This window comes from Megalops cyprinoides, chromosome 19 (assembly GCF_013368585.1).
Source record: "Megalops cyprinoides isolate fMegCyp1 chromosome 19, fMegCyp1.pri, whole genome shotgun sequence".
NCBI lineage: Eukaryota > Metazoa > Chordata > Actinopteri > Elopiformes > Megalopidae > Megalops > Megalops cyprinoides.
The window spans coordinates 9,381,441-9,453,529 of NC_050601.1; the positions used below are offsets into that span (position 1 = coordinate 9,381,441).

The 72,089-nt window shown below is 39.2% G+C and overlaps 1 protein-coding gene and 1 long non-coding RNA gene across 2 annotated transcripts; both read right to left on the reverse strand.

Moving 5' to 3' along the window:
• Positions 1–14,901: 14,901 nt before the first annotated feature.
• Positions 14,902–17,449, reverse strand: elfn1a (extracellular leucine-rich repeat and fibronectin type III domain containing 1a). The gene has a single exon (XM_036553117.1). The coding sequence runs from the start codon at positions 17,320–17,322 to the stop codon at positions 14,929–14,931; it is 2,394 nt and encodes a 797-aa protein (XP_036409010.1). The 5' UTR covers positions 17,323–17,449; the 3' UTR covers positions 14,902–14,928.
• A 72-nt stretch (positions 17,450–17,521) lies between these two features.
• LOC118794838 lies at positions 17,522–53,005 on the reverse strand. Its single transcript, XR_005005770.1, has 3 exons — positions 52,918–53,005; positions 41,163–41,250; positions 17,522–17,700 (listed from the first exon to the last, which is right to left on the reverse strand). It is a non-coding gene; the product is annotated as an uncharacterized LOC118794838 (long non-coding RNA).
• Positions 53,006–72,089: the final 19,084 nt, after the last annotated feature.

Sequence of the window (72,089 nt, forward strand, 5' to 3'; positions counted from 1 at the left end):
GGACATCAGCTTTACTCTGAGATGTAAAACATTTTTCTAAAAGATAAACATCAACAGTCCCTTTGGTTGGTTAACAGGACTACAAGGTAGTTGTGCACATTGTATTAAAAAGTCATTATTACTCACTGATGTAGTCTACAATGCATATAGTTCTACTCAAAAGTTAGAATTGCCCGTGCATGCAAAACATTCAGCTAATGGGTTTAACATAGCGTTAATTTAAAGTGTAACTTCACGATTCAAAGTTTCACAATGTATTCTTCAAGCACATGACTAGGTTACAGAAAACAGAACCACTGTAATAAAAAATATTATATAATTACAGACCCTGAAGATCCCAGTATGACTGTTGCTGTGCTTTCAGTTTCAGCATATCTCCATATCAGTGTTCATGCAACTCTCCATAAATGCCCCACTGTGAATTTTTGTTTTTGGTGTGGTTTTTTTTTTTTCAATGCCAGGTTTCATTGATTTTATGACTTTTGAACAGGATATTTTTTTTCCACCAAAGCCTGTGATTGACACGGTAGTGGCAAGGTTAAAAGCAAAACCACTGAATATTTACTCTACCGCTTTCAATCTCCTGGATTTGTTTCATCTTCTCTAGAAGACTGTCGATCCCCTCGGCCACCTTACTGTCAAACCGTTTTCCCCTGCTGCTCAAGGCAGTGCTGTGTTATTTTTAAATGGGAAAAAAAATCCTTCCGGATTTCCACAGCAGACAAAGAGTGAGAGTGCTTGTGGCCTTGTTCTTCTGATAGGAAGTGTTATACCTGCTGTGTTGTATGTGCAGCACGTTCTGTTAAACAACAAGCCCATCTCTCATTCCCTGGCCTCCCAGGACACGAGCTAAAAGGAAAATGATTTGATGCTGTGTTACTTTGCTTTCGTTGCCCTTAAGAAGTGCCAGCAGGGAGAATGGGTGTGAAAGTAATGTTGTTGTAAGGTTTTGCAGCTGAAAAACCATACTGTTGCTGGAAAATTCCATTGTGAATAACTGTGTGTCTCCTTTCTTTCTCTGTGTTGCAGATATTCCCCCCAGAGTTCTGTTTTATTCTCAATAATATCTATAACAATGATTGTATTTACCTAGACTGAATAGTGCTATGCAAGGATCAACTATAACAATATACAGAAAATACAGGGAATTATTTTGAGTTGTCAATGTTATGTGTAAGTGAAGTAATACTGTCTATCGGATATACTGTAAATACTGAGATGGCTGTGATCATTTTAGGGTTTAGAGTTTTGCGTCACCATGACTCATTTCCTTAAATTTTCTTAAGTGTTTTGTCAGCCCCGGTGATGGGTAATGTCTGCAGGTGTGTTATGCCTTCAACAGACTCCAAAGGAATGTTATAGAAGTGGAATTAGTTATTTTGTATCATTTCCTGTGGTGGCATGCACCTTCTGGTTCTTTCTGTCCTTCCCATGAGCAAGCAGAGCTACGTCTCTTCAACCACAACGCCATCTCACCATCCTCCAGGCCTCAAGCTCCTCAGCTACTGCATCACGCCACAGTCATACTCTGTGCCTCACGCTGGGAATACATCAGGGATTATGTGATAACTGGATCTACTGTGAATGCCTCCTGGAAGTGAAAGAGGGGTGGGGGGGGGGGGGGGGGGGGGGTAGAGTTGAATACTTAGCAGAGGAGTGAGGAAGATTAAAATGGGGATTATGAAAGGAAGTCAAGCAGATCTTTATTATTTTTCATCATTCAGTCGCTGTGTGTATCATGGCATTGTGAGGTATAATAACAATGTTCATCACGGCAGAAAGTGTTCCCGAAGAGAATAAAATTTAGCATTGTGCATTGCATTTGTTCCCTACAGACGTTCTGACAGTGTGCAATAAAACACTTCATGTCGCTATGGTGGGTTGCCTACACATTAAATGTTTCTCAATCCCATGGAACCTACTGTGGTTATATGATGTTCTGTAGTCCCTAAAGAGTAGTGATTAGAAAGTTAATATCAGAGAACCTCCTACAATGAATGAGCTACCCAGTCTAATCAGATTAAAGTCATTCACAACCTTCCACCAACTTCTCTTTTCTACCACTGGTGTTGGATCTACCAGCCTGCTGGCTGGACTGAATGGATTGAGACCAATGTCTAAAGTAAAGCTGACTGAGAACAAACAATAATAAAGGAAGCTGCCAACTCTAAACTAGGATTACAAGAATTTTTGATACATAGGTATCTGTGCTTTAATTGTATGAAATGGCTTTTTAGGGTAGCTGTCCAGTGCAGTGTCTGTTGCACTTGACTGTTGAATATTTGTAATCTGCTAGTACCACTAGTTTGAGTATTCTACATGCAGAAATGTCTAAAACACTGTACATTCAAATAAGGATTCTTCAATATTTGAAGAATTTAGCTTAAACGTGTTTTTCAATAAAATAGGAAAACATTATTTGAAATATAATATGTCAATGCAGTGCATTAATTTCTTACTCTGCTTTTAAGAGCCAACCACTTCTAAACATCAAATTCTTATTTATTGATGTGATTATTATAAGATTATATGCACTGTAGCAGAACTAGTTAACAATAATGTTTTTGAATGAACACATGTTCAAAAAAGAAGAAAAAATCTAATGGAATGTTTGAGTGTGACTAATGCATATGCTGTTTCACTCTTCCTCTCTCTCCTTCACAAATATGCGCGTGTGCACGCATGCGCTCGCACACACACACACACACACGCACACACACACACACACACACACACACACACATTTATAGGTAAGCTATCATATGATGCACAGAACACATACTCACTGGAAATATCCAGTGGACGCATTTTCACCACAGGCATATCTGTGAGTTTCCAACATGCATAAGGAGTACCAACAAATGTAAGCCAAATGGTGTCTGAGGTAAGGATTTTTTCCATCCTACCTCCTATGTTATTACAAAACAAACTTTTATCTTTCCTGTAAACTACAGCACCTATTGCAGGGTCTAACTAATTAAATCTCAAACTGTCTTTGTCAATTTCACTATTAGCAGGAGGAAGTGTTTCAGAGAGCTGTGCCCTGAGTGGGAATGTGGGCCAAGGTGAGACTGCCTCCCTGTCCCACTGTATAATCTAATAATGAAATGTAATGCCTGTGAGGCTGGCTCTGTTTCTCAACGGGGGGACCGTTGAGCCATGATCCCCGGGAGGATCCCGATGATGATGTCACACTTTGGCTTCCGTGGATGATGTCACACATGGGCCCCTTACACAGGGGATGGAAGCTCACTCTCCTCATCCGCGCACTGCCACGTCACTAAAACTCGTCAATGTAAATCAAGCTTTGTGCATCTTAAAGCCTTATCAGCAGCCACGCCTTTTAGCTTATTCCTCTCAGGTGGCCAAAGCTGTGCAAAGCTGAGTTTAGTCTGTGTTTGGATGAGAGTCCTGCAAACCACTGCTTAACACACTTCACCCTTGAAAGAGATCCAAGAAAGAATGGAAATGTAAATATAAATGCAATCCATTGTCATGAAAATGGTACTGTTTACATAAACATTTACGCACTCATTCTTTTTGTAATCATGGGCATATTCAGTACTGATTTTCTAGACATGTGAATATACTGTAACAATGCTATTCCATCTGGGCATAGGTTTCCTCAATGCCTTGCCCTCCACTTGCCTTATTTTTAAGATTGTGTGTTTGGTCTGGATAAATAATATGCTGCATTTGAGAGGGTACACACCGTGCCATAGTTACTGTCCTTCAAACATTCACATCCAGGGACAAAGAATGACACACACTGTAGGAACTATAGGAACCACAGGAACTATATGAATTACTACATAGGTGACATGCAACGCACACAATTAATTTTGTTTTTGCTCCTCTATAGAATAAAACTGTTTATGTTTCTGGGGACACTTGCTTTGAAAGGACATTCATTGCAATCCCGTAGCAGTATTTTTCCTTTTCAATTGCCAAGGCCCACAGCATTACATAGCCTAACTACTGATCTTTTCAAGTGTCTGCAAACTTCTGTACAATGGCGTGGACAGATACAAGGTCTGCTGACAAAGAGGCTTCTGAAGGAGTGTGTGGTACCAGTTTGTTCTCCACCTAGTTCTCCCCCAGCCATAGAAATGGGGTGCTTCCACCTGAAAACCATCCCCTCCCCTCCTTTTTTAACCCCCCAACATTTTTCCCTTTTTTTCAGTGTCTTATCCAACCTGTTTTTGAGAATAATTTTTTTATGCACAGAGGTAGAAATCTCTGCAAAAAAAGTTTCATTTAAAAAGCCATCAGCCTAAAAACCAGTGTATTGGTACAACCACAAACAAAACCAAATGCTCAACATGTAGCTCCATGCCTGTCTTGAAGATGCTTCTAATCAGGCAGTTAAACCTCTTTAGCTAATGGCTGTCTGCACAGACACATGCACATTATTTACACAGATATATAATGAAGCAGTTTTAAATGATGCTGATGGAGTTGGTCTCTATTTGGTAAAATGATACATGGTTGACACAGGATCCTGTAACCACATATTTACACATATGTACTAACACATACATACGGCACAAAAGTATAACATATTGTCCTGAGATAAGTAGATATCTATCAGCATTTTGATTAAACAATCAACCAAAAGGCACGTCAAGTCTTTTTCAATTTTAGGGGCGCAGATTGTCTTTTAATTTGAGCAGAACAATGGCACACATATACAGTAGTTCTTGTATAATGCTCCAGCATTGGTCAGCTGCCAATAAGCAAAATGAGGTGGATAATGAAAGAACTTGAAATGAGCAACCTGATGAGTTTTGAGTCATATATTGTTCAGAAGTCAAAAAAGCAGTGAACAGTGAGAATAGGTTTAACTTGATTCACATGTACAAATCAATACACTTAATGCAGAAATAGTCAATAAACCAGCAAAGAAGACAAAGAAGTTGGAGAAAACAAACTTTGAGAAAAAGAAACTTCTGAAGAGTCAAAGTCATTTTCAAAACATATCAAAAGAAATATCTGAGCTTTTAAAAAGTAAAAACAAATTGAGGTATGGGAAAATAAAAATGAGAGAGAAAAGAATAAATTGACAGAACAATTTAAGAGTGGAAATATTTTGTCAGAGCCTTTAAAGAAATAGAATTAAAAAAAAAAAAAAAAAACTTAATACCACGAAGGCTCCAGCTCTCCAGCACAATGACAGCTTCTACAGCCTTAGAGACCTCTTCTGTTTGAACAGAATGAGGCAGACTTTGATGGCATTGGCACAGCAAACATTCCCAAGTACAGTCAACATGCACAGTAATGTGCTTAGAATTTAGTCCATTTGCTTCTTTTTGGATGATATTGGTGCTTTTCGCTTCAACTGCAACTGTGCTGTCCATTGCGCTGACATATAGGTACAGCTTGGTCAACAAAGCAGATGCATTCCAGGACTTAACTACTAACCAGTGATGTCATGTGCATTTTAAACTTGAACCACAAGTATATTTAATTAAAATATACTGAACATCCATGCTTTAAGATGCATTAGCACTTACTTTTTACTTGGAGAAAGTATTGTAATCACCACTGCCTTTGTTCTGCACGAGAGTGTCACTGGGTCATTGCTGTTGTGCCCTTGACCAAGTCACTTAACCTAGAACTACCTCAGTAAGTAGTGTGAGTTCTGCCTGAAAAAGGTCTTCATTGTGCTAACATGAATAAATGTATTACTTCTTCTCATTTCTCCCAGTTCTACCAACTTTATGATGTATATTTTATTATCTTGAGAATTGGCCAGCATGGCCACTCTTTGTAACACTAGATAACATTCCATTTTGTTGGAAGTGAGGCAGAGCCCTTTTCTTCAAAATGTTTATTTTAAAGTCAAACTTGCAACCCTCCTCACTGGTTGGCTTTACGTAGGCTATAATTTCAAGAGTACTATAATAAAATGGAGGCCAGTTACTGTATATTGGGTGAGAGAAATGTAGAATTGTAGAGCAAGGAGAATTTTAAAGAATTTATTAGATCAGGTCTGTTTTCCAAAGACATACTGTTTGTGCAGTGAGTGGACCTGAAGAGCCTGGTTAAGTCAGACATACAGTACAAATTGTATTCTAGTATTTTATTCACAGCTTTCCTTGATTTATTCACTTTTACATGTCAAATTTCCTCAGGTCTGGTGTCTCGAGGCTTTATATGTATATACATATATGTATATATATATATATATATATACATATATATATATATATATATGTATATACACACACACAGAACATAACCTAACAGAAAACTATTCCTGGCAATCTTGATTCACTATGAAAACTATGGCAGCTGACAGACAAGGTAGATTTGTTCATCTTTTATGGCAGGAGCACATTCACCAATCTCTATATTTCCGAAATCATTTGCATCCTCTCCTTGCTCTTTCTCGTTTAATCTCTGAGGCATGATTTACATCAAGCTCTCCCAGAGTAGGAGGATGTAAGGGGTCCGCTGGGCTGTTTCCACATCACGGATTCCATCCTCTACAACGACAAGCTGTCACTTCACCAGCAGCGCCTCAATCTCTCCTGGACACCATTGCCCTGAGGCACCTCTACTGAGACTCAAAGATTGCTTTGCTGTATCTAAGCACAACCTTTAACTGCCCTGGTAACACCACACAATTATATACATATAAAAAAATGTTTTACTCCCATTCCCTCTGGCAAAGGCAATCAGCTCTCCATGGAGGATTCTAGACAAGATGAAGTGATAGGTCCCTCAAGCACATGGTGGTATTGTGAAAACAGGAAAAAAGCTGGCACACTAAGGGAATGCATGGCTCTTCTCATTTCTACTTTATATGTTTCTTTTTTTTCATTTTTTGACAAAAAACAAAAACAAAAAAAAACAATACAAACAGACAGGAATATGTCTCTGTGCTGGTGTTTAATCTATTATTAAAAAGATTTGGTTTTGTGAGATGGCAAGGAATAATTTATGGTTTGGGACAGGAAGCAATAATTTTAAAAAGGTTCAGAAATTCAGATGCTCTGTTTTGCTGAAATTTATTTAATTTGGGTATTAGATTCCAGTGTTTTCAAACGGACCATTACTTTGGTAATCGTACAAGGCACAGTGTACAAAGTAACTATAAAGGTTCAGAGTCAGACATAAAGTTTTAGAAGAAACGATGGTAAAGTGCTGAAACAAATTACTCTTATAGTCATCAATTAGAGGCAATAACTAAGCACAAAGCCTCAGGTGGACAACATTGCAGCCTCCTTTTTATTGGTGATTTTAGCTCCATTCACAAAATAAAGTTTACTCATTTGTTACCATACAATGTTTTCATGACAACCCATTTTAAGCCATTTGTCATTAGGTGAATCCTATTTTTTTTTCATTTTCCAACTCTTTCAAGGAAAAGCTGGATAAATAGAGGATTAAGCCAATATGCATTTGATATCAATATTGTGTAAATATTTGTACATTTAATCATGCATACACATATAAAGTGCAGCTTAAATATTCAGTGTTATGACATGCAATGAGTGACAGACAATGACAGACATGGTGAAAGGCCAAGATGCAACTCATGGTCTTCAGACAGGTGTGCATTTATAAGACGAGTGAAACCCTGCATGCACACTGAATGAAAACAGCTAAAATAAGAAAGACAATATAACACACAAACAAAAGATCCTTTTCAGAAGCTGCTTTTCGCTGGCTCTTTTTCCCTGCTCTTATTCTTGTTCCCCAAGCTCTCTCGCATTGTAAATCAGGATTTGATTTACAATGCTTTAACCTGTCATATGAAAAAATGGCAGCATTTTTTAATGGCAGTGTCTATAGATTTATAGATTTCTAAACATGGATCTCTACAACCCAAATCATCATGAAACAAGGAATAGCCAGAAATGTACAGCTGATTCTCGTACTGAGTCACATAACTGACTCAAACACCTCTTCCTCTACCTTTTCCTAATCTGTAGAGTTCACTGCTGTTAGCTAGCTATGTCCTTGTGCATATGTTTATTTAATTTCTTTTTTATTTTATTATGCTGTTTTGTGGAAGGTGTACATTGAACTGGACTGGACACCAAAAAAGTGTTTGTTTTTGGTGCTGAACATGACCCAATGGTTCTATACAGCAGTAGATTACTCATCTGAAAATAGAAATGGCCTCATCTGAGTCAGGTATTCAAGCCTTTTCTCTGCTGTGTCTGTTGCTACACATTGAGTGGATTTGCTGTAACTATATAAATAATTATATTCAGCTCAATAAATAATGCATTTTGCAATCAACAGTTGCTTCTCTATTTTATGATGGATTTTTTTTTTCCACCAATGTCAGATATGATCACAAAAGGGGCATCACAGGTTGTTCCTCCTGAAGTTCATACTCACTGCCAAGGTAAATGTTCCTTATTGAATAGAGGCAGCGTGCTTTTTACACTCCCAGGAAAAAAATGGAAGGCATCATTAGTCCAGCCATGAAGTTCAACCACTGCCTTTATATACAGTATGTAATTCAAAAGATAACCTGCAAGTGGTGCTGAGCACATATGATAGTGAAATACACTGTGATGTGTGGAGTTGGTGGAAGACGGGTGGGTACAGTCATGTGGAAAGGAATAATAAAGAACCTTCTTTAACAAAGAATCACAAGGGTTTGGATAAAGGTGTCTGTTGGTGTATCAGAATGTTCGGTGTCAAATAAAGCCACCTTCCTTCAGTCTCAATTCTGGGAACTTGTGAATTGACCTGGCTGTTGCTACTTGGAACTGTACCTGAGACTGACTTGTTCCTATGCCTGCGGACAGCCTATAGAATATTTAGGCACTGATTACCCACATTAAAATATTCTTTCAATAAGGAAGCCTGATATCTTAGGGAAAGGCCTATATGTCCCTACTCAGGATATACAAATATGCACACATTAATATATGGATGTCAGAAGGCATTTCCAGTCTATAGCATTCAGGCTTTCAATCAGAAAATGCACCAGAGAATATGAAAAAATGCATCAAGATCATCACAAAGAAAATAGTCAATCTGACCGTGTGCATACTTCCATCCTGTATCTGAATTTTAATTCTGCTCCCAATCGAGTGTTAGAATGGCAAGCGGCCATTTTTTTTTTCGTGTTTGCTGAGAGAAGATGAAAGAAACTCTCTTGGTGTTTGACTTTGAAGAGTTTTATTCATATGATAAATAAAATATTTCAGTTGTTCTGGAACTAAATAGGAGTGTCTGTCCCCCTCAACAGATAAACACTGATTACATGACATGGATGCATTGCATGCATACATGCATTTTCAACGGTAAGCACTTTGGACCCAAAATTTAAACTGGAGGAAAATATTTTATAAATAGATTACATAACACATCAAGGAGTGACAAGTCAAAAAGCCTTGTATGCATTGGTATAAACAAATAATGAAGATATGTAAATCCATTTGCACTATATTTAGTGAACATCTATGTGGTTTTTGTATTCCTTACAGCCCCAAGCTGCACTGAGCATTATACACATGTAGGAGTCTACAGAACTTTCTTCTATGTTATGAAGAAATGATGTCTAAATTAAACATAAAAAATACATTTTAACATCACTATCCGAAGCCCTGTGTGCTGTAGTCAACAATCTTGCAGACTGGACTGTGAGATATGCTGTGCAGTGTACTTTTGTGGTTGGTTACCTGGTCAGATTTTAGATTTCATATTCATTTTAGATTTTCATTTCATATAATCTAATATGTATTCATTAATACAGTATTGAAAATTAGCTAAATTTGAGCAGGGAGTTTGCACGGAGACTGCCACAGTAAATTTTGCTCCCTCTAACTCCCTTATACTTTGTCTGGTATCCTGAATTTATGGTGGCAGGAAAAACACTACGGGAGTATCCACTTCTTCTGTCAGGGGTATTAGTGCGATTGAACAGACTCGCTAAGAGAAGAAACTAGGAAAGTTGAAGTACTTTAGAGAATGTACTTTGATTCATCAGCATGTTCTGTAGGTAATCTTACAAGGTCTACCCCACATATCACAGAGGGATTTGGGGTGTTATGGTTTACAGTACATGGTTTCTTTTCAGCCTCACCCATGCAGAGGTAAGATATGTTTTACACCCACTGCACAACAAAGCTGATATGGCTAAATCCTCTAAGCCTTGCGAGCCAGCCAGCCTCTGTCCAGAAGGCTGAGAGTTCCGTCTGAATGCATCGAATGTGTGGGATGGAAGCCATCACTTCAGATGGGTGACCCACTCCACCATTGATGGTCTGCAGATCATATTGTTATCATTCTCTGAGTCATTTCAATATCACAGCAAAAGAAAAACACATGGTAGCATATGCCATAGCACTTTGCTTCAAAATTTGCATGAAATGATGAACCATAAAGGATTACATAGCTTTTCTGCATAGTTATTTAAAGCAGAAACATACACTCATTTTCGTATTTTATAACTCGGGTTCACAAGTCTGTCCTACAGCTCACCACGAAAAATTTTTACCTAAAAAGCCCTGTTTAGGAAAAAAGATGTGAAAACAGCTGGTAACAGCCTTTAGGAGCAGTATTTTCATTCATTTCTTTGTGCTGACGAGGCTATCCCTGGCTCTTTGTGGGCATGTATGCAAATTTCCATTATTTACTTTAATTATGAGGCTGGATGAAAGAGACATCCTCATTCATGATGTAAAAGTAGCGAAAGAACATTTACAGAATACATCCACTGACATCCAGTTTGAGCAGCCAGAAGAAAGGGGCATGTTAAAAAGGCAAATACTACATTGTTCAGTTTAGACTGCACAACTGAACAACAAAGAGTTCCAAGATCCACATCTGACCAACTGAATGAGCTTTGTCAAAGGAAAGAAATACTCTGAGAGCATTAATTCATGGTCAATAAGGGTTAATGTTTAATGAATACCCTTGCCACTGTGATGTCCATAGAGGGAATCATTTTGCTTTATCTTTGTGATCTATGGAGTCAGACAGGTCATTTTTCATCGACACATATGGGCCAATTTCGTCATAAAGAGCTGCTTTCATCAAATTGGTCGAGGACCAGGCAGCATGGGGCTGGAAATCCACTGCTCATAAATCAATGAACCCGTGTTTTATTAAATCATTGACAGTCCCCCTTTACATGTCTTGTAGCAGTCAGGTCATGGAGGATCAATCTTTCTGACAGTGGCAGCTTGAACATTTGAACCCTGGAATAGATGGAACAGCACACTCTCCTTCAACTCCAGAATGCTGGTGGTGCCTTTCGTTGAAAAGAAAACATCCCAGAGGCTTTCAAAAATGGGGATGGGTGCTTTCCGTCTCTGAGGTGAAAGAAATGTAAGCCTTGACATTCAATATCAAAATCAAAGACATCTACCTTTGTTATTCTGTAATCAAAAACATTATTATACTGAACTTTGTCTACTACCTGTATTTATGTAAAATGGGGCTGCACAGCTTAATTGATTAGAGTTTAGTTTTTGTATATTTTATTGTATTGATACATGAAATTTTAAAGCAAGGTAGGGGGTTTCTTTTTTAGTAACTAATGTTTCACAAACCTGAAAAAGCAAAATTATGTCAAAAACAGTGAGGAGGGGAAAGCATTTAAACATAAATTTTAAGAAACATAAATTTCTTTCTGAAATAATCTAACAAGCAGCTAGAGGTGTGTGTCTGTGTATGTGTAGGTGTTTGTGTTTGCATTTGTACACACCAACCTCAAGAGATCCAGGCATCTGTTCTATGAAGGTGTTTGAATTCTGTTTTTTTTTTTTCTTTGCAATGCAACATTGCTTGTTCATTTTAATGACCAATGATCTCAATGTTGTGTCAGAAAAAACAGACATCCTCCACACATTGACTTGCAAGATTTTATTTGAAATACTCAATTTGACCCACCTTTGTCACGTGATCAGCGGGGACACATCGATTTCATCCTTGTTGATGTACAACGCGTTTCACTTATCGTGTCTCCTCTGCTGTTCATGCACTGTTGACCAAGGGTATGAAAAGCCACAGAAAACGTTCGTTCTGGGCAAACCAAAACACCACAGCTGCTGAAAATGAACAAACAGCAGACCATAGGCCATATCTAAAAATGAACAACCTGGGACATTCTAGACTGGTGTGTAGGAGGAGAATGTATGTTTAGTGGAATGGAACATGACATCCATGTGACACCTGTGCTCAGTCAGGTACAAGCATTTACAGATGGTAAATGGAGCAGTACACCATTACTAATTTTGCTTTTGTTTATGGATAGTCAAAATATGGAGCTGTCTGTCTACAGCCTGTACCATTTTACTTTTCCATATATTGTGTAATTATGGTCCAAAACAGCAGATATGTAACAAGTAAATAGCACATTACAATTAATAATAAATTTCAGAGCTTTAAATGTATATTGATGTATTCTAAAGTACTGTCTGTAGTTCATTTGTGTGGTGGTTTGAAAACTGGTCTTGAACCACAATGTTAGTGGTTCAAGTTCCAGTTGTGACAGTGTCATTGTCCCCTTGAGCAGAACACATGTACATTGTGTTCTTTATAACCTGTGTTGCCTGAGAACCAAATAAATAAAGAATTATTTGTATTGATCCATCCTTTCCCTTTATTTCACAGTATTTTGTCTGAAGCAGATATAACATAGCAGTAAGAAAGAAAAAAAAAAACACTTTATTGTGCTCTTGTTCACTTCTAATATCTTTCTATTGGAACAGATTTCCCTCCTTTCTGAATTTCAATCAGATCATCTTGTCACACACACAACCCTAATTGGGCACTGCCCTCGAGAGCTAACATCCTATCTGAAGGTCTCGCCATCTGTCTGTCTGCACTGTGGCACAGCAGTGCTACAGTTTGCAATAAAAACACATAGGCTACTTGTTAATTTATCTTTAAAATACACAGCTCATGAAATCTATAGAGTTGCATTTAGAAAAATAATAACCAATGAATTCGGATGTAAAAAATAATAACAATACCAACATCATAATACTGAAAGGAAAAAAAAAATAAAGGAAATTAAAAAAGTCTATAAACCCTGGAATTTTAAGGCGTTGGAAATTAGAAAAACAACCCGATTATCCCTAGTATCCAGTCTAAGACATAATCATACAATACACAATTCAGTGGCAACAGCTCAGCCCAGAAATACCACATGGGCCTTTGTAAATTAAATGAATACTCAGCACATTACCGCAGCTATTTAGTCACTCTTTCAGCTGCTTGGTTTAGTCACACTCTTCCACTCAGTGTCAATAAACGTTTCAAAAGTGTTACAACCCAACATAAGAAAAAACATCCTACAATAACAGGCTATCAGCTGCTAACACCCAGTACTTTTTCTTGTTGTTTGAATTTTTTTCTTTTTTCTTTTTTTTTAACAAATGTTTGAGTAGAACAAAACAATAATTGAAAGAAAAAAAAACAATTGCAGATGAATTGGGTTCCACAAAACAGAGGAAGAATAAGTTTGTGAATAACAGATTGCAGCTAAAGAGAAAACAAAAAAAAGCTGCCACATACTATAATATGTTGAATACATTCATCCTTGGAACTGTAGGATCAGTCTGGGGTCTGAGAAGTCAGCAGGGCATGCGGTGACTTGCTACTGCAGCACTTTGGTTGAATGTAATTATATGAGAATTGGTGAATCTCCGCTGTTAAAGGAGAAGCCTGGTCGATATCTGTAACTTCAATATGCTGTATACTATGTATGAAATACATCCATTTTTGAGAGATTGCCACCCAGGTGCAGTAGGAGCTCCAGCACTCAGCCTTCTCCTCCAGTTGATGACAAGTCTGGTGAGTCTGTATACCTCAAGGCATCTGTGGTGAACTCAGGCAACTCAGGGGGGAAAAAGAGCCAACACCATTTTTTTTCTGGTGAATATTGTTTCCATAGAGGAACGAAATGTGAGAAATGCATCTCCAGACTGGTTGGTGTCTTTAAATTATCACAGAACTCCCACAGATAATTCTGCTATGGTTGTGAGTCTTCAACGTTTTTTTTTTTACCAGAAAGGACAGAAGTATCGAGCTGCCGATAAGCCAATTGTGTCATGAACAAGAGGAGACCTCCTTCTGGAGCATGTACTGTTCATAGGAAGCAGTCTCTCCATTGTAGGTGTACATATGTAATGCACACTATACAATGTATTGCATTACAGATATTGCACAAACCTCTTCTTAGATATTGTGCCGTTTGATCTGATACCTGTAAAAAGGTATGCATTAAAATGTTGAGACATGAAGAAACAATGGGGCATGTAGAAGAATGTACCATTTCATTGAACAGTGCAATTTTGTATCCATCAGGACAGGAGACATTCATCTCAGGAGACCAACAGAATAATAGTAAAGAAGCTGTCTCTTGAATCCAAGGTTAAAACCTGATTAAAACAGGTAATCGTTTACAGCAAAAGTTGGAAATATAGAAATTTTGTCTGTTCATAGTTTTTTTAGTTATGTAGAACAAATCAATTTCTTCCTTTTACTCTCTCTACAATGCAGAGTAAGAACAATGTGTGCATACAGCGTGAATTCAGTTCTCTGACAGAAATAAAGATACACACAGTCTTGTATAGGAAGTGTTCAGCGGACATGTTTGCTTTTGTTGGTTTGTATTTCTTGTTAAGTACACAACAGTTAATCCACGGTCACAGGACACAGCCATGCGATACCCAAGTAATTATATTCCAATGCAATTTTTTTGTTTTCTTTTTGTGATAAAAGATAAGATACTTTAATTTAGTACATTCCTTCACAAATGTTAGACTGTCATTTCCAAGGTTCCTCTTTCAGTCGTTCCAGAAATCTGAGTAAAACACCTGTGGAGGAGCTTCGGTATTAATAATTTAAGCGTTTTTTTTTCCATCTATATGTTATTAAAATGCTTTCAGGTTTTAATGTTCAGTTTTATTTTGGCCCAAATCTAACTTCAAAAAGTCTGGGGAGAAATCAAGATTTTTGCTGGGCCGATACACCTTTCCAATAGTCTAAAATGTCATGCAAGTCCTCATCCTTGGCAAACTGCACTTTTTTACGCAGCGCGTGTCCCGCCGCCACATACTCCCCCTCTTTGTGCCGTTTACGGTGGATCTTGAAGCGCTCCCAGAAGGTGTGAGTCGGTTTGCAGTAGAACTCCGGGCTGGAGGCGTAGCTAAGGTCATGGTACTCGGGAGAGAGCTGGGAGTAGGTCATGTCTCTGGGGCGGGGGCGGGTCAGAGGCTCCAGAATGGAAGGCTTGCGGTTCCCGGGTCCCTCCAGCTGCTCGACCTGATGCGAGTCTGGGTAGGCGTGCCGGTGGTCGCTGTACTGCCGGATTTTCTCCGCCTCTGCCCTCAGGATGGCCACTGCTGGCGTGACGGTCAGGATAGCGTCGCCGCTCGCTGCAGTCTTCTCAATGTACTTGGCCTCGGACTTGTAAGACCCCTCGGAGCGGAAGGGCCTGGGGCTTCGCACAGAGCCACTGCATGAGGTGCTGGGGCGCTTGGGTGAGGCCTCTGTGCTGTGGTGTCTCTGCAAAGAATGGTGGTAGCTCTCCTTGTAAACTGGGGACAGGAATCCTGGCTTGCTGGGAGGCTGCTCTGAGATCAGCACCAACTGGGGCTCTGCAGTGGACACAGCTCCAGATTTCACTCCTTGAAAGGAGGTAGATTCTGATTTCAGGGCATCTATGCAGTTGTTAATGATCTGATTTACTTTGTCCACCTCTTTCGCGATGGTGGAGATTTCGGCCACTGAGCCTTGGTTGTTCCCAGCAATGGAGAGGTCACATTCCCGGCGATCAGATTGCTCCCCGGTGCGCACCTCAATATAATTCCCCTTCGCCATTTTAGGGGTTTCACTAATTTCCTGCAGCTTGTACTGCTCAATTTCACTGGAAGGTAAGTATGGCATCCTTGACATGTTTTCTCCAGCTAACATCTGCTTTTGTGACATTCGAGGAAGAGTCCCTCCTTCCAGCTCCACCCCATATTTGAGCTCGATGATATTTTTCTTTAGGCTGTCTGATTTTTTGTGCTTTTCATCTTGTTGCCGCTTTTTACGCAAACAGTAGTAGACTACTCCTAAGACTATTACCATGCTGAAGAGGCAACCCAGGATGGTCATGATGTAGTGGGTGGCAGTAGAGCTGTTGACCACCCTCTCCTTCCCATTTTTAGGGCCTGTGGAGATGGTCAAACAAGTGTGGTTGAACCGCAAAGAGTTGCGTATTGAGGCCACACAGTATGTGTAGTCTGTATGGGGCTTCAGGTTTTTCAGCTCAATGTCCTCCTTCTTAAGTTTGAGGTTTTGGATGTCTGTGAAGAAGCTGTTGTTGTAAAGAACAAGTATATACATTTTCTTGTACGGATGGGGGATCTGGACCATGATGGTGGCACTCTTGTGTGAGACATGCTTGAGCTTCATGATGGGTTTCACATCGAGATCAATGTATGTTGGACTGATGCTGATGCCCTCATCTGGCTCAGTTCCTGAGGGACAGTCATCCAGCCCACAAGGGGTAGAGTCTGGCGGAAGCGTAGTCGTATCCGGAGGTACAGGGATGTAGGGAGTCACATAGTCATCTGTGCAAACAGTTGACAACATGTGCAGGGCATTTCGGAAAGTGGGCATGTTTGGGTTCTGGCTGAGGAGGTTATAACCCGAGAAACCTGGCGGGGAATCACAGACCATACGCTCATTTGTCCTGTTGGGGAAAGCCGAGAGCCACTTGACAAAACCCAAGAGTTCACAGGAGCAATTGAACGGGTTAGTGTATAGCTCACACGTGGTTAGTTTAGTCAAGCTGCTGAACGTTGAGCCGTCCAGCTGCTGTATGCGATTCATGGAGAGGTCTATGTTTTCAATGTTGGGGCATTCCCAGAAGGCATTGGGTGTCACAGTCTCGATCAGGTTAGCTTGGAGGTAGAGGTACTGCAACTTTCCCAAACCCCTGAGGATTCCCTCTGTCAGGTTCCGCAGTCTGTTGAAGCCCAGCTGAAGTACCTGTAGGTTGAACTGAGCAGAAAAGGCCCCATCCTCAATGTAAGTGATCTCATTCTTGGTTAGATTCAGGTAGGTTAGGTTGGCGAAGCGGCTGAGTGCCGAGTAGTGGATGCTCTTGATCTTGTTCTCATTCAGGCGTAGGTCCACGATGGTGCTGTTGATGTGCTGGGGGATGGATTCATAGGGTGGCTGGTTCTGGCTGCAAATGGCCAGCCACACAAAGCCCTTCTCCCCCTCAATGAGCCAGCAGTCCCCTTTGACCCCATTGGTGTGGATCAAAGAGAGAATGGCCACCCACCACAAGAAGGCACTCGTCACCATGCCTCCACAGGAAGCCATTGGAGCCTCTTGTGAGGTCATAGCACCGCCCCTAGCTACCTGATGAATATGCCACTTCCGTTTCAGCGGGTCAGGGCCAAGTCTCAGGTTGTAAAAATTGTTTTAACTAATTCAGGCTAGGATAAAAGTCCAAAGTCTGTGAATAAGTCAATGATGAGCCAGACAAAAACCAAATGATCCTGTTCTGATGTACCCAGCCCTTTTAAACAAAGTAGTGGGAAGCTGCTTGTCCATTTATGTCTGCTTCCCAATGCTGGGTAAGATTAGCCTCAGTATCTCACAAATTCAGGCTGGTTTGTGCTTATTTCTTCTGTGACCTACATATCTGTTCAGTCTCAAACTCCTTTCCTGTTTCCTCTCCCTCCACCTGTCTCTCATTTATTGGTCCTGAGGTGGAACCTAGAAAGATAACACAGAAAAGGGATTTAGATGAGAAAAATCTGGATGTGAAATGAAACAACAGCAAGAATGTAAAAAGCACAACAGGAATAACAATAACACGTAAAAATGTAATGCTTTAGATGCACAACCTCATTTTCTCTGATTAATTTCAACCCAATCTGACTGGTTGAGCACAAGAAGAATGCAGACATTTTGGCTGTAAATTTACTGTTTCATACTTAAGTATGGAATCCATCTGTGGGCACCCTGAGGTAATTAACAAAAAAGACACTGCCATCCAAAGCAAGCTTATTCAGAGCACAGCTGTGTAGCTAAACAGCTAGATATAACAGATTCTTAGTGAATCATGTAGTTACTGGTATCAATATAAGATACACAGGTATCTTACCAGCTTCAATTGCCAGCAAGGTAATTGTCAGACCTTCTGTTTTTTTCAGCCATTTCAATGCATATCTACATGCATTTTATGTCTTCATTTGTTAAAGTCTCTACAAACTATCAAGCAGGTTAGCTATGTACCTCCAAAATTACTTTGCAGTTAGTTGCAATGGTGTTTGTGACAACAGTATTGATCTATTATGTTCCAATATCAGTAACTAGCTGAGCTTGTCTTGCTAGCTTAAATATTGATTTTAATCTCTACTGTATATTTCACAGTCACCCATATGACAGTCATATGACAACATGACAATATCTCCTTAGCTAATTAAGTTAGCAGCTACCCAAAAAACAAGATAACTAATATTAACAAGATAACTTCATATAGATAATTCTATCATAGCTTGATAGCTTACTTTATAATACCCTTTTCTTTTGCCTTAACAATTGATAGTATTCAATTAGAATATATTGCAAAACAGTTTTGACATTATAATATTACCTCCAAATTGCTATTGATTGCAATGTGTACAGTCATGTGGTTGCTGCTTTGGTGTAGATAGATGGCAGATATTGTGCTAATAATTTTTGCACCTTGTATTCTCCTCTTGATCTCTTTTAAACCAATTAATTTATCGTGAAAAGGTCCACTTTCTTTCTCTGGCCAATTAACCAGAATGATTCTGTTCTGAAAACAGAGCTGACCTCAGGTCGGAATTCATCCGAGAAGACAAGGTTGTGGACTTTCGATGGTTTGCATATTTGCAGCTCTACCTCATATAATATATTCACTCAGTCTGCTTATACAGCATTGTTCACTGTCAGGAGAAAAGAGTTGCTGTTAATCAGAAAAAAAAATCAACATTCATATCTAATAATATACACATTTTTTATTGTAAAGTAAACATTTTTCATATTTTACAATAATCAAACAAGCAGCATTTTTCTTTTCAACATGGCAGTACGGTTGGATCATACACCATTTAATGGACACGACTGCAGTCCCTGTGGCATATTGCTATTAAAAGTCGACATCGGCCAATTAGCACTTGACAGTCAGGGAAAACAGAATGTCCCTGTTTTCACACCATTAGCCTGGAGACTGTCAAACACAGCTGATGGGAACCAGAATTCTGCATGGGGACCATGTGCTGCATCAAACTGATTAAAATGGAACAGCATACATGAAAACCAGCAATTTATGTCAGGATTAGATAATGTAAAAAATGTGCTAATATAAATGAGAGTGTTAAAAATAAAATTACATTATCCATTGCTGTGTGGTTTTTTTTTTTATTATTTTTCAAAGAAAACGTGATGTTGTATTTGCAAATAGATTGATAATGTATAGTGGAATTATAGTAGTATTTGTGGAAACACATTAACCCCGATGGACAACAGTATGCATAGTATATTATGCAAGTCGTGTATATTATTCATAATATAATCAGTATGGACAAAATATGTGGAGACGCATTGTGGACTGAATAAAATCAGTTGCAACTCCCAGGTTTGGGTTTCTAGTCTTTATGAAAACAGCATATTTACAGTTAGCCTAATATTTTCAACTTCAGTTGCTGTATGAAAGCATCAGGGGAAAGGAACACAGACAATTATGCCCTACAGGAAATGTTCAATCCATTTGTTCAGTTATTCTAATTCTAGTCCCATAGTCAGTAGTAACATCAGAGAGGTACTTAACCTTGATATTCAGATGAAAATACTGTTGTTTCCAAAAAAAAAAACTTCTAAGAAGTAAAAGACTCTAGGGTTGATATCTTGTGGCATTTCGACATTTATAGGTCTATTTTTATTCATTGCTAATGTAAGATTAAACACCCCCCATTACCGACACAAAAGCAATGATGGTGTCAGCGCTGTGCCACTGCAGATGCACAAAATGTCCAGAACTTAGGACTGTTTATTCAAGATGTTTTTTGTTCAAAGAAACAACTCAGCCATGGGGAATTTTGCTTTGCACTGCAGAGTACATTGCACTATGTATCGACATTATGACATGGATGTGACAGCGGTATGACAAATTAGCCTGACATCAACGTATAAGGTATCCTCAGTGAAAGACACAGCACTGTACCAATGCACTAGGGCACACAAAGAGATTTTTTTTTCCAGAAATGCCTGTTGAACAAACTGAATATAAAATTTAGAAGTTCCCAGTACAATAACCAGTATGGCAATTAACATGCGTAGTCTTGCGTAAGGATTTTTTTGAAGACACCTTTACAGCATCCAAGAAATTACAGAGTGTTCCGATTGCCCATAGTATGACATTGCTGTTGCTCAAACGGTTCAATGGAACAGAAAACTCAGATTCAAATATTTTGGCCACACACTGTGTAACTCACTTTGTATTCAGCTAAAATCCATGGAAACTGTAATGTCAGATTCTGTATCATGGAGATTGCTATTAGGTATCTCCATGGTAAGTAAGAAATGAGCCACAAAACCGCAGTCCTAATTGGCTCTCCTCAAACAACAATCGAGTAACACACTGTGTAAACTCACACTACGCTGGGGTGACCTATGCAGGTAATTGCATATGTTATCGACCTTGATAATAGGTCTGCCAGTTAGATAATATTACAAGATCATAAATCAATTCTCCGCTCAGAATCTTAGCACACATGGACAATTGCTTGAGACATATAACGATTCTTTACAATGCTTACTACATGATATTTTATATGGTACTTTTCGTATGAAGAAAAGACACCAAATAAATTTAACCTACTTTGGATTTCTCTTAACACAGAGCAGTTAAAATTTCGTCTTGCATTTCAAGAGGAACATTATTGTGGTGCTGTATGTAAAGACATTACATTGTCATTACATACATGTGTAATACATACAACACATGTATGTATTACACATGTATGTAATGACAATGTAATGTCTCTTCTTTAAACATGAAAATAATGTAAGGTAATCTACAAGCAATAGATTTATGGTGCTCATTACTGCTGTGGGCATCCCAACACACCACAGCTGTCAGGTGGTGTAAAATCTAGTGAATGTGAGCTAGGCCGGAGTCACAGCCACTTGCTGCTGCTGTTTGCTGCCCAAGCTCCATGCTGAGAACAGATATGCACAGGCATTACTGAAGCATTGATTCAGATTTCACATGAGGGAGCTGTCCCTTGGAATTAGGCAGGAATTCAGGCTTCTGGGAAAGCACAGTAAAAAATATTGTGTTTGATAAAGCACCTGCTACACAAAAACACTTCTGAATAATTTAGAAGTAGGTACAGCAACAAGTATGGGATTCCAGTTTGAGTACTCTTGGACAAGCATTACCATTTTCTTTCAGTGTACACATGCTATTTCAGGAAAGGGGGAAAAGTATGTACACTTCATATGGCGGAAAGGATTTCTGGCACCAAAAGGATCGTATCATATGTTTATATGGTTAGTTTATTAGAAATATACTTACAACTATCAATCTCTGTGATTTGGGACAGGTAATTCTGATATAACACCTAACTGCAGGTGGGTGTGGGACAGCACATTTTCATCCAGCACATCATCTTATCCTGTTTAAATTAATGCATACAGCTCACACTAACATCAAGGAAATATTTTCACATAAAGATCCCGACTGTTGGGGTCCTCATGTTATACATATGTTATACATATGGTATGTTATTTTATGTAACAAAGGTGACACTGGTATTACTTTACATATGTTATGGGACATAAGAGTCTCCAATTAATTTGTACCTGGTCACATAATCTGCCATGCATAACAATGCTGGAGAGAGCTATGCAATTGGATGGTATGAAGTCTCAGACTATTTCTTCATGATCTACAACGGTAGAAGATGTAAAAGATATTACTGACAATTTCTTTTGAAATGCACAACATGCATACATATACACTATACTCTATTTATTATTCCTTGTGTGTTGAATTTCATTCTGTATTATTCCAAGACAATGTTTACCTTGTTGGTTGGGTGCCTTTATATTTCATATACTTCATATAATTATTTACTATATGCATAGTATATTATATAGTTATTATATATAATAACATATATAAATACTGATATTTATATGACATAAAATGTATGAAATGATGTAAAAATGTTAGCAACAAAGGAAGGAGAAAGGGTTTCATGGATTCAGAAAGAAAGCTGATCACTTTGAAAAGTTACCAATGTTTTCTGTGACTGGCGAATGATCCTGTGCCATATAAAACCCACAGAACTGTGTTGCTAAAGTAATTTCAGAATGAACCTGCTTTCTTTAGCAAACATGATTGACTAGGGGTGGGCTACACATGACAGAAATGGTTGGATCAGCATGCTTAGAACAGCTTGGCACACAGACAACCACTTAGACCAATGGACAATTTACAGCCAGATCCAGCCTTTGGCAGGAATAAACGTGTGGTGATATATCAAAATTGACGAGTAACTGGCATTTCAGGTAAGGCTGTGGTTAATGAGTTCACTGCACTGGGATTAAAAGAGGATCAGAGCTCTGAGGGAGACATTTGGAAAAAGTAAACCTGACACTCTTATCCAGGATGTTCAGAAAATGTTTTGGCTGTATGTTTTAGTAATGAGTTTAAGGAAATGTTACATTTTTGACAGATAAATTTAAGTTCACTGGTCTTGATTGATGTCAAATTTTCTACCCCAGTTTTGGAAAACAGTCATGTGTAATTCAGGGAAGAACAATTTTAGCCTACAAAAGCTATAACATGTATTCCCATTTTAATATTTCTGACCAAGACACCCTTCTCCAAGAACAACATTACAAGGCTAGTGGAGCTTTAATATTCAGCACAATGCCACATATTGCTGCTGGGCAGTACTGACACAACCTTCTCAAAGTATATGCCCAGTAGGCCAAAATACATTGTTTTCACATTCGTTCAATTAAATCCACACCAAAAACCATAACTCACAGCCTGTTTTGTGTTTACTCTAGAGATCTGTAAAGCAAAGTCATATCTGTGACATATACCACAATTTAGACCTGCAGTAATAGAAGGAACTGATATCAGAAAAGATTAAGTATTTCCCTGGACCAACATAGTGAAGGAAACCTTCCAAGGTTCAACCTATCTGCAAATCACTCTCTGTAAAAAGTATCAGAAGGGCAGAACCTGTTCAAATGTATTACTCAAAGCTAAGGAGAAACTGCTGTGATAAGATTATATTTTGTTTTAAGAAAATTTAAATTAACGAGAAAGGATTAAAAAACAGACCGTAGATATGATCATATACTGTATATAGTCAAAATCAAAGAGAGAATGGGAGAAGAGGAAGTATGATTGAGGATTGAAAGATGTGAGGAGCACACTAATGACATCATGATACATTTTTCTAAAAGAAATTGCAATTCAGATAAGTTCATGTCAACAGGATAATACCAAACTGTGCACTCCTACTTTCCAGTGTGCTCTCTCCCGGGGAACATAACTGTTTCCTAGGACAACTGACACATACAAGCTAGTAACCCTTCAGCACTGCAAATATAACACTGGCCCTCAAATTGCAATCTACATGAAGGCCACAAGGAGGTCTAGGGCTTCTCTTTGACTTCCTCTTAATGACAGTGACTTTCTCTCTCATCTCTCTCAATTCAGTCAAATTCAATTTCTTCCTCTCGCTGTGTCACCTCGGTTTCTTTCTCCATCTCTCCCTTGTCGCCCTTTCTTGATTTCTTCTCTCTGTCTCAATTCAGTTCAATTCAACCATCTTTCTCACCCTCCCTTTTTCTCCCCTTCCACTCCCTGTTTCATTCTTGACTGACTTACAGGGCTCATCGCTCACTGTTTTTTTTTTTTTTTTTGCCCTGCCTCCTTTTGACTCCCTCTATATGCGATCAAGAAAGTGAGGGAGCAACTCGTCGAAATCCCACTGCCAACTACTAAAGCACCACGTGATGTCTTTGTGACAACCAATAATTTATTCTGATTGGCGCGCAAGAGTGGCTGAGTGTAGGCCGCAGATTGACAGGCAGGTTAATTGTGTGGGACAGCTTTTGTATAGTTTAATCCTGAGATATGTAACGTGTGCCCCCGCCAGCTGCCCCCGATGAGACTGATTAAACCGTGTCTCTCGGCGCAGCTCCAAACACACAGGACTCAGGGCTGCGTGTCCTTGGGGGCAAGCGCGGTAGGCAGAGAGAGCTCATTCTCTGTGGCACAGCGTAGGACCCCCATTCAGATTGAACATGCAAGGACCTTAGACGAGTGTGACTGTGACAGGCTAATGATGCCATTTTGTATTGCGAAGGTATCCACACCTGTAGTTCAGATTCAAAGGGCGCAACTTGTCATAACTAATGGCAATCATCAAAAAAAAAAACTATTCACATAGAGCCATCACGTGCGGCAACTAAAATCTTAACAACTGTACATCATACGTAGTGTCATCCAAAATTAGTCAGATACTGATTCAGGTTATTCCCTACTTGGAGGAGAAATCACCTAATTGTAGGTGATTTCTCCTCCAAGTAGGGAATAACCTGAATGACCTGTTACAATTTCTGTGTGTTTTCACGATTCATTCCATTGTCATCTCTCTTTGTAAGCACCAGTAACTCGTCTGGCATCCTATTATGGCAATCATGACAATCTATTATAATAGATTACTCTAGTCTCCTTCAGATTGTTGTATTGAGTAACTGCAGCTGTGCTGTGATGTCAGCCACCTGTCATCTGACAACTAGTAAGTCAACCTCATGAGTGTCTTTGAAGCTGAAACACCAATGGGGTATTTAATAGATACACAGTGGCATTGAATTAGTATGTTACAAACTGATGAACAGGCAAGTGTCACACATGGAGAAGAATTAAAAAAGAGAATCATATTCAGACTGTTGTCTTATCTTTTGTATTCCATTTCATATTGAATTGAGTCAGCCAGATGTAGTGTTTATTCCTCAGATAAACCATTCAGTAAAACAAACAGCAATTTATTTTACAATTATCTTTCTGGAGATATAACATCCATCACAATCATAAAATTATGCAGTGCTGGGATGGTTTCCTAGCACAAACTTAGCCTGTGTACATTTCTGAATACTGAATTGCATACGTGCGGACTTCAATACTAACAAACTTCCAATGCTTTATCACAGACCCCTAATATGATACAATCATGATATTAGACAGTTTCATATAAAATGTTGCAATAATACAATTACTTGCTATTTTGAGATTTGATAGTATGAAGTTTATGTTGAAACCGATTAATGCTAACACAGAATAACACGAGATGTCTTGATCATCCCATATTCATTATAAATGCTTTTGAGGGGTTAGTCAATGATTAGAGCTTATTAGTTCTGCATAACACCTGTAACAATCTAAGACAGAAAATGTCTTGAACCCAATGGATCTTTATTTTTATGTGACCAAAATCATGTTTTCCATTATAGTTCAGTTGGTGGAACAGCAATCTGCCCTTACTCACAGCAAGTATAACCACTGATTAAGCTGTAAATCCTGGTTATTACTGTTACAGTTACTTTTCCTGAGATGTATTTTCTTCCCCCAGAACCTTTAGTGTATGAAAGATCCGGACCGCTTGCTTTAGGGACCGCTGGTTTAATTTCTAAACATGCACCCAAGGTACTTCATACTAACATACATCTGTGTACACCAGACAGTGAGGATACTATTCCCATGGACAATCTCTTTCCTGTTCTATGAAATGAAAAGCTAAAACTAGCCACAACTATTTCCTTGGTCATTTCCAGTAAACTCTTTACTTTCTACACTTTTACAATGTTTTTTTTTCTGAACAATAACAGACAGACTACTATACCCCCGTGAAACACAGCATGGATGACAGTGAGTTCATCTCTTTTTTTTTTTTATCAATCTGTCCATATAACATTCTGTTTGTGTAAACAGCTTTTTAATGTGTAGACGGGCACAGGAGGAGTATGCAGCATTCATGCCTCGACATTTCTGCTGGTTCTTTGAGAACACTGCTCTCACCCTATTGTGATCTACACTGGTTAAACAAGCTCTGACAGGAAGTCATGTAAAAGGAGTCTTCCTGAGGTCAGCAGCGGGGTAAATAAGATGGGGGAAAAAAAAGAAATAAAGCCATGCAGAGCACAGAACGCTGGAGCACAGGAGAATCGTTTTATAGTCAGCATGCAATATTGATGTGAGAAAACATATATATACACATATATACACATACTGCCATATACCAAGCATGATCATAAAGCTCACCATAGTGAATGAAATATGACATGGGCCTCTCAATGATGCAAGAACTTCATTTCTCGATTAAAATACCATTAATATCGTATGACAAAAAATCACATAATTTTAATAAGGGAAGTGGAAATAATACATTTTTTATGGTACATCTGTACATTTACGGTACATTTTTTAGCCTTTATTATTTTTGTCCCACATTGTTTTCTTGTTTGTAAAACACTACAAGTACATACATGGGAAAATACTGTAGGACCCTTAAGTTACAAGCATGACTGGGATACCCTCACTCTATTTCCCCCTCATTCTCTTTAGAAATGCAGGCTGGCTCTTGAAAGGCTAACCCTTGGATTCAATCTAAACTGCAATGATGTCTTTAGAGAAAGTGTTATTGCCAAAATCATAAAGAAGCAAGTTCTTTCCTTAAAGTGTTGCTTGAATCCAGGCCTAGATTGCATCGTGAGCCCTACATAAATCTGGGATGGCTTTATTATTGGATCTAACAAGTCATCTTGGTGGTATTTATTGAATCTGGGGGCCAACATCTCAATATCAATATGAAGATGTTTGTGCTGTATAATGTTACAGTCTGCTGCAAGGAAGACAATGGTGTTGCTTCCCACATAAGTGTGTTTTATCCCTGGTCTAGGGCAATTCCTGCAACATTTAACACTATTTTGGACCCATTTGTAGGTGAAATTGAGCATTATTGCGTTTTTGGGAGACGGCTAAGACTTTCGGCACACAGATGAACAGAATTATTGGGATTCAGTGCCTGTCTTCAGAAACTGCTTCCTGAACACAAGAAAAAAAAAATATCTGAAATATTTCTTCAGCATTATGTGTACTCCTCATTGATAATACCATCATGACCAGATTGGACACAGTGGGCTGGAGATGGAGTTATTGCTCTGAACACCCTGGGTCTTTGCCCTTAAGAGAAAAAAAAAAACAATGAAAGAAAGGAGACTATACAGAGAGGTGAAAATGAATGGCCATAGAGAAAAAGAATTACCTGAGATGTGAGTAACGAGATAAACATCTAAGATTGATGGGATTTTGCTCCAGGAAAAGGTAGTTCATCAGGATTTGAATAAATGCTGCCAAGACCTCCAAGCCCTCATATTTTGGGAATGGAAAGGTGCAGAGTTAGTAGATAATACCTTCACAGACTTCAAATTACGTACAAGAACTTGTGGCTATGAAATATTCATTATTTCTTCACGTAATGGAGGGAACAACTTGTCCTGTATATAGTATACAACATCACGTCATGCATTTTTAAAAAGCCACTAATTAAATTAAGAACAGAATTATCAAGTGAAAATGTCATAAATAAAACACTTTGTGACCTTTTGAGAAGAAAATGGAAAAATACATTAAAAGGGTTAAAACAATTCTTACTCTCTCTCTTTATCTCTCTGTATATTGTGCATGCATTTGCATGTGTTTTACAAACATACAAATGTGCATACTGTAAATGTACAATGCATGCCCAATCACAGATAAGATACGTGGAATTCTACTGTGAAAAAAATGTTTTGTTTTTTTTTTAACTGCTACACACAAGCCTAAAGGCATGATACAGTACTGTGACCAATTAATTCTGCATTTAATATCCAATTGCCTGAAGATTACCATTTTACTTCTGCACAATACAAAACATAATGGTATGTCAACTTCATGAAAATTGCACAGCATTAATAAACAATAGGACACCATCAGTCATCCCTCACATTCATGTCTGACTGACAAGTGGGAGTATTTATGAATGCCCAGCCAGTGCACTAAATATTACTAAATTAGGATGATCTGTTTATTTTGCTGGGATCTGGAGGATGCCTGAGAGACAGGCTCTAAACAAATCTCCAACCTGACTCTGTCTCCACACGCTTGCACTATGTGTGAATAATAGACATTTGAATTACAAATAACGTCCAATTGCATTTCCCCATTTCAGTCACCTCTTCATTTTTCTTCTTTGGTTTTATTCATAGGCATTAATGAGGGTCCTCAGCAATATGTCATTCACAGAGAGCAACATAACCTACATTGACTTTGTCTCCAAGAAACAGTCCCTCAATGATGACAATGCCCGAGGATGTATAAAGGCAGCTATATTCTGTGAGCTGCGTGACTTAAACCATTGGCTGGATGTGTGTGCTGTCATGGACTGACATGTTTGTGTGGCCACGGTCAGGCCTCTTCACAATTAATCCTCTGGCTGTCAGAAATGGTCACAGTTGATGAAGAGCAGCCCTTTGAAATTTGTCCCTCACATCCAGAATGCTGGCTCATGCTTCCAAAGCAACTCAGTGCTCTATTCAATCTAAGAGTGATGTGCTTTTCCCCTCAACTCTAAGTAATGTAATTAAGTGCTGTGTCATTTGGCTTATATAAGGAATAAAGGTATTGTTCTCATAATCAAATTCACCCACCCACTGCAAGGCCATTCCAGCCCCTCTACTTTTTGTCTACAGGTACATGGAGCAGTAGCAGTGAATTGGCTTTTTAACCAAGAGGTTGTGGTTTCGCATCCTGGGTACAGTACTGTTCTGTAAACCTTAAGCAGGGTATCTAACCTGTACTGCTTCAGTAAATATCAAGCTTAATAAATTAATAATGTGAGATGTAAGCCATGTAATTTAGCTCATCCTGGATAAAGATATCTGCTAAGCAAATACACAATGTAACGTACTGAAAAGGGCAGCGCTGTTCGGTGTTTCAGTGACACGTTTGTGTGCTTGAGCACAACTCGAGTCAGCCGAGGGATCACCTGCTGTGGCGGAGAGATTGCCAGCATCTGACAATGTGAGAGTGGAAGGTAATACCGGGAGGTAAAAGGCTATGCTGAACGCAGTTCACACTTTTAGTTTGCAACAGCAGACACAAATCACTACGATATAGTCAGTGGAATAAGGTGGAACTATACTGTAGTTTCACCTACGGAAATAGTTGGGTAAGTAAAATATGTTGGCACCTTTAATATCACTATCCAATCATATAAAAATCATGATAGATGACTGACTGAAAAGTAATATTATATGATGAAATCAAGGAGCATATTTAAAAGGAGGTAAGCTCATCACTATTATCTCTCCAAATGTATAGATCACATAAGTCAGAAGCCAGTCTTGCTACTAACCCGAACTGCACAAAATCCGTCTCCTTGTATCTCATTACCAGAAACCATCCTAATGTCAGTGTTAAGGTGATAATGATGACAAAGAACTCACTGCAATTAGGGACCTACCAGGAAAAATTCATTGTGAATAATAGAAAAAAATATTATGAAACTGTTTTCAACATTTATGGTCTTAGAGGTTGAGAGTAACTTCGACTGAGTCTGAAACTAAAAGGGGGTCAAAATCACAGAAGGACCTTATTGTGGACTTTAACACTTCCCACAAATCCAAGGGCCATCAGACAAAGACAGAATGTACAGCTCTGGAAAAAACAGAACCTTCGGGTCATACAGGTATTATGAGAGAATTGTTTAAACTGAAGGATTCTTTTCTTTTATCTTACAATATTTCTCTGTTCCCCCTGCCTGTGACCTTTAAGGAAAAAAAATAAAACACTAAATGTCAGATGAGGGGTGTGATTCCACTGGCCTGAGTACTCACACAGTAGGCCTTGAGTGAGAATCTTTTAAGTGTAAGCTGTATGACGATGAAGTCGAATCTTAAGACTCCTTTTCTGCCATATTACATTTCATATTATAACATACACTCAGTGACCACTTTATTAGGTACACCTGTACACCTGCTCTTTGACTGTGGGATGATTGTTGGTGCCAGACAGGGTGGTTTGAGTATCTCAGAAACTGCTGATCTCCTGGGATGTTCACGCACAACAGTGTCTAGAGTGTATAGAGAGTGGTGTGAAAAACATCCAGTGAGCGGTAGTTGTGTGGGCGAAAATGCCTTGTTAATGACAGAGGTCAGAGGAGAATGGCCAGACTGTTCCAAGCTGACAGGAAGGCGACAGTAACCCAAATAACTACACGTTACAACACTGCTATGCAAAAAAGCATTTCTGAACACACAACATGTCGAACATTGAGGTGGATGCGCTACAGCAGCAGACGACCCCTCTGGGTACTACTAATGTCAGCTAAGAACAGGAAACTGAGGCTACACTGGGCACAGGCTCACCAAAACTGGACAGAAGACATTTGGAAAAACATTGCCTGGTCTGACAAATCTCGATTTCTGCTGTGACATGCAGATGGTAGGGTCAGAATTTGGCGTAAACAGTATGAATCCATGGATCCATCCTGCCTTGAGTCAATGGTTTAGGCTGGAGGTGGTGGTGTACTAGTGTGGGGAACATTTTCTTGGCACAGATTAGGTACGTTAATACATAATTGAGGATCGTTGAAATGCCACAGCCTACCTGAGTATTGTTGCTGATCATGTGCATCCCTTTATGACCACAGTCTACCCATCTTCTAATGGCTACTTCCAGCAGGATAATGCGCCATGCCACAAAGCACACATCATCTTAAAATGGTTCCAGGAACATGACAATGAGTTCAGTGTACTCCAATGGCCTCCACAGTCACCAGATCTCAATCCAATAGAGCACCTTTGGGATGTGGTGGAACGGGACATTCGCAGCATGAATGTGCAGCCGGCAAATCTGCAGCAAGCGTGCGATGCTATCATGTCAGCATGGAGCTGAATCTCTAAGAAATGTTTCCAGCACCTTGTTGAATCCGTGCCACGAAGTATTCAGGCCGTTCTGGGGAAAATGGGGGTCCTGCCCAGTATTACAGAGGTGTACCTAATAAAGTGGTCACTGATTGTATGTATAGTTTTGTACGTCCACTCTTATGCATTACATAAATAGCTGTTTCAGCTGAACAAAAACTGAGATCAAACACCATTGCATATTTACTGTGAGATTATAAATCATCTGCATAAGCCAGCAGTAATGCACAAGCTTAATCTTCAGTGACAACACTTGTTAGCATTGAAAATCCCTAATAAACTAATGTTGAGTCCCATTAAGTGACTTGTGTATGGGAATGAAATAAATCAAAGGTTTGTGTTTGAGAGCTTTGGACCAGTCTATTTTGTTATCTGAAATCATGAGTGGAATAGCCAACTGTAGCTCTTCAGTACTTTAATGGAGGTGAACCCAGCTATCATCACAAAGCACATATCCACATATTCTTTGAGAAAACAATTACACTCTCGCTGCCCCCTTACAAAGCCTTGAAATTTGCAAGCCATCGATTGGCACAAATATTATCAAGATGTTTTTACAACATAATGTAATTTCTTTAGAAGGAACAGATATTTTTATTTCAGATGTGAAACTCAATAATAATTTTGAAAATGCTACTGATGATTCCAGAATACAACACCTCTCTCCTCCCAACAGTAACTCCTCATAAATCTTTCAGCATTTCTCTTGTCTTGCACACCCACACAAGTTCTTGCAAATGGATGATAAGCAGTCCATTAGAGCCATTCTATGAAGTCCACATGGGTCCTGACGGCACTGGGTCCATGTGAATGCACAGCCTGCCTTTCCTTTTGAGAATCCACCTCCTCAGTCCAACGGTGGAGCAGCGTGGGTTGCTGCTGAAAACTCCGGAGCCTCAGAGCCATGCGTTGTTCCTGCGGGGAACCAGCAGCCATTTTCCAGCCTCCATGACATTAGGGCCCCTTTGCACACAGGGTAATGATGGCTTTGTGAGCCACCCACTGGGGGCGACCTAATGAAGCAATGATATAGGAGACGAGCTCAAAGGACACACACTAAGCTGGACATTCCCACTGTGTCCTTTGTCCGAGGCTTTAACATGGTAAAAGTGGTTCTGTGTGTCTACCAGGGTAGAGCTTCTGATGTCTGATGTGCCACATGTTTCTTTCAAAAACATGTACATGCTAAGACAGCTATAAAAAACAAATTCTCAGCCCTAAAAAGTTGCATGTGTATCACAACTTATGTTTTTATCCCATGTTCCACTCGTAATCCTTAAGACCCCTACAACCTCCCTTACATTGCAAAATGGAAAATGTTCTTACCAAATGTAAAAATACATACCAAAATATATCACTGAAATGATTTTTTTTTTTACTAAATAATTATTAATACTCACAATATTGTGTAAGTATTATGTATGGTAATGTTTAGCCCTCAGGTTGTGGCTATGTAACGCAGATAGTTGCAATTTGTTCCACTGTGTACTTGCAAATTAAGCAGTAAAAAGATGTCTCCAATGTGCAGTGCTGAGGTGGTGAATAATACATTCTTTCACACAAGAATGGTTTTCCAAAATGGTTCACCTAGGAGCCATGAACAAATAAAACATTCTAGCATTTTGGTGAGAGCTAAGTAGGTATGCATTTGCATTATTTATTTGCTTAGCGTACATCCTCATTGAGGACACGCACAGCTACATTTTTACATATTATGCATTTATACAGTTGGATATCCTGTACATATTGAGGCAATTCACAGTGCGTACCTTGCTGACGGGTCCATCGACAGGACCCCACTGACTATACCTTGCATCATAACTATACATGCTGTTTCCCTAACCACTTTGACAAGACACCATCATAGTTTGGTGAAATAATAATTCAGTGAATTACATGCAGGGCTTCATTAAGGAAATGCCCAGTCGTACACACTGAGCTAATTATCAGTTTTCCAGTGGCACATCAGTGGTATCCCAATGTGGCGCAAACATTTTTTGTAAGCACCTTTTTATACTTTTTAGATGTGCAACATGAGAAAATACCAAAGCCGTTTTCCGTTTCTTCTGATTAATGGCACGATGGGACTGTGTTAAAAGCTGGATTCAAGATCCCAATTCTGTTTGCCAGTTTTGCTTTTTTTTTTTCTTTTGGCTTTTCCACTCATAGGTTTTACATTGTCACGTTCACCCCGGTGGTTCCAGCTGTCGAACACGGCTGTGGAGCCTGGCTTGCTCGAAGGGAGCCAATTCTGCAGCACAGATTCCAGCGTGCCCTTCTGTCTGGGACTGTCTGTCTGGCTGGGTGGTCACACAGTCGTGTTACAGGGTGCCGTAAGGGTGCTTCAGTGTAATGAGAGGGAGTGCTTCCAGGGACAGAGTGGCAGAGGCTTGGCTAAAGTGTCATCCCTGAGTTTTGCAGTTTAACGGAGCCAGCTGCTGCCTCCATTGTCTGTCTGTGGGGACTCTCTGACGTCAGTGCAGTACAACTGTAACTTCTCACTCCTGCGCACTCCCCCACCCCCACCTTGTTCCTTTCACTGTGTTCCCTTTATTTTCTCTCACTATTGTTCGTTTTATCCCTCTCTTCTCTGCCTCACCCCTTCCCTCTTCTACTGAAGGTTAGACGTGCTACAGCTTTCCCATATGCTATGTCATGGCAACCAAATTTTTTTTTTTCATGTGTCATTGAGAAATGCATGTGCCTGTGTACGTGTGTGTGTGCGTGTGTGTGTGTGTGTGTGTGTGTATGGGTGGGCGGGAGCTGATGGAAGGGGGTGGGCAGGGGGGAATGAAAAACAATTGGGTTATAATGAAACTGCTTCTCCTGGGAATGGAAGTCATTCAGCTGACCGAACTTCTGAATTACTTGGGAGAGAGTGAGAGGAAACCAAGGTAGAGGGGAACATGTACCATTTGCTACTGACTCAATTAGCATCCGCCCATTAACTACTGTGGAGAGAGTGCCCAGGAACCAGTGGCACAGGCTTTATCCATCCCGGACACAGCACTACAAGTGAAGAGAACCCTTTGTGGCATCAATCATACGTTCTGCAGGCTGGCAAGGCTGCTTTTTAAACGCAAGAGTACAGACAGCTGTGAGGCATTGCAAACTAATTATTTTTTATCTGACTGGCCCCCTCTGATAAGTAGGCGGCATTGTGCTACCGCTGTGTGTGCTGCATTCATTTGTTTTCTGGACAAAGCCTTTTACTTTTTCATGACTATTGACTTTGCCGCTCTGTACAAATTGAGGCTCAAACCAGCATCACTTTTCCCCCCGGCACATATCCAATGTGACCCGTCCTTCAAAGTTAATAATAAGTCACAGTAACTTTAAATCTGGTCACCAGCTTTGTAATTTAAGCTGTGGATCATGTGGGTATTGCAGAGAAACGGCATGTACAGTGTATAATAAAGAGACGGGGACTGTAAACGGCTGCCACACTCCTCCAGGTTTAAATAGAGCTCTTTATCAGAATGTCTAGTTTTGATTTATCATTATTAAAAAAAAAAAACACCCAGTATGCTATTCCAATGAAGTTGCATACATTTAATTGATCCCTTAGTTGACCTTTTGTCTCTTTTCTGCCTGCGTAGTAACTGGCATAAATTTTGTGTCAGAGGCTGACATAAATTACAGCCTGGGTAGTTATAAATATATGTGACAAAGTGTCTGCAGGAGAGGGGGAACACTGTAGTTTAATTCAATTTAAATTACCAAATGACAATAGCTCGCCTGATATGCAGTCCATTAAAATGCAGCTGCATGCTTGCTTTAATCCCCTCACTACTGCCTTAGAAAAAAAAATATTCAATGAATCTCTCATACTGCATGAATTGTAATTACTATCCCCAGTGTTGCCATGTAAAAAAGAGCATTAGCATTGAACTTCATCAGCTGATATCAGGTGCAATGCATGCTAACCGGCAATCCGACAGACACAATTATTTCATAATTTAGGAAGAAACAAAAATGGGTTCCTACTTCGGAAATTAAAAAATATTGAGAATACCACAAACATTATGTAATTAAGGTACTTTTGCCAGCCACAATAAAGATGTGACTATTATAAAATAAAGTCTATCAACACACTGCTAGTTATCCCTTGCAATGTGAAACTTTAAATGAGCTTCAGAGAATCAGTGCCTTGTAAATCTGCAAAGCTCTGCCAACTGTCCCTGATTTCATCAACAGCCCTTCAACTAATTGAAACCTCTTGTTGGAGATGCAAGCTTTTCCAGAACTAGCAAAAATCACATTGAGAGGAATGAAGCGCATTTGATTCATTATGTAAAAGATGGTAAGGTGTAAGGAAGGAGAAAATTAATTATCTCCACAGGAAACTGGCGTGGAAGTTAAATGTCATCAAAAGATACTTTTGTGAATATAACATACTAGAAAGTAGAGTGAAAAACGGGGACAAGGAGAGTATGTGCAGCAATGATTAGCAGTGTTATTGGTATTACATACTTACTGGAGTGAGATGTGTTGTGGCACCTGTGCACACACACACACACACACACACACACATATGCACACATGTAAAACTCCCATTTCACCCAAATATGTGCCAGCCTTTATTCTTGTCCTTGGTGAGATCCAGGACAGGAGCAAAATTAAAGACAAATGGTCAGTAAAGCCAGCAAAATCTTTCTGGAAAAACATCAAAAATATATCCGTTTGGTTGGCTCATCTATTTGCATTTACTGATATATTTATAGTAGCTCATTAGGTGACAGAAATCTTGCCACGTCATTGGAACAGGGGCCATACTGGATCATTAATTACATTTCGTTCTGTGCATGTTTTAAAAAAAAAACAAGAGTGAGATAGGATGAAATAAGCCCTACAGGTTTTAATGCAATTTTCCAGCCCATCGGTCCACTGCTCATTTCTCTGGCCTGTGAGTTCCACAGCTGCCAGCGTCGGGATGTGAACTGACACGTCTCCAAGTGCTGGCTCAGAACCCAGGCCCGGGAAGGCTCCATCATCTCTGTCCTCGGTTCCGAGGATTAAAATGTAAACCAAGCGGCGCACACTTTGATACTTTGAATGACGCACACATCTACGGCTGGCTGACACTACCGGTGGGTCAGGGTGAAAGCGTTGAGCTCAGTGGGCCTTCGTCATGAATGTGACAGCTGAGAATTCTGACTCTACTTTAGGTGTGCTGTGTTGGTATGTGTGAAGGACTCATAAGAAAGATACATTATGATACGAAAAAATGCACACTGAGACCAAAAGATAGTATAAGTGGTGAGGGTATTCTTTGCAATGGATGATGACATGGAAAAGCTGTAAATATGCAGTGAGGCCAAGAAATCTGACGAGAACGACTAGAACAAAAAGAAGTCCAGTTTTTTCATTTACATTTTGTCATTTAGCAGAAGCTCTTATCCAGAGCAACTTCCAAACTGCTAGCAAAAAGTGCATTAAAAGAAAATCACATGAAATGTAAAAAAACAAGGACACAGCTTGTGTAAGTGTCAAACACGGTGCTGAGGTCACAAGTGCGTACATTTTTCCAATGCATAAGTGAAATGCAATATATCCATTATTATATTTACGCCAATAACTTCACATTTTACACAATCACCACAATATACCAGAGAGCTACCACATGCCACGCAGCCAATGTCTGTTCACACACACATACACACACACACACACACACACGCATGCATGCACATGCACACACACATGCATGAACATGCGCACACACATACACACACACACTTTATCTGTAGGTGAGTCTCAACAAATTTGCCCATAGGCAAAGCAGGAGGAACTACTGATGTTCACAGCAGTATTCACTACCTGATCAGAGCAAGTACCTCTTTGCATTTTTTCTTCCCATCCAAAACATATTAATCTGTTCACACTCACAAATTGAACATGAAACAGTGCATTAGGAGACAACAGCTACACTTTGGTGTGAAAGCAGAAGTAATTAGCATATGGCTCTTTCCAGGCTCTGCTGGCTTCTTTCAGGACCACTGGAACAGGTTTTCTTGTCTGTCTCTCATTTTGCTCTTGAAAGCATGACAGGATCCGCAAAGGGGTACTTTCCTGGCTGCCTGAGTATTTGCTTTCTTATTATTGAACAATGCACTGAATAATGCCAAGCACAAATGTACCATCACTGAACACTCCCAGAAAACCCTGACTGAGCTGTTCTTTTTTGGCTTTCAATATCCAGTAATTTATACCTTTCAGTATTAGTATTACTGAAAAAAAAATCAGTCATGTCAGTTTTCTACCTAGCTAGTTTCTAGCTACCTAGTGAATTCAGTCAAAGCTATTTAACTTGCAAGATTTACCTTTTTCTGGATAGGTTCAATGTTGAGGTTTCAATGTACAGATGCTATGCTTCCTAAAACAGCTAGAACGGTGGCTAGGTAGTTAATGCATCAATTCTGCCACTAGTCAAAACCCTCCAGAATAAACTTTATCAAAGAAGTGAAGATAGCTCACTAACTAATACTGCAAAATAAAAAAATATATATACAAATCTATACCCAAGCAGGGTTTCTGCTCGGGTAAATTTTCATCCATCAAAATGTCAGACAGGATGGAAAATGTTCCATCATTATGAAATTTTGTCCATCATTTCACAGGTTAGCAAATCATTGTTCCATTCCATTCCATTGCTGTTATGCATCTGATAACTCCATCTGATAAGTCATGTAATGAAATGTTTTCTACTATTCAGCTGTTAATATATTGAACGTATCACAGGCATCTGCATAACCCATAAATATCTACATACCATGTGCTGTAAACTGATTAACTTTATGTGTTCACTTTTCATATATCTTAAGAGTTATGATAGTTTGATAGCTATCTACTCTTGAAAGGGTGCTTTAGAAGGATTTCAGAGTATCTGTCTTCTTGTAGCTTCCAAAGATCAAGGGCAGGGAGCAATTTTAAAGACTGATGAAAAGACTTTAAATTACCAGCAGTGCTGGCACTGTATTGGGTTACTGCATTTTTACGCAACTGCATTTTCCTCAAGTGTGATGAGAAAGTCACTTCATTCTCTTGCTATTAAGAACCGTGTGAAACAGAGAGGCAAGGAGGAATCTCAGCCAGAATGTTGCGTATTTGTCCCTGTGATCTCACAACGGATCAACTGGAAAAAGCGGCCTTGTGTGTGGAGACAGGAAAGTGACTACCAGTTGAGAGCGTGCAACAGACTACTGCCCATGATTCATTCCACCATCCCTATGAAGATTAAGCAGCAATGCTGTCAACAGTGATGGCAGAGCCACGCATCTCTTCTGGTTCCTCAACATTGAATGATGTGGAGCCTGGCTGAGTGAAGTAAAAGAAGGTGGAAATTATAGTATGCATGTTTGTTACATTGACATATGTTGACAGTAGCAAGCCTAGCTACCGTGATAATGCCTATGGAGATCTCTAGTGTCACCACAAAGTGTCTGTGTGGCAACAGTAAAATGTGGACTGTAATTAACAAGAGCAGGTTCTGCTCATTTATTCAGCAGTCAAGTCAATCAAAGTCTATGTGGCCTTACCTGCCCAATCAACCTGATGTGCCCATACAAAGTCAGTCTGCACAATTTCCCTTGTCAGGGGTACCGTTTAACTGCATGGCTTTACGCTGTGTTAAATGACTCAGTCTTTATCCTGAGTATCTGCAGTGTATGTGCAGACTCACGTTGCAGTGAGACTGTTGGATTGTCCTGAAAACTGATGCTGGACTGTGTACTCCAGGACCTGGGTTTAGTATCCCTGCCTTAAAGCTTCTTTCTAGGTGGTCTTATGAAAGTATGGGATGATATATGACCGCGTGCCTCTGCTACAAACCACTCACCCTCCAACCACCCCCAAACCATTTCAACCTAGATGGTGATAAATCTGTGACCCTTTCTGGGACTCAATGCCCCAGCACACCAGGTCAGGTTGTCACTTTTATAGTGTCCTACAGATACTGCTGCTTGTGCTGGAAGGTAAGCCAGCTATTCCTTTGTCATTATCACTCAATTAAGCAGTCCGCAGTTTTACTTGCTGTTATCATTTTCAATCGTCAGAACCACTGTCATTCAAAACTTAATTGTTGCTGAGATCTTGTGAGTGCAAAGCTGACATGTTATGCTAGATAGGTAATGATCTGTGGGTAGTGTCTTCCAATTAGCACGGAATGAGATGTTAGCATTTCAGGAAAACAGCAGGAGAGGGTTCAGTATCTGATCTCATAGGGAGTTCAGCAAACAATTGTAGTATAACGATGTACATAGTTTTATGATGTGGTAATACATATGAATACAAATGTTGTACCTTGCAGATGAGTTACTAAGTTAGTAAGTACATGACCCTACTGAAATCTCTGCTGTGGCAAATCTTACTGTCTCTGTCTATTCCATAAGGAACTGTTAGCTTCAATTTGATAAGTAGCAATTTGATAATCAATGGGCAACAGCCCTTACAAGTCAGGCTTGCACATAAAATAAAGATTGTCTTTAGATCATGTCAACAACTGATTTATAGCGTATTCACAGGAGCATAAATCATGTGATATGTATCCATATTGTCGCGCCACTGCTTTCGTGAAGTAAACAAGCACATGACCAAAGCCGTGCCTTTTGAAAATGCCTGGCAGCAGTCCATAATTATTCATAATCCACTTATGAAGTTAAGGTATAATACTGGCACATAAAGCTGTCATGGTGCGTCTGTTGCAGCTACACACCGAATGGAATCTTGTCAGTTTATATGTTATTTATTTATTTTATTTTATTTATTTTGCTTTTGTGAGTTGCATTTGGATTTTGAAGGAAAATAAAAATGCCTATCAGAATTTTCAAAGGCGTCTGCCTCATATTCCCTTGAGAGCTTAATTTGATCCTGCCACTCTGTTTTCAGGGGTTTCAGTTTGTTTTTTTTTTTTTAAGTTTGCAAATGGATACAACCGGGTGTTGATCTGAGAGCTCGGTCACCACTGACACGGAGATGTTAGAGGTTGCATTAACTCAGGTGCCTGCATGTTATTCTTGGCATTCCATTCCACATTTCTGCTTAGCTCATCTTCACTCAAAAGGCATCAAACTGAATCAATGAGCTTTTGATTTGACCTCCTCAGGCTAAGCTAAAATAGAAAAGACGTACCTTTTCTCATTTGCAGTTGTTCTACCCTTCGTTAAATTTGTCTGAATTGCAATTTTAGCCAGACCCATGGAGAGGGTGACTGTAAGTAAGTACTTTGAACAATGTGGAAATTCAATTTTTTAAAATATCTCATTTTATTGATAGACTAATCAATCAACTGAATTACATATTGCATACACACAATTACATATTTTAGAAGGATATGTAAAATGTCAGATAACTGTTGTATTGGTGAAAACATCACACAGCTCTTGAGTAGGACCATACTAGAATATGCCTCTTCCTTCACCAGCTTGCCTTTATTATAATGTCACATAAGCTTGGCCAGTGCTATGTGATGCTACAGTGAATGACCAGTCTTATAAATGAGGAGTGTCTTACACCACAGTTCAATAACATGGTTAATTTTAGTATGGTCAACCTGTTACGTTTGATGTATGTATTCCAATATTAAAGGTATGTTGATGGTGTCTTTAAGTTACACACTTCTTACAACACAGTGTCAGAGTAAATTGGACTTGCTCTAGCCTTATGGAGGAGGAGTGAAGCAAAATGAATGCAAACCTTTGATATACCCACAAGCAGCTAATAACCATTTTCCACACTGTAAGTCCTACATTGCACCACACTGAAGTGAATGCCAACTGGAGGATCTCTTCACTCTCTTCACTGATGCCATACAAGCAACTTGCAGGCACTTTGACAACTGCTAGTCGGTACCACAGCAGCAAGGCAAGAAGTCCCAGGTTGATGAGACCTACCCTACCTAGGCAGAGCAAAGCCAATTGTATTCTGCAACTATGGACTCCAAATCATTGTCAGCGGATGATGAAGCTCAGACTCAAACCAATGTCTGAGCTGTAGGGCTCAGCCTATGTGGAGGAAGTCCCATACGCAGCTGAACCACTCAGGAGCCCCACAAATGTGCCTTTGAAAAGACATTTGAAATGTTTTTTCTTTTTCAATTATCACTGTGTACACAAATGAACAATGCAACTGAATGAAATAATAAAAATGCTTCTTACGAGTATTGAAGGGAAATTTATGCCAGTCTGTCTTCTGTTTCAGTACTTTAAACGTCTTAGCTGGTTGCATTCACACTGTTGAGAAATTCTGTCAGAAAAAGGGAGAAAGTAAAAAAAATGTCATTGAAGAACAAATTATGAAATTGTTTAGTCGCATAATACAGTAAAGGCTAAACAATGCAGTGATGCAAAGCATAATGACATAAAGACAAAAAAAACCAATAATAAAGGCAAAAGGTAGATGGAAAAACTGAAGCAGTCTCACACTGGAGGGGTGGCAAAAAGGACATTGGGCCGGTTAGAGAACTCCACCACATGTGCTGGACCTATAGCACCAGGCTGGAGAGCAGGGATGAGAATAATAAACTGGACCCAGGTGAATGGAAAACAGAAACCCATCTGGTAAGATATCTTGAAAGTGCAAGAAAATGAGAAACTCTCTTTTTTAAAGAACCTGTCTTGCATCGTGTGTTCAAGCAGGCTTGAATGGGGGGAGAGGGCTGAACGGCAGACAGTGTAGGATTAAGGGGACCACACCGTGCTGTTGAGCTGCAAAATCAACAGACAAATTGCAAATGGGTGGCCAGTGTCTTTGATGTAGCAGCTCACAAAACAGAGACATCAGGAATACCCTGATTATGAGAGTTGGAATGACCTGCAGGTCCGACTCTTATTCCAGTTTATATGAAGCAATGCAGCATGGGGCCTTTAAGCCTCTTAAAATTCTGACTGCTTTAGTACTTTATTGGTTGCTACACATTCTGATGGAGCTGTGCGCTGAAATCAGGCATTTGCATTTTTATTGCTACCACGCATAACAATCTGAGCTTATAAACTCATTGCTCTATAAGAGCAAGAATACTGGCAGAGCGGCTCCTGTAGATTCAAGAGCTCCACTCCACGTGCAAAGCAGAAACGACATCAAATGCAATTCTGAGAGATAACAAAATTTGTGTCCAGGGCCGAACGCGGCGCTTTGAAATCCACCCAGGTATTTGTTCCTGTATCGTAGCTCCCCGTTGAGCAGCACTTGTCTCTTTCCATCACAGGGCCCAGGGCATTGACGGGCAGGCTGCCAGATCTCCAGCAACCAGTACCCGCAGAGACGGTGAGTCATCCACCCCCCCCCCCCCCCCGCCACTACCCTCCCTCCCCCCGCTGACTACAGATGTTCCACCGCTCCTTAGGACACCTCAACCAATGCCCATGTAAATCCGCCCTCACAGCGGCCTCCCTACATCTGCCAGCACAGCATTCACTCACACAGGCCAGACCACTGAAGAACCAATCAAAGCTCTTTTTCTGCCTACTCTTTTCATGGCAGTCTTCCCCTCCCACCCCCCCCATCCACTTAAACTGATAACAAGGGAACATTCTTGATTAAATTATGAAAAGTGCTCTTGGCATTACAGTGATTAGGCAGCAACCTCCTGTTACTGTAAATGCTTTGCAGGTTGAATAATTTCTTTAAAATTGACTCACACGTTTATTGTATTGTGGGTGAAGAAAAGACTCTATTCAATCTGTTAACTTCAGTAACTCATACCACTGTGTAGAAAGGCATTTGTCTTGCAGGCTGAGCCCTATGGCCCAAGTTCAAAACCTTCTGTGTCATCTGCGGGCAATGACCAGGAGCTCACAGTGGCAGAACAAATTGACTTTGTTCCTCTGGGGATGGGGGTGGGTAGGTCAGCCAGAGTTTCCTTGTCTCACTGCTATCAGGCACCCTGCAATTTTTCAGGGACATGCTAGTTGTACAGATGATGTCATTGGACTAGCACCTATCCTCCAATTGGTGTCTGCTTCACTGTGGTGTGCTATGTGACTTATAGTGTAAAAGTAGCCATTGGCTGCATGCAAGCATATTGGGGGATTGCATTTGCCTCACTTCAGTGCTCCTGTGTGAATGCAAAGGTTGCCACGGTGAAACAAGCCTGATGTACTGATAGAGATTAAAAAAGAGCATAAAGCAGAAAGAAGCATAAGAGTATTCTACAGAACAAGCTTTTGATTTTTCTTCAAGGAAAGTAATCCAAACCTCTGGCATTACATTGCTTTATATCCCACATTAATATGCAAAGCCATTACTGAGAAAATAGACTCCTTAATTAACCCTATGTGGCTTGAACTGTAGGTTTAGTACAGCTGTATTACATTGTCCTACAGTAGATTGAAAAGGTAAAGTCATACATGGAATTACCCATTAGATCAATTAAGATGTTCTTATTCCTGTCTCAATTGTCTAGAAGTAACTATTTATAATTAGAATTTATGATTTGCAGCTAGGTTTCTGAGTATCCTGGGGAGCAATGTGCAATGGGACTGTGTTCAGATATATCTTGATAATTTCATCTTGATAAAGAATTTAATAACGTAGCCTATATGTGCAGATAATATGCAGATATTATATCTTGATAAATAGTTTAATATGTACTACTGTGTATTGCCACATTGTATTATCATGTATTCTGCAAAAAAAAGGCAGGATTTGGCTACTGAACACAACACCAGCCCTTAGCTCTCAAGGTGCAGTAAGTTTACACAGTATTGTTCATACCAGAAGAGATGTGAAGTCTCTGCTGATTACATAAAATGGTGAGGAACAGGGAGCAATGACAACAATAATTAATGCACAAAGAGGCAAACAAGCGACAAGCTCCTTTCATGCTGCACACAAACGCTCATGTGATGTGGAGGGTGTAAGATTGTATCTGTGTGACATTCTTCAAAAGAACTTTCTCTCTCTTTCTCTCTCTCTCTCTCTCTCTCTCTCTCTCTCTCCCTCTCTCACATACACACACACACACACACACATACAGACATGCACAAACACACATACACAGACACAGCATCTGTCAAGCTGACCCCATGTTTGAAGGAAAAAAGGAGACTTGAGGACATATCAAACTTTGGACTTTCATTAATATTTGTCAGGCTTCAGACTCGGTACTTTTCTTATCGGACATGTCTATCTTGACACCCCATCACCCCCCCTCCCCAGCTCCTTCAGAAAGGAACACACAGTACTGGTCAATCTGATGACTTCTCAATGAGGATTGATGGACAAGATATTTTCTTCACAGGGTAAGTTTGAAAAAAATGACAGGCTTTAAAAATGTCAGACACTGTTCAACAGACAGCTCACAGACACAAGATATACAATAAGTCTGTAAGTTAGTCCTCTCTCCTTCAGGTATTGACCACTTTGTCTGGTAAGTCTTTGAGAAGAGTTGGTGCAATTGGTGTCACGTTGCATTCATCACAATCGCCCTTCAGCCAATCACAATGAGGAAATGAGACACTGTGCTGTTTCACTTTGATCTGGGAGCTCTGAAATGGTTATCAGTTTTATCTCAGAGCTAATTGTTTGCACAATTCTGTCATTCTCAATTGGTCGTGTAGTCTGTGTCGAGATGTCTGAGAGGGGGCATACATGCTTGCAGAATTTAAGCAAAGTATTTTGTGTGAAATGAAAAAAAGAATTTATTTTAAATTGGATTCTCAAAATTCTAAAACTGTGCTCAGTGGTTAAATAGGTTGAATAGAGGCCCCAGTTATCCAATATACATTAATATCTCAGCATCAATACCACATCAATAATACCACAAGCCTAAGTAATTGATGATAGATGTTTGACACGCTTGCTGATCATATTCTCTAGTTTCCAGAGCAGCTTAAAGCAGCAGGAATCATATAGCTCTGATTCAGAGGACCCTGTAATGTCAGATAGACACGGGGAACAATGTTTTTCTCCATTAAAAAAGGATTTCATGTGATTCTGGTACTCATTAGTGAGGAAAATTTCTTTAAAAGAACCATCTTTTGTCAGAGTCTGAACAACACTTCCATCAGTATACAAATTAGCAGGCATGGATCCAGAGCTGTCAAGGCCATGACATGATTAGAATAAAGGTTTTTGAGTTGAAGTTCATCTGCCAGTAGATGGCACCTATCTCTTTTCACTTTCACCAAGACCAAAACAAGCATATTTTTCATGGTTTTCACATTGGTGATCACCATTTGCCTGTCATGGAAAGCACGTAAGATTCTGAGGTGAAATACTTTGTGTTCTTGTCCCACATCATGTACCAATCAATAGCATTAGTTTGAGCAGTCCATTCAGTCCAGCCACTTGCACACAACTGGTCTGCTGCAGGTTTCAAAGTGTGATCCGAATGATAAGCAAGGCGCATCAAGAGATATGATTACCTTGCACTCCTGTGGTCCCTAGCCAGAGGCTCATATTGTGGTCTTATTCTAGATCTAAGGGGTGGTTTAATCTTCAATAGTAGACACTCATGTTTTCACTCACCCTTTCAAACTCCACTGTATGTTCTCCTCAATCAGTTTGCCACTGAAGTAAACAGTACACACTTGGCATTGAAGTGTTTGGCCTTATTAATGGCAGTCCACCCAGCAAACAGGCTGCATTCAATAGATTTGATTGCATCAAATTGATGTCTAAGTGTGGTTTTCATCAGGACATTGTCCAGGTGTACCACCCTGAGGAGGTTCTCTATTATGGGGATTAGTTAGGCAGCATATTATATGATACAGCGCGCGCGCACACACACACACACACATACACACACACACACACACTAATTACAGGCCACCAAAGCTGTTTTGCTTAGAATAGAGAAAGAAAAGACTGCAGTAATTGAGGTGCATGTTAAGAAGAGTCACCTCTCACCTACAGAATTGCACAATATTACGGAGTGGCCTTAGAATGGCTGGTTGGCTTCATCGTATTATTACACTTAGCCTATCCATGTGAGGAAGTGTTTACAGTGCATACTGTACTGCTTTAGGGGTTTGATAGCGGAAATATTTTTTTAAATTATTTCATAACCAGTCTGTTTGCTGTAATGTACAACTGTATTAGCAATTGAATTTCCATATTCTACATAGATATGGCTGCATGCCTCAAAAACATAGGGAAAACAATGTTTTGTATGACCAAATAATATTAGTTGACAGGTATGGGAGCAATTCTGACTGCAGTTTTGAAAATCATTATAGAAGTTATATTGACAAATTTACCAAAAAAGCCCAGTTTACAGGAAAGAGAAATGGAAGGCACTCAAGACATTCACAAACAAAGCACTGGGAAGCACAGGAAGCATCAGGATGGTCAATTGTATGAAGTGATAAAATAACAGTATGGAAGGAGCTTCCCACCACTGTTTCAGGAACTGCGAACTGCATTCTCTTGTGTCCCATTAACAAATGCCATGCAGTTACTGACTGACTACTCAGAATTTCATGAGGCTGTGGGGACAGAGAGCAAAAGAGGCAGCCTTTTATTTTATTTTATTTTATTTTTTAATTATTTGGGTATGCGGAAGCTTTTCTCTGACTACAAGCTTGTGTATGTCCCCAAAGGTCACCCAAAGCCGGCTTGTTGCCGCAGCTTGGTGTTTGGTACTTCTGAGACACAAAGGGAGCAAGATGTGCTGAAAATCCAACATGTTCAATGAGAGATCTGCCAGGCTTGGCACCCGAGCTTCAAAAATCATCCAAAGTCACTTTTGATAAATGTGTGACATCTGTCACTGAAAGTTACACATACCCTGCTTGTAGTCGCCCTTGATTGCACTTCCAGTGCTAGTTCAACACCAAGACAGCCGCGTGTGACACGCTTCATGCTGGTCGCTAGGATCTGCAGTTACTTGAAAGCCCACTTGTAATCAATTACACAGTATCAACAAAACAGTAACCTTACAAAAGTCTTTATCCATCTTGACACAAGGTCACAAAGAACAGAAACGCGATTGACATGCAGTGGTTACGTGGCATTGTACTGTACTATACCACTGATGTTGAAAATATCGCAGCAATGGTTTCATTAACAATGCCTGTTGAAAGAGGCAAATCACATGCTGCAGTGCATTTCTTTATTCACAGTCAGTAGCAGACCTTTGCTGACCATTTTAGAAGTGCTGTACAGCAGGACTGCACTGTTGTCCAGGGGCCTCCACTCCAGCAATTTTTTTTTATTTTTTTTTACATGGTCAATCAATATGGCATAGTTCTCTTTATATACCTAGTTTCTGAGAAGCAAGGAAGAGGGGTTAACACTAATCCATTCAAACAACTCTGTGATTCAATTAATTAAGAGCTCAGATGGAATGAGTGCAAGACACTTCATGGCTCCGGGATTGCAGCTGTGCGGTCCCGGTGTCACAAACACACGATATCTGCTTTAAATTCCACATAGGCTGTAACTTTTGATGAAATTTAAGTGGTTTTCCGTCTGGAGAAAAGTCAATTCAATTAACTGAACAGCAGGTCTTGGCAAGTGGTCTTGCTGCATGTGCCCGGTTCATACATGCAGTATGAAAGGAATGCTTTTCTTGGGATTTTGGATGGGTTTACGGTGCACTGCAATTCATTTATTGATTCGATGCTATAAAGAAAATGCTTCTGGTCATTAAATAATCACTGTCACATGTTGGTTTATTAAACTCTCATTCCTCCATTAGGATTATGCATGCTGAAGCATAATACTCTTAAGCTTGGTTTTCTGGAGTAGACAAGGGTAGTTCATATATATGACAAGGTTATTCGCATGCTTTTATCCTGCTTCTTTTGTGATATACAGCACATGGTTATTTTTGTATGAAACCCATTAATAATGAAACCAAGTCAGCTGGTGAAAAAAAAAAACAATCCCTGTGATACCCTGTTGCCATGTACCACTATTACTGCACAATGGAATAACACAGACATGATAAATGAAAGTTTCAATGTACCTTGGAGAAATTCCAAGCAAAATATGAATCACTCCTCTCTTCTTCCTCCGAGTACATACTCATATCAGAACACTTGATCTGAGGCCAGATGTACCATAGATTTCCTCTTCAGGAGGCAGAGACTGCATGCGTTTCTACATCCTCTGAACCGGTGGCACAATTGTGTTTTGTCTTTTAATCTTCTCTCCCCCTCCAGCCATAGGGGAGCACGGACATCAAATATAAGTCATTAGGTCTTAATAACAGCTTTAAGCTGATGCTGCATGTTGCATCTCTTCCTCATTCCCTGTATAGATAAAACGATTGCACCCTATAGGAGAGCTAATGGCTTTCAGAGAGTGGTTTGCACCTCCCCTTAAAATAGACCATTACTTCATTTGGGATGTGCACCAGGCTGGTTCATGGCATAAAGCAACATTAACAGCACCACAGAAAGAAAGATATTTACCTATTCACAGCAGAGTAAATTCAACAGTAGGTTGATGTGATGTTTATGGTGTAGTGCTAATGCTGTTCTATGTTTCTTTCATTTTTGTTTATCTGTTTATTCAAACCTTTATTTAGCCAGGAAGGTCAGCTGAGAACTCTTTCGTCTTTTACAGCGATGAGCCGGTGAAACTGGGTGGAAAGGGAATTTATGACATTTCCTAGCCAGTCCAGTGTAGGATGGATGATTTAGTGAACAGGAAAGAAAACACAGATTTGCATCCAAAAAAAAAAAACATGGGTTAACACTCCAACCCTTTTGGTAAATACTGCTAAAATTTTATGAGCCACAATGTGCCACTGCCTAGGTTTAAAATGTCATCCAAAAACCTGTGCCTCTTATGGCACTGTTCCCCTATCGTTGCGCTGGATTGCTGGATTTTCTGGAGCTGAAGTGAAGAGTGTCCTCTCCTAGCCTATCTACATCAATTCCATCAGCAACCAGATTATACCAGAAGGTCTCCCATTCAAGCACTAATGGCCATCTCAGTTGGCGCCAGCCATTTGGCACAAGGGAGGCTGAAATGTCGTACGGCTGTTGGTTTCAAAGCAAATTGACAAATTTTGTAATGAGGCCAGTCACAGAAACTCATTACACAATCAAGAGGCTTATTGTGCTTCTTGTCATATTTGTACCTCTACTTGTCTCCTTTTTTACCATGACAAATGAGTAGAATGTGATGGATGGCAAATGCAAAGAGTGGTAAATGGGAGCACAAGGCCGAGGCGATAAGGGTGTTTGGAGCTGCTGTAAACACTTCTCCAGGCTATGAGTGATGGCAGCTGAAAGTGGTTTACCTGCCGTCATGGACAGAAAGGAGAGCCTGAATGAAAATGCATTGGAGGAGGCAACTCAAGCAACAGAAGCAAACTCAACAAAGCTACCTGACCGAACCGGTGGCAGTGTGACGGTAATGTGGCATAGCAGTAAGGACCAGGACTCATGACCGAAGGGTTGCTGTCCCTGCGGGACTACTGTGGTTGTACCCTTGAGAAAGGTACTTAACACAGAATTACCTCAGTAAAGGTCCAGCTGTATAAATGTATAACATGTAAAAATGTAACCCATGTCAGTGACCTTGGATAAGCATGTCTGGTAAATGACAATAATGTAATGTAAACCACTCATGGCAATGTGGTGAAGCAGTTAGAGAAATCCCTGGTGAGGCATTGCAGCTATGTGTAACAACATTTGCTTCAGCTAGGTAAGTAATTGTAATATCTCATGGGGAGAATGGCAGCTTAAAACATTATCTACCACACTTTAGTTACCGCTGAACTTTATCTTGTTTAATAGCATGACTTGCTCCATTACAGCATCTTCTCACATGTGCCTCACTGCAAGTGAGGCCCAGATCAAGACTCATATTTCTATATTACAACAATGTACAATGTAAGTCTTCTTGGATGAAACTATGTAAAATATTCATATGAACAGTAAAAAGAAGGAATATTTGTTAAAACAAGATCTGTTAAACAGATGAGACTGGATATTCAAATGTATCAACTCAGCTCAAGTAATGACTGATCTACTACTAATAAATGGTTGTAATATTCACTGTATGGATATTCTACATTCTATTATGCACAGGAAAAATCAACCTTCCTTTTGTGCATTTGTATTCCAATGGGCCAGCTCATTTTTTTCAACTGTTCCCAGTACCCTGTTTTCAAATTCTGACTCGGCACATTAAGTACCTTCAGCAGGTCAGCAAGCCATGACTGAGGGAGATATTCCACAGCAACGACTGCAGCAGAATACAATGTAGTTCGGTCTGACTGGATCACATCAGTAGCCCGGTAAGGAAATGTTAAATCGCCTGGCCATGCACCTTCCTTCTTCATTCATACTGCATCTTGTTCAGCAGCGATTGCAAGTACTGGGACATCTGCATATCATCCATCTACGTGTCTATACAGGTGGGGGTGGGGGGTGGGGGTAAATTTGCCTCTTCTCTTTCCACCTGTCTCATACTCTCATCCCAGAACACTTGATCCCTCTTTGAGGTTTCCTTCTGAGACTTGTACCATGAGGACAGCCTTTTCCTGACCATCTAAATTAAATATCTGTGATGCTAACATCCTGGCTCAAATGTTTCAGCACTAGCCTAATATATACACATATACATAGTATAATTAAATAAGAAAACAAGAGTGAAATGGGGAAAAAAATCACAGAGATTGGCCTTTTTATGTTAACATATACTTGAAGTAAAATATAGAAAATTGACAACTTAAAGTGTATTTTTTTTTATTAATATTATAACAATTATAAAATTTGTTTTCCTAAAAAGTCAGTGTAAGAGGGCCCTGTAAAAGGTTTTTGGTTTGTAGTTACAGGAACTGCGTACGTCTTAGCAGGCAGAGTTGCTGTGCTGTACCCAGAAGCCCAGTAACAAATCTCAAGATTAAGTAGCTTGGCACAGCAAAGACAGCAACCTCATTAGAACTGTGTCCACCTCACAGAAATATCTGCCTGGCCCGGGTTCTGCGTTAACAATGCGTACGCCATATGTCTGTCCAGCTGACAGCGAGCCGCTGCGGCACACCGCCTGAAGGCCGTTGCTCTGGAGCCTGCCGCGGTTGCATCACCCAGTGCAAGGCAAATGAAGGCACATGCATTTAAAGACAGCAGACGGAAGCAGACAGGCAGTCGACACATGGCAGTAGCAATACACCGCGGAGGGAAGACATTGCAAGCTTTTGTAACCGGCAAGGTTTCTACTTCTGTTGTCATCGATCTATTAACTCCAAATGGAGATTTTTTTTGTTTGATGTTTCTTTTATTTGTTTTAAAATGCAGGAAATAAGTTATTTAGGTTGTTTTAATAAAAAGCAAGGGACTTTCATGTAGCACATGAAATGTCAAAGTTAAAATGATCAAACAACCAAGTTCATCCATGGAGTTGGCATGTGGAAAGTTATGTTTCTGCTCAAAGATATTGAGGTGGATGAGCATATGGCAGTTTCATAATGGTTACTGTGGATACATCATTTGATAAAACACTGCCCTGGATTCAAACAAAGCCGCTAGGTCATCTTTAGGAAAAACAATTAAACAAAAACATACCTTGCTACATTGATCCACCATCATATCACAGTTACGTTTTCAGGGCTTCTACGGATTACAGATTATAGAACAGGAACCGAGATCTTGCTAGCAACTGATAGTGGTTTGTCACTAAATGAGCGACACCAGAGAGTACGTTTAATACAGCAGTAAACATCCCTGTCCCTCTGCATTACAGCCTTATGAGATTACCTGCTTTATTCATGTGAGGGGAGACCATGTCGTTTCAATACAGATAACCTGTTAATATTGCGGTGCAAAATGCACTAAGTAATATCATACCGTGAAAGCAAGTGTACAAACAGTTAGGTTCTGGAACTTGTCACGTAACTCTGATTTTACCCGTGAGCCCTGAGTTTTTAACATTCCATACCGTCCTTATGCTGGTGTCTGGTGCATTCATACTACATTGTTATGTTTTGCTTGTTTTTCCACTAGCTATCTCATAAATACTGTGAATAATGCTTCCGTATATGCTACGCATTTTTATATTTTAAGGTGGCTCATGTAAAGTCAAGTTTTGTATGTTGAGTGACCAGATACTGCATATACTTTAAAGTGATCTTATAGCATTCTAGAAAAATTATAGTTAAATAAAAAGTATTTGGGGGATAAGTACTGTTTAATGACAAGACAAACTGATGTGAACATCACAGGTTGCTGTGAATGTCACATCCATCTATTTCATTTTCACAGATTAAGAGAGACATTCTTCTTCCACAATGTCATGCCCCTGGACCAACGCCAGCACACAATGGTTCATTTGTGAGAAAAGAGACCTGAGCTGAACAGTATCAGTGAACTAAAGTATTGGAAAAGGCCTAAACAACAGTTGTGTACAAATTCCAGAAATACTCTGAACAGTGGGTATAGCTTCTATAGCTATACAGTTTTATGTTTTATCGTGATATTGCTGCACACACAAAATGATATGTGCCCAACCAAATTCAAAATAGTGCAATGAATAGCTATCTAGAGTTGTATCAGAGCAATGTTTGAAAAACTAAAAAAAAAATTTGCACAAATTTTCCATAGCTACAGTAATTTTTAATAACTGTCTATTTTTGAATCTATGTAGATTAATCTACACAATTCTCAATACAAAGTTGGTTTCCTGTTTCTATACTTAAATTTAAATTATGTTATAGCTAAATAATTGTACTTTTTGTTGCAATGCTGTTATTACAATGTTATTACAAAGGCGCCAGTAAATGATATGACAGCAGTCCTGTGATTGCTAACCCAAGTGGTCATTAAGTTAGGCAGCCTGCCTTGCTGCATTACAACAGTGTATGGAACCTGCTAAAACGGTGTGCTCTATAATCGTTGAGTCTATTAGATTAGTAGTTGGCCTTCCCCAGATCCTATTAGAGGGACTTTGGACCTACAGGTAATAGGGCAGTGTAACGTGATGCAAGCCAACAGAGTAAGTCTTCTCACTTACCACCACAGTCCAGGTTAAACTCTCCAACAGGAATGTGCCTCTTTACTTTTCGCCATTAGCATTTGTCCCATTTTCATGTTTCCTGCTGCTTTCCCTGGAGTCAAATGAAGAAAAAGAAGAAAGAACAATGGTTTAAGTCCAATGACTAATTGCAGCTATCAGGACAATTAACATTTTGAAATTTTAAGGGCTGCTGCAGCTGCTGATTTGGGCAAAAATCAAATAATGAAGTTATACACAGCACTCTAACACCACTCAATTTTGACATTAATAGATTGAATAGAACAGTGGAACGAAAAGCCAGACAGCAAACTTTAATTGCATGTCTATCTTGGCATTGTTCAATTTAAAATTGTGCCTGTTGTTAGATTCTGACTAGACACACCCATTTTATTCTGTTTTATGGGGTTTGCATTCTTTTTGTCTTGTTTTTTTTTTTTTTCAAAAATGGAGATCAACATGATAAAAACATTACTGGACATATACCATGATTTAATATCTGCCTGAGGTTACAGAGGCAATTAAAGTGTGCTGCCTAACCCAAGGAAATAAACCTTCAGAATATTCTACAAGCCTGAAACAATTCAATACAAAAATGAATACATATATAAAATATATAAAGAAGCCAACATGGTCTCTGTGGAAAAATTCCCAGAAAGAACAGGGACATAAGGAACACAACCACTTTGCTTTAGAGGGTTCATTCTGCCTGTAGTCTTTCATCTGATGATCTCCTGCTGCATCAGTTGCTTTCAAGTGCAGTACACCTTTAAACTGCAGCATATGGTGAAAATGTATATCACTGTGGAATAAACAAAATACCTAAAATAATGCCTTATTAGTTTTTTTCTAAAATAATGGATGGTTGGATGGAATAATGGTTGGATTTCATCACATACAGTACCTGGTTCACAACATGGTCTCAGTCTCACCCTTATCTGACACAGGTGTCCATGAGACCTGCACTCATGTCTTGTGTGATGCTGTCTCGCACAGGTTTAATTAACATAATTACTTTCTCACAGGACTAATTGGATGTGAATTCACTCCATAAACTTCAGTTAACAGAACAAGCTAATTAATATCTGTTTCCAGAGTGGCCTTGCAAAGCTCTGCCTGAGATCAGCAGACGGGGCCTGCTAATTAAGGTAACGAGGATTTCTGATGGCCTCCACTCTGTGTATATAAATATACAGCACTCTCCATATTTATTCATACCCCTGACTAAATAGGAACAGAAAATTATATAAAGGAGAAAAGATACATAATATTTTTTTTTACTTAAAAACTGAAAATGTTACACTTCAATATTAAAAGCATTGCAAAGAGCAAACTGACCGCCACAAGTTGGTAGATTTCGTAAAAGAATTCATAAAATGCTGAATCTACCATTTGCCACTGTAGTGGCCAAGATTAAGAAGGCTTGTGCATGTGCATCTTTCTGCAAAGGGCTGTGAGACAGGTTTAGGAGGCAACCACAAATCCAAAGGCCATAGCTCTCCTAAACAAAATTGTATCTTCAGGTTACAAAGCATCACAAAAACCCAGAAAGGGTTGCAAGGAAGAAGCCTCTTTTGAAGCCAAGCCACAAAAATTCACCTACTAAACTGCACATGAATGACAGTTGGAAGCATGTCTGATGGCCACACAAAATGAAATTTGACGTTTCTGGACATGAATATGTTGAGAACTATCCCATGCCCACTTTAAAATATTGTGTGTATGTGTTTATGTGCGTGTGTGTGTGTGTGTGTGTGTGTGTGCGTGTGCATGCGCATGTGTGTGTGTTTGACAGCAGTATTATGTTTTGGGTGTTGTTTTGCAGCTGCAGGTCCTGGAGCCCTCTTTAGATGTTAAGAGTTGTGAACTCCCAACTCACACCAGGCCATTCTGGCCAAAAAACGGCTTCTTTCCGCCAACAAACAGCATAACAATGATCCATAGAATTCATCCAAATCCACAAAGAAATGGTTAACTGAGAACAAAATGAATGTTCTCTGATCATTTCAACCTCCAGACCGCAGCTTATCGTTTCAACCTCCAGACCTCACTCAGATCGAACATTTGTGGTTCAAACTAAAGGAAGCACTTCACAAATGAAACTGAAGGATCTAAAGGACCTTGATCAATTCTGCCAGAAGGAAAGGTAAAAATCCCACTTGGTAGTACCAGGGCATCACAAAATAATGCAGAAAGTGTCTTGTCATCATAATCCATGCCAGGAAAGAGTTTACAAAATAATTACAGGCATGTGAGTTACAGGAATGGTCCATTATTTCTGAGTAATATATGATCTTAATTTGTTCTGTGCAGTACTATTAAGACTAAAGTATAACATTTTATGCATTAGTATTACTTTTTATGGATATCCAATATGTACATATATACAGTGTAATGTACACACACTAGGTTTTGTTTGGAACATAGCTGTAACCCCCAAAATGGAATCCAAAAATAGTTAGGTATTTTTCAGCAAGGGTTTTTTTTTCCTTCCAATGGTCTATATGTCATTCATATCTACTTTTCTATGTTAATCTCTGTATAACTGATTTTGTATCATATTCTTTTTCCTAAGGTATCTTTTATCATTTAAATTGATTCTATGTAAAGAATGATGTGCTCTGTGAACATTACTTTATCAAGATTGCTATATCAAGTATGACTTGATTGACTTGTATTCCCAGTCCCAGGGCGGTTCTGTGTGCATGACACATCAAAAACCATGAAAAATCAAAAAGCTCATCCTGAAACCAATTTTGCTTCCCACAGAAATCGAGAACACCACAAGAATTTTAATGAACCCCAGAACTATAGATAATGTCGTTTAATTAGCCGGTAAGGACGCAATTTGCATTTCAGTGAAAGAGGTGATAGTTAAAGGGCCTTAGGCAGCTGCTGCCCAGCGAAAGCATGTGAAAACTCCGATGTGGAGGAAATAAGAAGAGAGAAGAAGTTTGGAGTTTTGGGGCACCATTCTTTTAATTATTCATCATAATGATGCCATTTAGCTACTCAATGACCCATTTTCTGGCACTGAACAGGAGCACTGGAAGGAGAAAGTCTTTGGCAGCAGGGGACCTGCAGCTGCACCATCCCACCTTCTTCAAATGAGGGTGGGAAGTCTTCCGTATGGGGCAGGAGGAAATTAATGGACTTCAAAAGGCATCACATGGGCAAATTTTAAATTTAAATGGCTGTTGTTGGGACTAATCTCCGGGGATAGCGAACTTGAATAACAATTTAAAGAAAAAAAAAATAAAAAAGAGGCTTACTCCTATGTTGTCAGTGAACAGGGGGAGAAAAAAAAAAAAAGAAAAAAGATGTCTGTCCTTCAAAGCCTCTGCTCTGAATCAGACCCCCCAGATGTGTGTTGTTTTGATTGCTGGTATCTGTCCTTTGAGTGTGGCGAAGAAGAGGTGGAGCAGGTGGACACAGGGCTAGAGCAAACAGCACTCCACTGATCATTAGCACTTGAGTGTTTTGTTTCCGCTTCAATCTGATTGGCAGGATGTATGTATTTATTTTTATTTTTTTCACTGTAAAGGGCAGAATATGACAAATGGACATTATACAGTGGGTATAAAAACATGTGGGTAGAAAAAGCAGTGCTGTGACCCGTGTCTGTCTGCGGGGAAGGGTGTGGGGAAAACAACCACATCCTCTGTCAAGGGCATCAGCTCCTCTGAAAGCCCGTTTTTATCCACAGTGACTAGGGAAAGCAGTGAGAAGATGATAGCAAGTGTGAGCAGCAAAGCCTGAACCGAGCGGTGCTTTGACAAGCGACAGATTTTGTCTCTTTTCTTTCGTTGATTATTTCCAGTGAGCAGACCCATTAGTGCAAACGTAAGAATTGTTTTGTTTTGTTTATTTCTCACCTCTTGGCTGTCACACGATAAATGTTAGAGCAAAATAAATTACTCCTGAACCAGACCACACCTACTGCCTGTGACAAGTGCATACAAGTTGTTCCACCTTTATGTATGGATGCTTCAGATCAAAAGCACTACACAAAACTGTGTTCACAGGCTTCATTACAGGAGTGACATACTGAACAATTCTGAATTTGCTCTGAATTCTATGCTGAGTTCTGGAAATGCCATTAAACAACATTACACAGCTTGTATACTGTAAATTAGCTAGCTAGCTATGATACACAGCAAGCATATGGTAAAATAGCTAGCTAGCATTACACATCTTGCATATTTTACATCAATAAGCTATATTACACAGCATGCATATTATAACCTAGCTAGCTAGTGAATCTTATGCAGCTTGTCTGCATCTCTGTGTCAGCTACAGATGTGATATTTATATTAGTTTTGAACTCAATTGCAAGAACCTATAGGGAACCTTTTGGTGTTGTTCAGGTATTTCTAAGGAAGATATATTCATACACAGACTTTGAAAGGTCTGTTTATCAGATTCTGTACTGCAGAATACTGTTATTATGTGTGGATCCATAATAAAATATTCCAATCTGATTATAGGTTCAACTGTGAGTATCCTGCCATTGAACCAAGAATGAAATCGAATAACAAGCATTAGCTCCTCTTCACACCCATAATTATTTAGTCTGTTCACTATGTAACAACACAAGACAAAGAGGAAAGGCCTTTCTTTGGAACCCCAGAGACACTGACTTCACAATTGCCAGTGTACTGCTGAATACTGTAAAAATATCCCTCCGGTGAACACAGAGGAATTGATACTGTGTCTTCTGTACTATGGCTGTCCATCTAAGTCCCTTTGTACCCAAGAGGAATATGACAGGCCTCTAAAAAATGAAAGAGAATTGGTTGTTAACAATGTTTAACGTGCAGTAATGAGCAGATCTGAAACTTTTTCAACAAGGGTTTGGAGATTCAATGTTTGCCTAAAGCTGCAAATGTCCCCATCTCTATTTGCAGCACTTCAAAAGAATAGAACACAAAGGAAAGTCTCAAATCATTTGGCAACTCCGCTAACACAACACAAGCCTTCTCGTTTCATTCAATGCCCTCAGTATTTTAGGTACGTCCATCTCAGATGTGTTATAAATGGATAATGAAGTGCAGACAAAAACCTGACTGGATGTAGAGACGGCACAGAGAACAAACGAAGTCAAGTTAAAAAGCCTGAATGGCAGTGCTTTCATGAGCTAAGAGAATCATTAAAGCTTCAGTCAATTTGTAGTTCTTCTGCAGAGGCAAGAAGGGGAAAAAATACCAGCTTGTACATGTTTTAGTTTTGCCGTTGAGTATTCAGAAATTGCACAATGCCACTGAGTGGTATGACAGACTAGAAAAGGAAACTGTTCTCATACAAGTACTGAAAGTTGCAGCTTTCATGACCTTTCTTTCCCCACTGAACAGTGAGTCCTTAAATGAAGTTTTCTTTGCAATATTTCCTGAGTTGCTTTCATTTGTACTGCAGTTATTTTTAATATCCAAGATTGGAATAGGTTGATTTGCCAGCCCACAGTTTGAATACCAGTGTACTAGTGTAACAGATCAAATCAATCTTCCAATTAATTGACAAATAGGAAAAAAAACTAATCAACTAGATCTTTTGATTAATGATTGACTGACAGCCCTATTTAAAGTGGTGCTGTCATTTTTTTTACAACTTACTACTACTACTTACATTTTTATCTACTTTGATGTTAGAATGGTTATTCACGCTGAGAAATTTCAACTGCAAGACCCTCCATTGGATTATGAAATGAAACAATTAGTGTGAGTTCAACATTTTGCCTTTGTGCTTTGTACTTGTCCTGAGCAGTCATATGTATTGCTTAGAAAAAGCAGCATGCGAAGAGGAAAATTATGTCTCTTGAATGCAAGGTTGATGATAAGATAAAAAGACAGGACAAGACTGGAAGACATGGATGAGTCTAGGTATTTTCAGTAATATAGGTGGCTCTATTTCTGGTGGTTCTATCTCTGGTGCCTGTTCATTTTGGGAATAATTTAAGGAAGAAACACAGATACTTGGATGATATTTTAGATTTGTATCATTTTTATTTTCTTTATAGTTTTTTTGTTCAATAAGCACATGTTCTGTTTTCCTTGAGAAACCGTGGGTGATATTCATATACTTGGTCCCGTCCCTGCAGCTCTTTCTCTTTCTCTCACTCTTTCTATATATATATTCATAGGCACAGGTTTAGCATACATATCAAACTCAGTGGCAGTAGCGATTTAATCCCTTATCGGGTTTCAAGCCATAGACCTGACACAGTAGCACTGGAGTCTCCTTTATATGCTGACTGTTTGGTGTTTCCATATCAGGAGAATGTCTCTACTGCTGGCTTAATGTCAGGCCCTGTGGATAATGTGCCAACACTGCGTCTCCACAGTCATTTCACCTAACTCTTCCAGCCCTGAAGAAAATGACACCTTCTTCAAGATATCAGTGCCCAAATCAAAGTACATGCATCTGATTCAATTTGAGTTGGACTCCCAAATATCAACCCAGTTATCAATTCAAAAGCATTGTTTTTTTTATTCTTATTCCTTTCCAAATGCAGGAATGGCTTTCATAGGGAAATTTAATAGGCTGACAGAACATTTCATGCTAGCGGACAGCCCTGAGGATGGAGAGGAGGCAAAATCAGTTACTGTCTATTATTTGCATGGCAGTACTTATCAAAACACAGCATTACATCTTAAAAGCTGTGTTGTTTGTTGAAAGCTCTCACAGTCTAGTGAGCTAACATAATATAGATACTTACATATACAGGGTTGCAAATATCAATGTAAAGTCATGTCAGCTGCTTTGGCATGCAATTCAATTCTACTTTTTGTGAATAAACTGCCATTAACTGAAAATAAATACATTACAAAGTGAGTAACAGTATTTCATTTCCCCATGGTGGGGAATGCCAGACATGTTAATACCTCAAATACTGATTAGTATGTATGTATGTATATAATTTATGTAGAAAATGATGAATAAAATTTTTGTTGTCTGTTTGTTTAAAGGTGTGATTTGATAACTTTATCATTCTAGTAACCGATAAAACCTTCTACTTCCCATTTTAAACTGACTGGCTTTAACTTCGTCTGTTGAACATGAAGTGAATTTGTAAGCAAATCTCTACAAGGCTCTGTCTGAGATATTTTAGTACAGTCTTTTGCAATGCACAGTTTAATAGTTTAATAGATTGTAGTAAACAGCTCTGAATATCAAAACCAATTTTATTTATATAGTGCATGTATAGAGTGTCACAACATAATTCAAAGAGAGACAAGACAAAACAGAGCTAAAAGGAGAAAAATAAAAAATAAAAAAAATACATGTAGAATGGAGCAAAGTAAAATATTCATAAACATGTGATAAAAGTAAAACTATAACAGAAAAGAGGACAGAAAACAGAAACAGAAAAGGAATAAAACATGTATTAAAAGCATGAAAATGAACCATTATACAGTAACAGTGAGCACCAATCATTCTATAAAGTTTCAATAGTGAGCCAATAAAGTGATGGGCTAGGGTGGGACTCGTGTGCTCCAATGTTTTTGCCTTCATCAGGATCTGTGCAGCAGCACTTTTCCCCCTTTTGGCGTTCTTAAATCAGACACTATAGCTGCCAGTAACTAAGGCGCTATGGTAATCCAGCCTTGAAACAGACAAATGGATCAGGTTCTGTGTGTGCTTTAATGGAATGATGTTCCTTAAGTAAAAGAATGCAGAGATAGAGGTATTTTAGACATGAGTGTCAAATGAAAGATCTGGATCAATGGTGACGTCAAGTTTTTTTTTTTTTATTTTTTTTTTTTTCAGCTTGGGTATATATGATACAATCATGAGTCACCATCTAAATTTATGGCCACATCAGACATATTACCCCTGAGGTTTTTTGACCAAGCACTGAAACTCAGTCTTGTCTGAACTCAGCAGCAGAAAATTACTAGTCATCCAATTCAAGGAATAATGCACTGCTTTCCTTGATTTTATTGATAAATATGATTATGTGTCATCTGCATAGAAATGGAATTTCACAGCATGTTTGCCAATGACATGACCAAGCAGGAACATATATGAGGAGAACAGTATTGGCTCCAACACAAAGCCTCATGGAGCACCATATTAAACCTTAAAGCAGTTGATTCAACCTTCAGCAGATGATTCCTCATGCAGGTGGAAAAATTGGTACTAGTAACACAGATAAGACCTGAACCTAGAGAGCACTTGTCCGAGAAGACCGACACAGTTTTTAAGTCTACCTAAGAAGAAATTGCGGCCAATTATGTCTCCGGGAGCACAACCAGAACCGAACAGACAGAACCACTGTCTGATGATAATAGAAGAGAATAAATAATCTTAAGATTTATAAACTTTCTCTGTGCTTTAATGTAGATTAAATCCCAGTTGGTAGGTTTCATGGATGTCATTTGATTATTAAAAAAAAAAAAAAAATGTTGCTGAGCTACAGCTTACTGTAATATTTTTGAGAACCATGGAAGAACTGAAATAGGTCTATTAGTTCTAAGACCATCTAGGTCAACACTGGTTTTAGGAGGGGCTTAATGACAAGCACTTTTAAAGCTTGTGGCACAGATCCTGATGATAGAGATGTATTTATGATCAATATTTGCCAGGCAAGTACAGGAAGAAGCTCTTTTCATAGCTTCTTGAGAAAGTGGTTAGCCTGGAGGACATGACTGATTTGATTATTATATACTGTTCCGCCCTGGTAAAAACTCCTCATGGTCCAAATTTTCATCTCTTGAGAAAAGAATATATATATATAATATAGATATATATATATTTGTGCGTGTGTGTGTGTGTGTGTGTACAGGTCATAAATCAAACAATTCTGTACATGGGCCTACATGTTGTTGCATTGAACCATAGTGTGAAAGGCATTGCTCTAAATGACATGCAGTTACTTCATATCTCTTTTGGATATGTTCACTGTCTGAGTTGTACTGTGCTGTACAGAAAGGCCACATGTCACACAGAAGTGTAATTCTTGAAGTCCGCAGGCCACTGCATGTTCTTGCTGAGTGGTTTTTAAAGAGCCCTAATGGCTTGTGTATTCAGTCAAAGACTACGGTTTCTTGATTGACACCCGGAGTAATCTTGCATTATAATGTGCATGTAGGTTGGAAAGGCATACAAGACTATGGACCAGGGCCTCTTACTGTTTTAACCTGCTCTGAGCTCTTTGCTTCGGGCCATAAAAGATAAATAGACACTTAACTATGGGCACATTAACAACTAACAAAGCAGTCATATTGGATTTGTCTCAAGAGTACAGACAAGAATGCAAGCCAAGATACAGCTAATGGAGTTTTTCCAGAAATCTAAAGGACTCATACAGTATGGGCTTTCAGTACAACATAGACAGAATCACATAAAAATGAACTCACTGGAAGGGAATTCAGAGAAGAAGGATGACAGATCACCCTGTTTTTGTCCAGAAAAGTTAGGTTGAAGCTAAGAACCCTCTGAATGCACAGAATACAAATATCAAGTGCAAGATGGTGAAATCCTGCTCAAAACTCAGAAATTATGCTTCATAAGTTGTTTTGCGCATTTAAAATCTGTTTTAATGAGTCACAGACAAATAAATGCGAACGTGCACAAATCCATCACCACTCGTCATTGGATCCTCCACAGCAACGATTCTACATTCCAATTTCCTCTTTAGTAAAAGAGCATTAAAGCTCTTCATGTTGAGGAGAGGAAAGCTCTTACCTATTGCAGAGTATGTTATTCTAAAAACACAAAGCCAAGTGCCTGATGTAAAGCCCGATTAAAGAAACAACACCTCTCCCTCTCATCTCCTCTCTTGTCTGCCCTGTTGGGAATAGGTGAAACTAGGTGTTGTCATTAGGGACATTAATTAATGTGGTTGAATAACATCTAGCCAGGGTAATCAGAGGATATGAAGCAAGATGCTGGAAACACAGTGTTCTGGAAATGAAATGAACATTAAGGACAGTCTGATTTGACTATTTTTAGTATGAACACCCAGTCCTGGAATTCAAGTGTTGTACGCCATTCGTCACACATGTGCTTGCTTTTATGGGAGCAGGTCACATATACTGAGGGGACTTCACTAACCTTTATATTACATTACATTACATTATTGGCATTTAGCAGACGCTCCCATCTAGAGCGACTTACATCAGTTACAGGTTTTTACAATGTTTTCCATTTACACAGCTGGATATTTACTGAGGCAATTGTGGGTTAAGTACCTTGCCCAAGGGTACAGCAGCAGTGCCTGCATGGGGAATCGAACCAGCAACCTTTCTGTTACGAGTCCTGCTCCTTAAGCACTATGTTATACTGCTGCCTCAAACTTCACTGCCTTCATGTTAAATTGTTCCATAGAACAAGTGTTGTGAATTTTTTTGATGTCAATACCTAGTAATTAATAAAGGTACTATAATCAACATGTAAATAAACCACATTGGAATACATGAAAACAATGTCTCTCCCCTGTGTGAATCCCAGTAGAAATGTAACAATTGGAACTGTGTCTGTTGACCATGAGTTTTTATAGAAAAGAAACTCAGGAATAAAGTTTAGTTGAATATATTACAGTACAAAGTACTGTAGACAAAAATCTGTAGAATCCAACAAATCTTTCTCTGAGGCTCCAGAAAACATCATGTTGTTTTTCTACCCCATCAAGCAAGTAAAAACAGACAATATCCACCCCACCCCACCCCCAACACAGTGTGTCCTAAGGGTTTTCTTTTTTCAGAAACACATGGTAAGTCACTTTGACTTTGAATTTCTCTCCATCAAAACAGAAAACAAAAGACAACTGAATCAAAGAGTAGGGTATGGTAATTTCGCCTCATATCTCTCTGTGTATTCAATATGTAGATATTTATGAGCCAATATGCACCTACATTACACAAAGGGAGTCCCATCTGCTACCTCACGACCTCATTTCACAATAAACTGCACTTACTGTGAGGTCTCTTAAGTGACACAGAGACGTCGTTAAACGTTCATTAGTCCATTGCACACCGACACTCGCTGAGAGACAGAGGAAAAAAGACTCGGAGGTACTTCTCAAGCTGTCACTTTGCAAAACCCTTCACTGTAATGTCCTTTAAATGTTTTACACGGCTGTCATTGAGACATAACGGTGGAGCAAAATGACGGGACACGCTCCAAATCTGTAAACAAAACAAATGCAGATTGGAAATTAAGAGCATTAATGGGTGCCTTGCAGCATGACGGAGCACTTTACTGCTTGGGAATGCACAACAGGGAGAGGACAGACCATCTTCCCTGAAAACAATCTAAAAGGAAAGCTTGACTAGAGTCCTCTTTACCAACAAACACTGCTTATGGCTGTAGGGAACTTATTCGGCTGCTAAGAAGTAAGTGGTAGCCTGTTTCAGGCCCCAGATAGATCATTAGTTTGTGAACGGATGCTGGCAATGGAGTTCAAGATGAGTTCACACAGGGTTAGCACAGTCAGACCCCGGCTTCCCTTTAGTTCCTTTCCAGGCCTGATAAATATTCACGCTTAAAGGATATGCTAAATCAATGTGAAGTGAGCTCCCACCACCTGGTCATTAAGCACTTCATGAACAATTCAGCAGTCAGGGCTGATTGTGTTGCTGTTTCTAAATAGTTAGCTAAAGAATCGGCCTGTGCCTCACAGTCACTTCAGAAATGCTAAGGTGCTGTTTCTTCTTCCCTTTTTTCAATCTCTGCTCTCAAGTCCACAAATGCAGACAAAAGCTTTTCAAAAAGCAGTGCCCTCCTCCTCTGGTGCAAAGAGTTTCTCGTCTAGCTTACCAAATCAGTGTTTCGGCTGGCCATCAAGCTTATGTTACGCTTGTGAAATATAAATTTAACAGGTCGCATGGTGGGCTAGAATGGAAATGCCTTAACCAAAGAAGGGGGATTGAAATAAAAGTAAGCCTCATGTTGACTGCATCTAAAAGAGTCATAGAATTTAGCTTCAAAATCCAGCAGACCTTGATTTTATAGCATTACAGAATGGATGCATATTGGCACATGCAGCTATGTGATGTATGAAGCATGTTGAACATGAAAGACAGAAGTGGTTTTGCATGTGTCTCAACAAAACATGAATAATATGATTGGATTGGAGTTTAAGAGAGAGATACATCCCTTCAATGTAAAGTGATACATGGTCCTTGGAAAGGAAGGAAGGTATTACATAAATCGAGCTGATTGTAATTATCTTTAACATTTTTTGTGTAGCTGTGGTTATGAATTTGCTTAGAATAGTTGTATTTTTCTCATGATTCCAAGCAAAACAGAGATAAGTGCCTTTTGATACAAGTTTAGTATGCACTCATGTACCTCATGTAAATTGCACATACTTCACACAGTACTGTGTAAAACAAGTTTAATGTGTGTGTTCGCAGGTTGATCACTCTTGGCTTTGTTCCACTTAATCCTTCTGAAGGAGAAAAACAACTGCTTATGCACAGCATTAAAACCATGGAGAATCAGTACAAAGATAACTGCTGCTTCCCTGCATGTGGAAGAGAAATACAACAGAAACTCAGACAATAAAAGAAGGCAACAGCAAAGACAGAGTGTTGACAGTGACACTCATTTAAAGAAAGTATTTTGCTGTTAGAAAAAGATAAGTGCATTGTGACCCGTTTATTAAGTTTTACTGTATAAAAAATAGCAAACAGATAGTGGGCAGATAATGCATTGTCTATAAACTTCCAATTATGGAGTGTGAAATGATTTAGAAACTATGGTTTAAAAAACATACTTTTGTCTTGTACATTTTTAATTTTTGATGAATGTCATGTTCTAAAGTTGATATTTACTGTTAAATTTTAATTAAGTTGCTCCCTGAAAACAGACATAACCCTGCAAAAGGAGTGCTAGTCTTACTACATATATATCACCCATTTAGTTCTGTTGTTTATTCATTTCAAGTCATAATGGAATTGTTAAGTAGTGACATACTATGGAATTGGTTCCTTCGACATTAATTAATCTTGCAGCTGGTTTTAGTATCAAAAAGTCACTAATGGAAGGATTTGCAACTAAACTAGTGGAGGAATTTTAATCATATCAAACTCTAATAAACACTGTTTATTGTCTGAAACCTCTCAGAAACAGAGGTGGATGAGGCCCAACAGGCTAAGAGGCAGGCTTGATAGATACTACACAGTGGGTTTTTTCCAATATTACGGTTTGAGTATGGAATACTGTTTAGGCACTCAGCAATAAAATAAAAGGCTTAGTTCTGCAGCCCAACGGTATAAATGTGTGTCACTTATTACCTCTTTGAATGAAGATGTGTAATGTTATTTGGACTAACACAACAGGTCTGCCTTTTGTGACAAGTACCACAGCATGCTAACGCGTAATGCCGCATTATGGTCCTGTCGATTCAAGTGTTCCGTGGTGCCATACATGACACATCTAAAGGAAAACCAACTGAATGTGTCAGATAAGGAAGCTACAGACCTGAAGTGCAGCCAAACGCTGTGGTCTGGCATCTGACATCAAAGGAAATGCTTCGCTTTCCCTGAACTCATACCTCATGCTGGGCTCTTTCTGAAGGAAAGCGTAGACCAGATTTACCAAGAGGGATGTCAGAGACAGCAAAATGCAAAATCATTTATTTATCAAGTACCCACAATACCACCTCTGTATTATGTCTTGCCGTGCATTTTAGTCATTAAAATGGACTTAAAAATCTGCTTTCATAGCTGAACACTCACAGCCTCTTGAAATATCTATTTGTTACATTAACAGATGCAATTTGGGCTGGACATTTCACTTACTCCACAGCCACTTATTTATATGCATAACATTTGTAATGAATTGCAGATTTTTTGTATTAAAAATAAACAATTGCACAATGCTTAAATGCAAAAAGCAGACACACTGTCTCTGTAGTGGAACAACAGGCTAGGAATTTATCCCAACCTAGACAGCAGATGCATAATTATTTTGTGTATATTTCCACATGCAACTAATTTGTGTTACTGTAAGGGCAAGACAGGTAGAGAGACAGGACAGAAATACAGTATACTGTAGATTGACACAATCTGAAGGCCTTGCTGATTGCATTCAGTAATTTATTGATTAGTGATGGGAGTTTGAGGCCTCATAAACCCCATAGTAGGCGGACCTACCATGTGCTCCCATTCAGTGCTTTGTATGAACTAATTAAATAATTTTTCTCTTCATAGCAAAACAATATGACTGGCTGAAACCAGTGAGTCACTGACAATACGTGATAATACCACCTGATACCAACCATCCAATAAACTGGGTGTAACTACCTTGCATAACTGGTCTCAAACCATTCAATACTTACTACATTACTCATTAAACAGTGGGATTAAATCACTCATTAAATGTATTTTGTAATATTCTGTGAAATGAAAAACAACATTGTGTAAGAGTGGCTTTCAAAGTCAAAGGTAAATAAACTGTGGCCCTGAGCTTATTTTTAATCTAGTGCAGACAAGGATATTTTTAAAATCTTCCAGTCTGTTGGCTGTGCAAGTCATAAGTGCATCATTTGCTGGGAAAATCAGAAATTCTCATCTGTTCCCTCATTTCCTTCTGCAAATGTAATAACATTATACCACCATTATTCCACATGGATTCCCAGGTCTTTTAAAACACATGCTGTTTATGAAAATAATGCACCAGGGAGAACATACCACAGGGAAAATAATTTGGTTTAAGAATCCTCTGGAAACAACTCACTAAGATTGTTTGGCTTGTTACCATCCCAGTATTTTTTTTCCTATGATAAATCTCTGTTTGGATCAAATATACAATAAGGTTCCTATGTGAAAAATGTAGAGCCAATGAATGAAATGCGCATTCATGTTATGTTCCTTTTACATTAAATTCTAGCAGCCCAGAATATAAGAATGTCATGGTGTGGACTCTATACATGTGCTGTAATTTTATATAAATTTAGGCCTTGAGATCAGCTGCCCCCTTTTTTATAAGCCTCTCAGTCACTAATTTATGACAATATAAATATGTCATCTCCCTTTTGCAAAAGACTGCTCAGGCTCACTTTCTGCATGTCATGTCCACCCACTGGGCTTAAACTATTAATTATCTACTCATTAGAGCAGTCACACTTGACCTGTTTGGTTTGGTGTGGAATCATGGTGGAGCGTCATTGTATCTTCCTTCTGTTTCTATGTACATGGAATATGATGCATACATTATCTGATTGTGTCATCATGTGGTGACATGGAAGTTCATGGGGAAAACTGTTGAACCATATTCTATATGTGTACTTATATGCGTGTAGACTGCATGAGATGCCCTAGGACAAATTGCCTGCTTTAATAATAATAATATCAATAATAATAATAATAATAATAATAATAACATCCAAATGTTTCTGTGAACAAGGAAAACTGCAGCAAAAAATGGTGACTGATCAATAAAACATGCTGTAAAAGTACTTTTCAATTGATTCAGCTAAAAAGACCAAAAGGTGTAGTTGCTATAGAAACTCTGTTTATCAAACGGGCACAGACAGGACTTCAGAATTGTTAATCCTCATGGTATTAAGACAGATATCAAGCCTATCGAGACTCTCAAGAGTGTTGGCTATTCTATTTATTTTTCAATGTCATATCTTAAGAAGTCTCATTGTAATTTTAAACACAAATAATTCTGTCTGGTTGATTGAAGGATAAGAAACTGCAGCTGTAAAATATTTTCCAAAAGGCTTAGGCAGTACCAAAACAGCCATTAACGATCCATGAAAACGTACACATAAACTCATAAACTGGTCCTCTGGAGGCTGAGGATGATTGATAGAAAATGACTTGGGACACAATCTGTAGTGATGGGAAAGTTAGGCTTCATGAATCTTAAAACATGTGGAGCTATTATGTGACTCACTGATTTGAACCAATTACAGGGTTTCAGGGTGACGAGCAAATTCTTGAAATTTTTTGGATCATACTAGCCAGTGATTAACAGCACTCTTATTCATATGGTGAAGCCTTACTCTCTCATCACTAACAATCTGAGTAAAGAAGATAATACACTTGCACATCACTGTGAAAATGGATAAGTATAATTATTTACAAGTTCATATATGACAGTTGTTTCAAATGGAAGCAGCAATGAGCTTCTGTATTGTGCATATATGCCCTTTCAGTTGCGTACAACAGCATACAAATAATTCATATGGAAAGAGGAATCACATAATTTGTATCAATTCTTAAATTAACAGCACATTTAGTTATTGGTGTGCATGTTGTTAAAAGGATTATTTCTTTAAACAATGGATCCCAAAAATCAATGTAATTGTACTTGCACTAGCTACTGAGAATCAATATGGCATGGTTTGCTGGGGAAGTACATAATAATATTTCCCTGTATTAGTAGCATGTAGTGTACACATGGTGCCAGGCCAGACCTAACAGACATAGTTGCCAGATGCAGTGCCCCAAATGTTGATGAGTATCTGCTGCACTAATCCAGGGATGTCTCGAAACGCACCATCCCCTCATTGCAGCATCCGCATTGGGCCACTCTGTTTAGTTGTTGTCGGCGCATTTCCCCAGCGCCCCGCACAGCTCCCCCCCCTGCTCCGGTGTTCCGCGCGTGCGTCAGCCGCATATTCCCCTCATTAGCGACATTGTCTCTGAGCGGGTCGAGGCGCCGTCTGGCCCAGGACTCCCGCCGTGTCAATCACCGTAGATGCGCAAGTGACAGAAACGAGTCCAAGTCCAAGGGGCGATGAAACGGTAATCAGCAGACAAAGAGAGACTGATGAGCTCGCTTTTCGAGCCGCAACAGCTATCGTGCCTCGAGCCGCGACAAAAGATTGGAGATTGGAGCAGTTGACAAAGACTTTCTTTTCGTATTGGGTAAAGAGGTAGCTGTAAAAGTTGTTATCCCTGTCCCTTCCTCCCTGTTGACTGTGCCACCAAAACCTCACACAGGGGAGCACATAACGGTTTTGGAAAATCAGAATGTTATGTTTTACATCCCTTTTTAAGATAATGAACAGAAAAGGTAGTTGTTGGTTAGGACAGACATCCATAGTATGAAATCTGTGCATCACAAAGTAATATCAATCTCATTAAAGTTTTTTGATGGAAACATGACTTTTATGTGTCTTCCTTCAGTGGCTGCTTTTCCAAAAGCTTGCATCTACAAATACAAATATTCACTTGATGATGTAGGTAAGTTAAAACAGTGATGTTCTAACTTGCAGAATATTCTAAAAGGGAAGGTACTTCACAGGGAGGCAAAATATTTAAAAAATCAAAAACTGTCTGCAACCATTTTCTTGTTCAATAAACACATTCTCAAATAATCACATTTAAATACCATTAAGTATTTAAATGTAGATATTGGGCTTGACTTTAGTGCAAATAACACAAATGAAAGAATTCAAATTATTGACCATTGTAAGTAATAACCATAAAATTCTTATGCTAATACTGATGCCCCCCATGTCTTGGAAACAGGTACCTGTACAAATCCTTCCTATTTTACAATTTGCCATTATGACAACAGTTAGATTATGTATGGTGATCCTAAATGAGAAAGCTATAATTTTAAAGATACCCTTAGTGGTATAGATGTGAAAGACAATAAGCTTAGATAGTTTAGATTTTTTGGTCACACTGTCATTGAATCTCTCCATCACTTATCTCCATGATAAAGATAAATGACTTACCCATGTGAGTAAGGTGAAATAGAAAATACATACATAAAACATAAACATACAGTACATTTGTCTGGCCTGGGAAGACAACAATCAAGGTAGATTTACAGACATCTTTATACCATCAGCATTTAAAATGTCTGAACAAGAATTTTTGTCCAGACAGATTTTTCATCTCACCCTATCACCAACTGACTAAATGATTTAACCGGCTAATCAAGAGCTCAGGTGTAATGAAAACAAGGTGCCTATTGGCCCATCTCAATCAAGGCTGTGCACCTATGGTCTTTGATGTGGGGTAATCCTACTGTTTTCCTTAGAAATGGTCATTTAATCCACAGAGCCTGTGATTTCGAGCATGTCACTCACACATTTGCACAGCGGCTAGCTGCAGAACCCACACGGCAAGATCATTGTGTGCTCACAACAAGAGCGAGATAGTGAAAGAGAGCTCAGCTCTTTCTCTAAACACTTCTTTTTTATGCCTGGGAATCAGAGTCATCAGGATGTAAGCTGTGGTTCTGCCTGTATAATGCCTCTCATTTGCAAAAGGCCAGTGATTGTGTGAATTTTGGCTTTTTGCACCCTGGGAACACAGACATGTCTTTTAACGTGAGTCATAATGAGCCTTTTCTTGGCTAGAGAGGTGTTCCTGAGCATAAATGCTAATTTTAAACAGGGCTTCTGAACCTTGAAACAGTTTGTGAAGTTTTATCTCAGCTAAGATTCACAGAGGTTATTCAAGTTGACTTAAGTCTCCTGTTGATCTTCCTTCCAGTTTTAACATTCTTTTGCTTTCTTGTGTCTATATTTTGGAGGCTGAGGAAAAAGATGGCACAAATGTTTGTCTGTGAAAACTGTTTTGAATAGTCAAAATCCATTTGTTGACATTGGATTTAGAATCATATTACTATTCACTGAAATACCAACACATGCTATTTGCTTAATTTGTTAAAAGGAACAATAAACCATCCTTGAGATGTGACTTTTTGTTGGTCTGCTTGAAAAGGTTGAAATCATCATTTCTGGTCTCCTTTCTCCGTTCTAGATTTAAAAATAGAATAACTTGTAAGTACTACATCAGGGAGCCGACTCCATGATCATTTTCATTTCAAATTAGCGTGGCAGAGAAATCACCCTCACTTAAGTGGACAGATGATTACAAATGGTAAGGTCACACTGCATACGGCAGTACAGTGCTTGTTGCAAACCAGTGCCCGTGCTGATATGTTCACCATTGAAGTATGAATACATGGTGATTAATGACAGCAAACAGAATGACAGCGAATGTGGATGGATAGAGCACATGAGAGCAATCTATTTGCTGCCAAATCCATCCATCCAGTAATGCGAGTGTGACATGCATTGTCTTGTTAGTCTTGAAAGTGCCTTTCTTAGTGAAGGCTTGATTGTGATTTGTCACTGCACTGGCACCGGGTAGCTAGTGCCAACCTCATTAGATCGATGAATCTTCCAGCATACAGTCCCAGCATGACCCAGTGGGGGACATGCAAATGGCTTGCTCGCCTAATTAATGCCC

Excerpts from the sequence above, each read along its gene's own strand:
- elfn1a (XM_036553117.1), bottom strand. The coding sequence starts at position 17,322 with ATGACCTCACAAGAGGCTCCAATGGCTTCCTGTGGAGGCATGGTGACG.